The sequence below is a fragment of the Lygodium microphyllum genome, chromosome 5 (genome assembly GCF_053477565.2).
Source record: "Lygodium microphyllum isolate KBCC chromosome 5, Lygodium_microphyllum_v1.1.10, whole genome shotgun sequence".
NCBI lineage: Eukaryota > Viridiplantae > Streptophyta > Polypodiopsida > Schizaeales > Lygodiaceae > Lygodium > Lygodium microphyllum.
Window position 1 is genome coordinate 171,100,670 of NC_141139.1, and position 67,864 is coordinate 171,168,533.

A 67,864-nucleotide genomic window follows, 5' to 3' on the forward strand; every position below is an offset into this window, starting at 1 on the left:
CGCACAAGAATAGCTTGTCCCATTCTTTCTCATCCTATTTATATATGTTTTTAGAGTTAGGGTTTCCCCATCCTCCTTGGTCATTCAAGCCCTCTTTTTGGCCAAGTGATTGGTCACTCCTTGCATGCATCTCAAGCTATTGATTTAAATCCTTTAAAATAATGACAAAACTCAAATATTCAAAAGAATATTGTGATCCTTCCAAGCTCCTCCTTTCTTTGTGTCTTCACATTGTTGAGAGAGAGAGAGAGAGAGAGAGAGAGAGAAGTGTGGCAAGCAAGATCTCACAATGCTTAATTCTAAAGTTCTCACTTTGTGTCTCTCATATTCTTCCCTACCTAGATCCAAGGGGTGCAAGGATGACATTCAGGGTCATTCGAAGGGCCACTCGTGTGTTGTAGGATCCGAGTTGTTTGGATCATGTTGTCACCCTCCTTTCTAGGTTGTTATGGCCATGATCTTCTTATGCATCTACCATGATTGCTCGCCTAGGTAATTATGAACTTCTCACTTTCTCTCTCTTATATTCTCCCCTACCCAGACCCCATGGCACGCAGGGATGACATTTGAGGTCATTAGAAGAGCCATGTGCACTATAGGATCCCGGTTGTTCAGTCATGTTGTCACTCTTTCCTTTTTAGTTTGTTATGGACATGATCTTTTTATGTGTGTGCCATGATCCACTAGTCAATGCATAGCATGATAGAGAGGATGTAAAACTTAAGAAACTAAAAGATGTAGATCTACTCTCTAAGACCATGCATGTCTATGATCCTTCTTCTAGATCTTCTCATGACTCCCTTTAGATTATGTCCATACTTTTTCTCCTAGATAATCAAAAACATAATATTTAAAGACCCTTTAGAGTACAATCCCATTTTCTAAAGATTTCCTTTAGAGTATATCCATGACTTAGTACAATCTTCAAATACTCTTTATAGCACAATCCCATTTTCTAAAAGCTTCCTTTAGAGCTTGAAGATATAGTCATTGGAGAGGAGATTCTAGCTTATTAAGAAGGTTTAGAGATTGGAGAGAAGGAGACGACAAAATTAGTCCTTGCAAAACCTTCAAATCCTAACATTGGGGAGGACATCTATGTTGGAGAAGAAGTCAGTGTAGGAGATAAGTCCCCACCAAAAATTCACAAGGCTCCAAAAATTACTCATTGGTCACTTTTTAATAAGAATTATTACAGTGATGATGGATTCCTAGCTTGTTTTGATGCCACAAGAACCACATTTGGGCAAGATTTTGTATTTGCACATTACCTTCCCAAGCTCCATTCAAGCATTATGAAGTTTTACTGCACATTGTATCTTGATAAGTCAACAATACCAATATGTGTTCTCAAAACTTTGTTTAGATATTTAGGGTATTTCCATGTACTTGGAAATAGAGACATATGGATTGAAGAGTATGCTATAATTAAGTATTTGGCTATGTTGCAAGACACAAACATTCAAGAAGTGGATACTTATATCATTATAACACTTATGCCTTCGTAGTTAGTCCTTAGAAGAGCCCCCCATTGCAAGGCTGTAGGAGGCAAAGATGCCTCTTGCAAAATAAGAGGAGTGCAATTTTGGTTGAGGACAAAGAGAAAGATGGGGAAGTAGAGACAATAAGAAAACAACTTTTTGATTGTTCTCTAATCAATGAAAAAGAATAAAATCATATGTATTATACAACCTTGGTTGTCAATACAAAAGGTTTCTGGGCCCTGCACAAGAGGCTAGCGTGACTCGAGATTGGATCTCGAGGCCCGCATACTAGTCTACGGGCAGAAGCTTGGATTAGTGATCCCTGGTGGATTACTGGATAGCCTTCGGGCGGATTATGATTAAGCCTACGGGCGGAACTCCTTGTATTTCAAAGATAAAAGGATAAAATGATAATAAAGAGGTTGTTTGATATTGTTTTATTTATGTCCTGTGATAAGATTACGTGAAGGAACTAGTGCTTAACAGGGTTAATCAAAGAAGCTGTTTGTTATATGTCAAACTAATGTGGTAGGTAATTACATAACTAAAACAAACCGAGGAAAGTGCGGAGGATGGACCATAGGTCCGTCCTATGGATGGGTGGTCCCGGTTAGCCGGGAACTTCTCTCAAGGTCTTCAACGGACAGAGGATGATCGTCATCTCCAAAACAAGTAACGAGAACGATGACTTAGAATTAACCATTACCCGAATCACGTTGTTTTAGGGGAACGGAATGGGACTATGCCTTATGGCAGAGAGGTCGAGCCTTGCATCCCTCTCGTTTCCCATTCTCCTTGAACCAAGTGCAGCGTGAATCCGCTTCGGACCTGGCGTTTCTGCGTAAAGTAGTTCACTCGGGTCTGACGCTAGTTGTTGCTAGCTAATGACCAAACAGGAAAACCCAAATTCAGGTCGATCCTAAGTGGGAACGGCCAGGATACTTCCGCTACGTGGCAGACGCGGGAAGACCTAGATCGCAAGTCCCGTAACATTCCATGGGAGTGCCGGGCGGAGCTTTCTAGACATCCTTCCCGATGGACTGCTAAGACGTGTCCGGAATGATTCAAGTGGACACGTTACAGTTGGTATCAGAGCCACCAACAATGGAATTGTTTTCATAAAGATTTCATTGATACCTCAAGCTTCTTTCAATGGTGTGAATGTATACCTCAAGATTCCTCCAATGGCACAGATAAACATAGAGAAAGAGAAGTGCCAAGACAAGAAAGAAAACAAAAAAGAGAAACCATTAAAAAAACAACAAAAGAATGCATAAAAATGAGAAATCTAAAAATATTAAAAATTTTAAGCTCACAAAAAATGTAATTGAAACTTTAAAAATGGACATCTAAAGGTCATAATCAAATTTCTTGGGAAATGGGACATCATTTTCAAGGTCTTAGTCACAAAATCCTTGGGAACAGGATTATTAAACACAAAACTAAAGGGAAGAAAGAGAAAAGAGAGAGATACCATTATTATTTAATGCTAATTTGGCTGTAAAATTAGAGAAAAATATATATGCTTCATTTCTAATTTTTATTTAGTTAAGATGTGATTAATAATCAATCAAAATCCTTACATGTCCCTTTTGGCCTCAAGATTGGCCATAATGTATTCATGTTTCACAACAAAAGATTCAACATCTTTAACATATCAATCATTCAACTTTTCAAGACCACAAACCTAGATATATAAATCAACAACTATAAGTGATTTCTTGAAATCCAACAAGCAAAGTGTTCATTACCCCAAAAAAAGAGCAAGTTATGAAATGTTTTTATTTAGGGTGTTCTTCATGCATCTATACTTCCAATCATATAAGTATGAAGGTAACTATGTCCAGAATCAGAACATTAACTAACACAACCATGAAACTACAAGCAAGGGGGTTTTGAAATTTTCATACATAGTCAATTTACATATTAAAACGCATGTTGTTATACATATTTTCATTTATCTCTTCATCCAGCCTACACAGGTTTGTCAGACTAGGTATGGACGCCATATGGAAATTGATGGTTAGGGACCAAGTTTGAATACATGAGAATAGGGAGCTTATCCAAAACCAATCACGATACATCGTTGTACACTTGTTCATAGCAGTGCTCACTGATCACCAACAAGCGTGGTGGCAAGACATTTCCCAATTATCAAAACATCTCAAGTTAGCTTCTCCTTGGTAGAAATGCCCCATTTAGTATCAAAACATTTCATGTTAGCTTCTCCTTGGTAGAAATGCCCCATTTAGGTTTTCCTCCACATTCACAGCAAGGTTATCCCCAATAGACAAGGCATCACTCAATACGTCTAGATGCCTTGCATACATCGAAAGACCAATATTCTCTTCATCACTAGAGATATTGTCTTCCTCTCTATCATCAACAAGGGGTTCAATGGTGTGGTACTCCCAACTCTACACAATCTGCTTGTTTTTGCATCTTCTCCAATACCCATCCATACATTGGTCACAAAAGCATGATAATGCTTTGGCATCTTATAGAATTTTTATCGGTGGATGAATATCCATTCACTGAATGCATGGAGCAGGACTTGGGTATGTCCTTGCAAACCCACTGATTTTCTATGTCCATGTCACCTATCTTAACCTCCCAAAAAAACCATGTGCACATCATTGCTAGAAAACCTTTCCCTCAAGAAAGAAACACAATCCAAAGCAATTTAGCATAAATCCATTTTGTTTCACTTGTTCGCGTGTCGAATCTTGCTTCATCATAGCACCTACACCATCATTCTCTCTCCCTTTCTATGTCCTAAGCATGGATATCTCCACAACATCTCTAGACAGTCATATAATAGTATCTTGCTACAAAATAGAATGGGTTCTTTGCCTTAAATTGTGATGCACAACCATCATACCACACCCAATGGTGTTTCAACTTGTATCCTAATCCTTCAATCATCTATCATGCAAAAGGAAACCGTGTTGGGTGTTTTGTCATTAAAGATATTATAGACTCGATAAGTCTTTTTCACATCTTTATTGTAACAAATATAACTTATATATTGTGACCTGGTCAAAACATTAGTGCATAGACTATATTTCATGTTATTCTTTCAAGGAATACTTCTCTGAAAGTCAATCATTGAGACTATTATGTCATCAGGAAACCATGCTAGGTAATCTTTAAATTGCTGACTTTGCCACCTATAGATGAAGCTATGCACAATGAAGATTTTGGTCTTCTCTTTAGAAGGGATATGAAATCTAGACAGCCTAGTTGCTGCAATGAGAGATCTTCCCTCTTCTTCTTTTTACCTCTCATTGACTCTAGTTTCTATGTCTTAAAACACATTAACTGATAGCAAAAATGATGTATTGCTAATCTCCATTAGGCACAAGGTCATTTTTTTAATACCACATTGAGAAAAATTTCCAAAAATGCATTTTCAATGTAGACCCTTTGGGTTTAGGGCAAAGCAAAGACTCCTAGAGAGATGTGATCCCATTATAAATAGACTAACCTATTATGCAAGTAGAATGCTCTGCACCCTTGGTGCATAGAGGGTGTGCACACATGCAGATTCTATCATGAAGCCTTTGGCACATGAAATTAAAAGCATCATTTGGACATGAGCAATGCAAAAACATATATAATACATGTCTTTCAATTGTATACAAAGTATGGTTTCAAGTCCTTGAAACATCTCAAAAAGATTTGAACATAGGGATAGGTTCCCTTAAATTGTCATACAAAATATGATTTCAAGCCCTTGAAAAATCTCAAAGAGATTTGAACATAGGGATAGGTTCCCTTAAATCTCTTGGAAAGCTCTGGTTACATGCCATGATGCAAAAATATATTATGCTACATATGTTTTCTAGGAAGAAATTGTTCAAAGAGAGGGAGAGAGATAGACATAGGATGGAGCCATCAAAACAAAGGGTAGTGTACCCTCATTCTCTCACTATTCCATATATGCAGAATAACGCACAACTTAATCACTTTATACAACTGAAGAGATAGGTCATTAATTGACCACATTGACAAACTATGGTTGAGTCATAGTGACTCATTTATTATGTCACACATGATAGTACCAACTAAGCTATAGCTATACCACATGCTACTAAGCTTGATTCTCAACACTCCCCCTCAAACTCAAGTCAACCTATTGTACTCCAAGTAACTCTCTGAAGTAAATGAACTTATCTCTACCAAGGGATTTGTTAAAGATATCCACTACTGGGTCTTCAATCTTCACATGAATCAAATCTATCTTTCCTGTAAGTATCATATCCCTGGTAAAGTGATAATGAACTTCAATGTGCTTGGATCTAGCATGATAAACTAGATTGCTAGCTAGAAACACACAAATCATGTTGTCACAATGTAAAGCGACTTTCTTGTCCATTTGTATACTCAAGTCATTTAGCAATTTCAAGAGCAGACCAGCTTCACATAGCTAATGTTGCACCTATATACTCTACCTTTGTACTAGAGAGAGCAATTGTAGGCTACTTTTTACTACTCCAACTAATCATACTACTACCAAGTCTAAAAGCATAAACACTAGTTGATCGTCTATCATATACACAACCAACCCAATCAACATCTATGTATCCTGTCAACTCAAGTGGCTTTCCATACTCATAGAGCAGCCCATAATCAAAAGTACTCTTAAAATGCCGCATAATCCTCCAAACTACATCCAAGTGAGGCTTGCGTAGCTTCTACAAAAATGGACTAATCAGCCCCACTAAGTAACTAAGGTCAAGGCACATAATAGTAAGATAGATTAGGCTACCCATCATTTGCATGTACATTGTGACATTCTCTATCTCATTCCCAATATCAAATCCAAGCTTTACATTCTAATCTAATGGATTTTCCATGGTCTTACAATCCATTGGTCCATATTTGAGTAACATATCATGTGCATACTACTTTTGTAGCAGCCAAATTCCTCGAGGTGTAGTCACTACCTCAATGCCAAGAAAATATTTCAGCTCTCCCAAGTATTTCACTTTAAATTCAACCTGCAATATGGATTTAATTTTAGCAATACCAAATTCACCATCCCCCAATGATAATCAAGTCATCTACATAAGTGACCAAGAATACATAACATGTCTCCATCTTCTTAGTAAACATACTATGATTTGCATTTTCCATATGGAATCCAAGTTGTTGTAAATACAAGCTGATCCGAGCATTCCATGCTCTCAATGCCTGCTTCAAACCATAAAGTGCATTTTTCAATATCTTATAGATACTATAATTAGGGTAATTAGGATGTACATAACCCTCAAGTTGTTCCATATACACTTCCTCAATCAGATCCCCATTTAGAAATGCATTTTTGATATCAATCTACCAAAGTTTCCATCCCTTAGATGATGTTGCCAAAGCAATGAACATTCTCACATTTACCATTTTAGCAATTAGGTTGAAAGTTTCCTTATAATTAAGGCCATACTATTGTGCATAACTTTTAGCAACCAATCGTGCTTTGTATCTCTCCAAAGATCCAGCTACTTGGCATTTCACTTTGTAAACCCATTTGTAGCCAATGGGTGTTCTGACCAAATCCCAAGTGTCATTTTTAGCCAATGCAGCATATTCTTCATCCATATTTGTGCACCAATTTTCATCACCAATTGCTTCACTAAACTTCGCAAACTTTGTAGGCTCTTTATGACCCATCACTTTAGTCATACAAGAAAAGTGTCTAGTTGAATATCCACTATAAATCAACCTATCAACAAGCTTTCTAGCTCTCTCTGACCTTCTCAACTATAGTACACTATAAGATTCCCTCTCATGAGGCCATACATACATGTTTTTTCTAACTCCAGGCACAGTAGTGGATGGTACTCCAAGTTCACTATCTAAGCTATCACTCAAAGGTGACTCATAACTAGAAGTAAGTGGCCAAGTAACATCTTCCCTTGCCTTTATCTAATCTCCCCCTCAGTGACATATCCATGTTAGTGGACATAAAACCATGACAGCGCAAGTGACCTATGTCCATGGACTAATCATAGAGGACATATCATTTGAAGGTCCACTCACAGTAGTACTAGTAGTAGAAGGATAAATTTCAACATGAGTATTATTGGCTAGTCCATCAGAAATAACCACATTTGGACCTCCATACCATGAAGCTAATTCATCAAACACAACATTTCTACTAACCAATCTCTCAAAGGTAGACAAATCGTAGCATTTGTATGCTTTCCTGTCATGTGCATAGCCAACAAAGATAGACTTAACAGCCTTGGAATCTAACTTCTTTCTCTTCTCATCTAGCACATGTACATAAGCAATACATACAAAGACTTTTAAATGGCGGATATCTATTTTATGCCCGTACAGTTTCCCATATGGTGTATGATCATGAATACTAGTTGAAGGAGTCATGTTTAAGACATACACCATAGTCACAATGCTTCAACCCAATAACAATTCAGCAAATTCTTCTCATTCAACATAGCTTTTATAGCTTCCATAAGCACTCTATTTTTCCTCTTTGCCACCCCATTCTGCTATAGTAGTATAATTGCATGTAAGCTTCCTTTTGATGCCATGCTTAGCCAAATATCAAGAGACATAGCCACCTCCTCCATCAAATCTTAAGCATGAGATATATAACACCCAAACTCATTTTCAACGTGGTTTTTGAAATCTTTGAAAACATCTAGCAATTCATCCTTGTGCTTCAAAATATGCATCCAAGCATATCTGTTGAAATCATCAATAGAAGAGACATAATATTGTGCACCACTGAATCATACATTATGCGTTGGACCCCAAACATTTGAATACACAAGTTGCAATGGTCCACTGCTATTCCTAACATGTCTCAAAAATAGAATTCTTGCTTGCTTCCTAAACTAGTAAGCAGAACATACATGCCCTAACTCCATATACTTGAATTTTGGCAAACCAACTACAGTCTCCTTCTATTGCATGGTTTTCAATCATTGTATGTTAACGTGTCCAATGCACTTGTGCCATATTTCCACATCTCTAATTGCTCCACTGTTATGAGCAAACATAACTACCTTTAGTTCAAGTATAGTAGCATCCAAGGTAAACATCCTACCATCCATTTTTCTTTTGCAATCAATTTGCAGTCATTTCCATATTCTTCAATAAAATAGCCATCTCTATTCAATCTAACTTGCAAATTTTTCTCAGAGCAACTATTTTTCCAATAGACAATAAATTTTTAGTAATAGACGGTATATGTAAAACATCATAAAGAGTCTTTTTCTCCCCATCATGTATGACTAATGGTGCAACACATGTATACTTGATGTCATGTTGTGTATCATGGCCTATACATACATAGCCATGAGATCCTCTAGTCATCTCATGAAACCACTCTCCATATGGGGTCATATGACTTGAGGCACCTAAGTCAATGTACCACTTTTCATCAGCCTTGCCTTACTTAGGCATTTCCTTAGATACATGTGTCATGGCAAACAACTTGTTTGACCGATCATTAATAGCATTACTAGAGGACACATAGTTACCATGTTATTTGTCATTAGCTTTCATGTCAGCCTGCTTTTTATGAAAATCTTTTGCTATATGTCCATACATACCACAATAATGAAAATCTTTGTTTCTATTTGATTGATCATTAGACCACCAAGAACCACCTCTGTCTCTAGGTGATCTCCCCTTGTCTCTAAAAGATCATGATCCTCTTTGACCTTGTGCATTTTGACTGATCCAAGTATTTTGTTGCTACTGCCCATAGTTATTTTTAGTTTCACCACAACCTTGATAGGCTCCTCGAGCCTACTACCTCTAGGTCTATGTCTAGAGGAAAATATGATATCTATGCTCTGAGAGGTACTCAAACCTATATTCTTGACTTCTTCATGCAGCAACAATGCAATCAACTCATCCCAATCGGGTGGTTCTGGTCTTACAAAAATAGATGTGTCAAAGGCCTTGTACTTTTACCCAAACCATTCAATCCAACTACAACCATATCATCATCCTCAACCTTCTATCCAATAGAAGCAAGCTGATCAATAATGGTTTTAATTTCAATGGTGTAAGCTTGTATGTTGTTGCCATTTCTTGTCATGTAATTAATTTGCTCCATAAGTTGAATTTTCCTTACATGTATTATATTTTCATATTTTTTCATAAGAATATCCCATGCATTATTTGGAGACCAATAATCAGTGATCTGCATGGCCATAGCATCTAATATGCATAATGAGAACCAATGTAGGACTTTACTTGCTCTTTCCATCCATTGTCTCTAAGCTCTTTATTGCTTAGGAGTCGCTATCTGGCAGTTTTGGTTGCTTCATCTCTAGTACATAAGTCCCAATCATCTCTTCCAATTAAGAAGTTCTACATTCTAAACTTCCACAAGGCAAAATTCTTATTGTCCAATTTCTCCCCCACAATCTAGGTAATATTGTTTGAACCCATTGCATATACCATGATGCTACAGTCAACTATTTAGAGTAGTAATGTGGTTTTTTTCTTAGGCAATAGCTATGCCTTAAATAGTCTACAAAGACATGTCATAGTTTACTAATTATAGCTACGAATATTTCACAACTAAGATTGCAACAAGCATCAACTACTCAAGGCATATAAGATCAAGTAAGCTGGTTGTAGTTCAATTGCAGTCCACTATGAGCATGCATTTTTTACTGCTCAAAATGGCATTAACCAAAGGTATTTGTCACAACCAATAGCAATGTAATCAAGCTCCAAAATATGAAACAACTCAAATCTTTAGCTCAAAGCATTCTGTAAACATCCCTATATGCGTACATGACAATCAAGGTATCAATACATCCAATGGACGTACTCAAATATCATCAAACCACTTTATGCATAACATGTCCCAAATAAGTGTTGCATGTATACTGTATTACAACAATAAGATGACATCTAATTGAGCAAAATGCAAGCTCAAATCAGTCCAAAAACATCTTAAGACATCACCATAGCATCCCAGCTTCAACGCATGTCCATATAAGCATTAGTAGTTGCATAGATCTCATGCAAACATGAAGGAGATCCTTGCCAAGAATAGTAACCAGCATATGGCTTGCTATAACTAGCAATAAACTAGATCTAAATTGAGCAAACAATGCTAAAGGCATCAGGCATTGCAATATGGAAGCATCTGGAGCATTTAAAGAATAAATCTCCATTCACTGTCAAGCATAAATCAATATCTTCAACCCTCAAACAATGAGATACAATAGCAAAATATCACCCAAGAGCTCCAGTACATCCATATTCACCATTCATAACCATTCTTAAGCATTTTCCATGACACCCCAAGCCAAAATAAGAGTGTTGTCCACTGCAGTAAACAACCAGTCTACACAAATCTATGTTGAATATCTCAAAATCCATCCACAATTTGGAAAAACTTTCTTCTACAAAGTTGTAGGCCATGTCAAAATGGTTAGGGATAATAAGCCATTTCTCCAAAATCCATTTCTATAGCAAGATATGGCTTCTGCAAAAAAAAAAGGGCTATTGCAAGGTTTCTCATAGACTGAAAGTTCACAAACTGAAGGTCAAGTCTAGCTCCACAACTCTAGCTCTCGCGAAGCTAAGCTCTAATACCATGTTCAAAGAGAGGGAGAGAGATAGACATAGGATGAGCCATCAATATAGAGGGTAGTGTACCTCCATTCTCTCATTATTCCATAGATGCAAAATAGCATGCAACAACTTAATCACACAATACAACTAAAGAGATAGGTCACTAACTGACCACACTGACTAACTATGGTTGAGTCACACTAACTCGTTTATTATGTCACACATGACTTTACCAACTAAGCTACAACTATACCACACAATATCAATGTATGCTACTGAGCTTGATTCCCAATAGAAATAAGCAGTTGTTATAACTGAATTTATCCAAGAGAAAGCTATCAATATGATTGAGCTTACTACAAATGATTGTAATCGAGAACTTGTTGCAATCGAATTTCTTTTTGGACAACAATATATTTTGTAGCCTTTGCCATGCTAATTGGTTTCTTTATACCATTGTCCTCATTGTTAACCAAGGACAAACAAATTGATCTCTTCAAGAAAAGTTCATTCTTTGATCTAGGCCTTTTCACTTGTACAATGCCATCCTGATGTTGGCCACCATGAATCCTTCATCATATTGCAATATTGATGGCTACAAATCCGCAATTGAGTATATTATTGTAAGAGATACTTGAAAATGTCTTTTTGAGTCTCCAAATTGATGCCCTATGTTTGTTGCATCCAAAAATTTGCCACAACTATACGTATTCTCTTATTCCTCCTATTGTCAATATACCATGGTCGAGTAATCCTATTCTTTTTTCTTTGGCGATGCTCCACTGCCTTGCAATCTAGTAATTTCATATGGCTCCCATATCTTCTTTGTTTAGGATAGTAGCATGCAATTGGCCAAAGATGTGAGAGGGGTTGAATTTCCATTGTGCTGGAGCTGAACACTTGCAATACATACATGGAAGATTTGAGGGAGAGAGAGACAGAGACAGAGACAGAGGATGCCATAGATAGGATGATACCACAAACAAGGCAAGAGAGAGATAGAGAGAGCCAGTAAGAACAATGCAACAAATAAGATGAGAGAGAGAGAGAGAGAGAGAGAGAGAGAGAGAGTGTGTGTGTGTGTGTGTGTGTGTGTGTGTGTGCATGTGCACTTTAATTATGCTATCTGGAGTGAGAGAAGTGGTGGTGACCTATTCCATTAGGCGATTAACATAAGAAAAATAACTTGGATATCCAATGGTCCACTTTTGTAAAGTTTTTCCCTCTTTTAAAGTCTTGAAACTCACCTCCTCAAAGCACTTGAAAAGTGGTATCAATGACACCACTTTTTGACACCACCTAACCATGCTTTCACCTAGATATCTTTTTGGACCTTGGTGAGGAAGAGTGGCCTGTATTTTTTTGTCAATCAAAATAAAAAGATGGGGTGGTAGATATCCAATCTCAAACCATATAGAACACTTACATAAAGAGGCAAGGAACTTTATGTTTGCATGACAAGTTGGATAGTACAAATGCAACACTTTAGTGTGTATATCTTTTTGTTATCCAATCACTCATGACCATATGACAATGGGGAGTTATTTGTGAGGCCTAATAGAGCTCAAGATGTGAGAGAGCTCCTACAGGCTCATTTTAGGTCCAAATAGGTGGTGCATTTTTTGGGAGTCCTTTAGGATTTCCATTAAGGGCATAAGACTTGAGTTTTTCAAAGTACATATTTCTAGTGTACCATGGCTATCAAGTTGAATGTCCCCAAATTCCTAAGGATTGCCTTATCAATCCTTTGTAGATTGGTGAGGGTTGTTGGATAGTGGGTAGCCATTGAAGGGAGAAGCCCAAGTGGGAGCATGAGCAAGCAAAAGCAAGGGAGGTGCAAGCTATGGAGGATGGAGAGAGAGAGAGGATGCAAAAACTCTAATAAGGAAGGAAAAATGCTCCGTTGAGATACTCTTAGTGAGGAAATCTACGAGATTTTGGTCAATTGTTGAGATCTTGACAAGCTCAATGGACTTCTCCTGATCAGCAACCTCTCTGATAAAGTGGTGATGCACCTCAATGTGCTTTGTCTTTGATGGAAGACCATATTCTTGGCCATTTAAATAGCACTCATTGAATCCAAATGCAATGTAGGGACCACATCAATAATGACAAGGTAATGCACCTCAATGCGCTTTGTCTTTGATGGAAGACTAGATTCTCTTGGGTAGTTGAATAGCACTCATAGAATCCAAATGCAATGTAGGGACTGCATCAATAATACCAAGGTCTACCATTAGATGGCCTAACCAGAGAGTCTCCTTGCAAGCCTCAGTGGTTGCAACATACACTACCTCTATAGTAGATATGACCATGCATTTTTGCACCCTAGACATCCAAGAAACAACACCTCCATCAAAAGTGAAGACATAGCCAAAGGTAGACTTCCAATCTCCACATGTCTTGCATAATCAAAGTTAGTGTACCCCACAACTCCTATATCATAGGTACCATAATATATGCATATATCTAAAGTTCCCTTAAAGTACCTCACAATACCCTTCATGGCATCCCAATGTCGCCTGCCAGGTGTAGCCATATAGCATACCACAACTTCTACTGCAAATGCTATGTCACGATGAGTGGCTATCATGGCATACATCAAACTTCCCATTGCGAATGCATAAGGGATCTTGGCCATCTATGTCTTTTTCTTATCAAAGTGGAGACAATTGGCCTAAGTAACTTTCACATGAGAAGATAAAAGGCATCCAATAGGCTCAATGTCCTGCATATGAAACCACTCAAGGACCTTCTAGATATACTCTTTCTGTGACAAGTAAAGGAACCCCTTAGAGTGATCGTACATGATGCGCATCCCAAGAATATGTGAGGCATATCCCATGTCCTTCATCTCAAATCTCTTCTTCAATTAAATTTTCAAGGCATCCTACTCATCATGAGTGCTCCTAGCAACAATTAACATATCATCCACATAGAGTACCAAAATCATAAGGCTACCATAATAGGCCTTCTTTGTGTGTAAACATAGATCCATATCATTGCAAATATATCAATGCATGAAAGCATCAAACTTGTGGTACCATTCCCTAGATGCCTACTTAAGTCCATAAAGGCTCTTTCTCAATTTACACACTAGGTGTTCTCAGCCTTTTTCCTCAAAGCCCTTAGGCTGCTACACTACCTCAAATAATACATGCTTCTAGATTCATTGGCTACTACATATCAATACTCATAAATTTATATTCACAAGTACAATCTAAAGATGACATTTTGAAAGAATTTTTATATTTAGAATAATGTGTTTCAAAGGATAAACTATGTTTCTCATATTGCATGTACATCTATATACATCATGTTTAGGATTGGATGGCAACATTTACAATATCTCAAAGAGTTACAATGTTTCTATATAGTAGGAATATACACTACACATGGTTTTTCATGAAAAAGGGGTATGACAAGAGCTATGATCAATATGGTGAAAAGCATATTGCAATTTACATTACCCTTTATATACTCAGGCAAATTAAAGATGGAAAATGTATGCTAGGCCTTATAGTAGGTGCATATTGCATTCAATTGCACGTGGCAAAGGTACACCCATCTTGAAGAATCTATGGCTAGCATGGCTAAGCCTTCACAAGTACGAGGAAAACATTAAAGAAACTACTAAACAAAGTCACATGTACTTGCAATGCAAGCTAATAACATGTCACATTGCAAAAAGAATCCATTTTTACTCCAAAGTGTACCGCAAATTAGCTTTAGAAAGTACAAGCCTACAAGAGTAAGACTATGCTTTCTCACATGCCACCAACGGAAAAGAGAGACCAAAATATGTTATAGGGTAGCATGGGAATGTGGAGATACATGGACTGAAATATTGTGCCACACTCTTGTGTAGATAGCTATCTTGTTTTAAACCTTCAATTTTCATGGATATAATATTACAAAAGAGAGTGGATGAGACAAAAGTATATGCAAGTATATTATGAAGTGACAGACTCTCTTGTATGTTGCATAGAAAGGGTGCACAAATATATATATATTTGTAACATTGGAGATAAGGTAAGTGGATAGTTATAGTCATAAGGGATGCTCTTACAAAAATCATATCTAATACTTGAGAATATCTCATCTAGCATTAGATATTACGTATGCTTGTGTTCACACTTATAACAACTTTGATCTTAAATATAGTCTATCACAACATTGCCCTCTTTAGAAAGAAGCTATGTTGAGGTATATCCTTATACATTTCACTCTAGAAAACTTTGGCAACACTTATAGTGATTAAATGTCCAAGGTTGTTATAAAGGATACCCTCGATTTGCTTCTTATACAAGGCATTACTATAGTTCCAAAGGTAGATCCTTCCTACATAGCATTATTCTATCCGAATAATTGTTATAATACATATTTTACCTCGCTATTCCATGTACTTTTTTCTGTCTTATTTATTAATTGATAATAAATTTGTTATGTTTGAGGGTTACCTCACACTTAAAAGTGACTTTTATTTTATCTCTCTTTCTATGTGTGTTAGAGACTTGCATCACTCTCTAGAATTGTGATATTAAGATAATCACTTATGATGTGTGTTGTTTTAGATCTCCAACATAGGCGACTAGCTAGAATCCTTCTACCCAAGTTCATTTGGCAAGAAAGAAGTTTCTCGAGAACAATAATCAAATAGCCATCTACTTCCTCCAACAATGCTATGTGCATTATATTTTGAGAAGGTGCATAGATTGGACTAATTAGCCATCAAATGCAAGAGTGAGCCAAGGATGCATCACTGATAAGATACAAGAACAAAGAGGGGATGCTCCACAACTACCCTAAAAGAGACCTGTTGTGCTGCTTCCTAAAGAGCATGAAAAAATTTTGGAGATGGCAACAAACAGTGCACATTGGCATTACAAGGACAAACAATCAAAGAGATATTGGTGTATAACCAAGCATTAGAGCAAGAAAATGCCCAACTTCAATGTCTTGTGAATGGTTTAAGAATGAAAACCACACGAATTCAAAGTGGCGCAATTGGTTCTAATCATCCATCAACATCAAGCCCATTCAACTCATTTGACATATTCTATGTGTCAAATTTTGTAAATCGCACTTTGTCTTTCTGCATATTATTATTTTTTGTTGAGATGTTTCCTAGGGACTTTATGTATTATACATGGATCTTATGCCAAGGCCTAGAGTTGGATTTGGAAAGTCCTATTGGTAGGGATGTAACTATTTCTTTTCCTCTCCTAAGGGTGTTCTTGAGTCAAAACGTGTGTCATTCCAAGCTAGCCTTGATAGGCAATAAAAGCTTTCCTTCCATCAATAAGGTAACTTGGCTAGGTTTGAGTTTCTAGTTGGGTTTCTTGTCATGATAAAGTCCTGTGTAGAGAGGGGAAGGTGTTCGAGAGTAAGCCTATGGAACTGAAGGAAAATGTTCCATTAGCTAAGAAGGAAAAAATTAAAAGCTACAAGATACTCATTGCCTCATAAAGTCCTGGTGGATTCATGGGTATGAGTTAGGTCGATGCCCTACCCTCCTTGGGATGAGACATAGCTATGGGTTGCAAATAATGTAAAAGAGAAATCCATATCTCACTTTGCAAGATCCTAGTAGATTCTTGGGTGTGAGTCAAGAGTCAAAGCCTGGGGCCTATGCCTTGGTTTGCTTGGGGCACGCTAAAGTAAAAAGGCTAATGAGCCACCCCCACAAAAAAAACCTAAACATTGATGGCCTTGAAGCACAAATCAAGGGAAGATATTTAGGCTTGAGTGTTTTATTTTTTTGCACTTTAGGGTTTCTAAGAAAAAAGAGCTTATTCAAGGTTCCTCTAGTTTGGCATGCCTTTTTTGGGGGAGGGATAACTCCTAAGTGTCTGTTAGGTCAATGTGAGGAATGACCTCCAGTTTGGTTTGAACACACTTGATGTGGAGAGGAGTTATAGTGTTGGTTGACTATCATCCTTGGCCTCAAGGTCTTGGCTATTTTCCATGTGTATGGGGGTGGAGAGCTTTTATTTTTAACATTTCTTATTATCTCTTTAATTTCTATCAATATGTTTTCATGATGTGTTGGTTTTAACAAGGTTAGCTCATGGATTCGATGGGCTATATCACCCTTCCTGTGGTCCCCAATGAGAATGGACTTTTAAAAACATTTTATAGGCATTTTTTGGATGTTTTGAATACATTCTTGAATATCCACAACATGTTTGGGGTCTAAAGTGCAAGGAGAACGTGCAAGGAGAACATGCAGAGATAGCATGGTCTCAAAGGCACCAAAGGCACATTTGGTGAATAATTTGAACCTGAAGGTGCTAAAAAGATCCAGCCATGGTTCTGGTAGCCAGGAGGTCCAAGGGATGTTGAAGGCCGTGAAAAACCATATTTATATGCATTTTTTTGTCCAACATGACCTTTGAAATTGGAAATGAGTGGGTAGGGCGGAGAGGGAGAGGAGTAACGGACAACCCAAATGAAATGAAACTCAAATGTTATGTGATAAATGAGATGATTTTGAATGAAAGGAGAAATGAAAAGGAATGGAGCTGGAAAAACATAAGCAAGAGACACATTTCTTCCATGAGTTGATGCTGCTTGATTCTGATGGTCATCTCATCCATAATGCTCTCAATTTGATCAACAAATAGTAGAAATTACACGTACTCATCATGAGGAATGTGCCTGTACCAAATTTCCTCAATATGATTGAGTATTTTGAAATCTAAAAATGCAATATTTCCCTCTCCTCCTACAAAGCTTCTCTCTCCTCAACCCCCCTTGTGTATAATGCATATTCATATATATATGAAAGGGTCGTATAACCAGAATAACAAAAAGAAAAGGAGATGGGTGTAAGCTATTGGAATCAATTATGGAGCATGACAAAGTCTCTAAATGTGCATCAAACATATAAAAGTCCAATATAGTGGTTGAGAGTCCCTTTGTGTTTCCATGTATCATGGGAAATGCCGAAAATTGCAAATTTTACATATAAGTGGTAATCTCTACATAGTTTAATGAAATATTATTCGTAAATGTGTCTATAGAATGAAATATGTTCCGTCCTCGAATTTCCATACTTAATAGTCTATATTTTGAATATTTCCATTTTAATGAGAAATTTATATAAATTTGAGAAAATACATTAAGAATTTTTAAAAATATACAAAAATGCTTAAAAATAGTGAAAATATAGTCTGATGATCCCAATGGTCTTATGTAATGTACCTACCTTGGCATATGTCCAAAAATTTTGATAAAATCAAGAATGTTACATATTATATTGCATATGGATGAGCTTCAAGATTAATAATGCTTGGGAGAATTGAAGATCTTACTTTTATTGCATTTTTGAAGATATTAGTAGGAATTCCTTGTAAGAAAACACAAAGATTGGATTTTGATAGTACAATTATTCAAACACACAAAGTGAAGTAGTACACTTGTAGAGCTCATCGCCACAATCATAAGATTCAAATATATGTGAATTTTGAGTTCTATATCGAAAGTTATGGTCTTTTTAAGTTTTGTCTAGTGTGTAGGAATTTTTATGCACAAGCTACACATGAGTGCAAAAAGGCCACGTTTTTTCTTTTTTTGGACTCCCAAAATTGTAAAAATGTGGATACTCTCAAATTTAAGTAAAATCTCTCAAAAAACACTCAAATTAGGTAGCTTTTGTGATTTGGTCATCAATGATGTAAGTTGCAAACACTGGAAGCAATCCTCCACCCCTCCCCAACTAGCATATAAAGGGAAGGAGGGTATCACGTAAACACACAACCCTTTGGGAGGAGACACCACTCTTTAGGCATGGGTGAAGTTAGAGGAATCCTCTCTCTCTCTCTCTCTCTCTCTCTCTCTCTCTCTCTCTCTCTCTCTCTCTCTCTCTCTCTCTCTCTCTCTCTCTCTCTCTCTCTCTCTCTCTCTCTCTCTCTCTCTCTCTCTCTCTCTCTCTCTCTCTCTCTCTCTCTCTCTCTCTCTCTCTCTCTCTCTCCACATGTGCATGGAAGCTGTACCAAAATCCATCAAGCTTTCTTGCTCTTCTTTGCACCTTACACAAAAGCTCTCTTGAAATCCACCAAGCTTTTTTTCTCTTCTCTACACTTGTGCAAAAGCTCTGCCAAAATTCACCAAGCTTCTCCCATCTTCTCCGTGCTTGCATGAAAGCTTTCCCAAAATTCGTGAAGCCTATCTACTCTTCTTTAGACCTTGCACGAAAGATCTACTAAAATCTGAAGACATCTTCAAGGATGCAAATTGCAATAATTGAGTTTGAGTTATTTGTTCAAATTAAATTTTTTATTTAAGTTAAAAAGGGTTTCTTTGGTCAAAATTTTTTGCTTTCTTGCTTTGATTCTTTAGATATAACCAAGGAAAGTATCGTCCAAAAATCATTATTAGAAAGTAATTCTTTTAAGTGAGTAGTACTGGTATTTACTTATGTTTGACTTATTTAATAATGAGAACTCCTTGAGATGAGGATTTATACTCATTCTAAGTCATTTGAATGGTTTAGACAAGGGAATGTTGCACAAGTGAGGACCACCTCCATAATTTCACTCTGCCAGAAGTTCTAAGAAAGACAAGGAAACTAGAAAGGCACTGCTCAATACATTGGCCAAAGGTCGAGTGGTGAAAGGGCCACCATGGGGGCTATGTTCACTCCTATGGAAGCTTAAGAGTCAAGGAGGCTCTAGGCACTCTCTCGTGCTAGTCCTAGGATGGAAATAGAGACTTGTGTGGTTTGGCATCTATGGGTGTTGGAAGACCCAAATCTAGATATGGGTGGTTTTTAGCATGATATTGATAGTTCCAACACAAAGTGGTTGCTCAATATTAAACAAATTACCTAGAATGCTTTTTGGCTGAGTATAGGGCAGTTTTGCCCAAATCTAGTTTTGTTCACTTTGTTTAAAATAAGTATTATTTTTTAAAATAAATAACTATTTTCATTTTTTTTCATGTATTTGCTCTAAAGGCATGAAATAACATGTGCTAAAGGGTTAATTATGGAAGCTAATTTTGAATGTTGAAACAAAATATGCTAGGCCTTAATTAAAAACTTAAAGATGGTTTGGGTACATGTGTGGGAAGCAAGAGAATGACTTCCTCAATGAGAATTGTGCTATGGCTTGGTAGACTTGATTAATCAAGTGGTTTCTCAACTATTAGAGTTTAGACCTAAATATTGACTTCATTAAGAGCTGGGTCTTAGAACTTCATATCATCATTCTAGGGGGCCGATGTGAAACTATGCCTTATGCATAGAGGAATCCACATTCTATTCTTCCTTGTTTCTCACTCTCATTAAACCAAGTGTAGTGGTTGCCTACTTTGAGTCTTGACTGATCACACAAGTGGCTTTCTTAGCTTGATGCTAAAATGTTGTTACCAACCATAGTTGGGTCATTAGGAACCTCAGATCAATCCTCGTGGGTCAATTAGATGCTTCCCGACAAGCTAGACCCCCAAAAGCAACCTAATCCTCTAAGCCTATGTATTCCATGGAATCTGAGTGTTGATGCTTAAGAAGAGCAACTGCACAACCATCCAACATTACTCCCTTGGTTTTCTAGGTAGGTATACTTCACATCGTATCAAAGCACAATTGCCTAAGATGAGTAGGTCTAGGAAACAAAAGGAGAGACAAGGCCCAGGAATTTTATTATATATGTTTGAATTAAATTTTAAAGAGGTAATGTTTTGCAAATAAGTAACCTACATGATCAAATTTTCTTTTCTCATATCATTCTTGATTAGGTTATTGAACATTAGATTTTTTTGAGGTTATGTGTGCTTTGGCCTGTAGGCCCATTGATTACTAGTTTCACCATTCTGTCACCTTGATGGATTTCAAGGTTATCTTTGACCCGGATTTTTTGGAGGCCTAGATGAAAGGATGGCAATGGTAGCATGGATGTCTCCTGGTGGTTAATGTCAAGAATGTTATTCATATTGAGAGGGACCTTGATAGAGTTGAGATCCTTGAGAAGCATTGTCTTACTAAAATAATTGTGGTTCTTTGAGAATAAAAAGTCTAGAACTCCATCCTTATCAGTGACAGCAATTGAATCATAACTAGTATGTGTATGATCAGCTTGCTAGGGTTATTGAACCTAAGCATATTGGGATTGACCTCATAAATCCTATATAACATCAATGGTTCTTCACTTTTGTATTGCAAATTTCTTATGAGATTAGCTAATTTTCTTGAAAAATTTCTAGCCAAGAATCTAAATCTTACTACTCATGTCACTAACCTTACTGAACTACATGAGGAAGTTCCTCCTAAAACAATACAAGCCTTCTGAGTTTGATGGAAAAGGGAAGGATGTGGAGTCCAAAACACTGAGATTTGGATTGAGTCCATGGAGGACTACTTTACTGTCACAAGTAAATTATTGCAAACAAAACTATCATTGCCAAGCTTAAGCTAATTGGTGAAGCATGCCTTTTGTTGAGAGTGAGAGAGGGGAGCCAAGAGCTCCCGTCTTTTCCATTTCTATCCATCACATGTAACTAAAACAAGTAATTATAACCTAAGGTCACAGCTGGACCGTTCACACCAAAGACAGCTAAGCTAAACACCGACTTATTCAATGTCAACATGTGTACAGCTGGACATACTAAATGTCGAGTACAGTCATACCAAAGATAGGAAAGTCGAGCTTGAAGTCTAACACTCCCCCTCAAGCTCAAGACAGCATCTGTACACCAAGCAGCTATTTGAAAACAATGAACTTATCTTTACCCAAAGACTTGGTAAAGATATCTGCAACATGTTCATCAATCTTCACATGCATGAGATCAACTCTCCCTGCAAGAACCATCTCTCTGATAAAGTGGTAGTGTACCTCAATGTGTTTAGTCCTAGCATGGTATATTGGATTCGTAGCCAAGAGTACACTACTAAGATTGTCACATAGTAAAGTCACTGGAGCATCCTCTTGTATGTCCAAATCAGCCATAAGCTTGAGTAGCCATGCAATCTCACATGCTGCCAATGCAGCACCCCTGTACTTAGCCTCAGTACTTAACAAAGCAACCGTAGCTTGCTTCTTGCTGCTCCAGCTGATCATTCCACTTCCCAAGCCAAAATCATTGCCACTTGTAGATCTACGGTCATATGAGCATCCTGCCCAATCTGCATCCGTGTATCCAACCAGTTTCAATGGCTTATCGCTCACATAGAACAGCCCATAATCTATAATGGATTTAACATATCTCATAATACGCCTAACAGCATCCAAATGCAGCTTTCTGGGCTTCTACATGAACTAGCTTAGGAGCCCTACAGTATAGCTCAAGTCAGGCCTAGTGATGGTCAAGTAGATCAAACTTCCGACCATCTGCCTGTACATAGTCACATCCTCAATTTCAGCTCTCTAGTGCTCATGTCTAGCTTGGCATTCTGCTCAAGAGGTGTATCCAATGGTTTGCATTCAAACTTGCCATACTTCTTTAGCATTTCCATGGCATAGTGCTTCTGCATCAGCCATAAACCATTTTCAGCTTTGACCACCTCAATGTGCAAGAAATACTTCAAATCACCTAAGTCTTTCATGTCAAATTCTGATTTCAACATTTCCATAACATCATTTATGCCCAAGTCATCATCCCCAGTAATTATCAAATCATCAACATATATGACCAGCACTACCAAGCCTTTGTCGGTCTTTTTCGTAAATAGACTGTGATCAGCCTCCCAACAGTAAATCCCAAACTCTGCAAGTAACTACTGATCCTTGCATGCCAAGCTCTCAGAACCTGCTTCAGCCCATACAATGCTTTTTTTAGCTTACACACATAATGTTGAAAATCAGGGTGAACATACCCTTCGAGTTGATCCATGTAGACATCCTTTGCCAAGTCACCGTTAAGAAAGGCATTCTTAACATCCATCTACTGCAATTTCCAGCCTTTAGCAGCAGCCAATGCAATCACTGTGCGTATGGGTGCCATCTTGGCAATAGGACTAAATGTTTCCTCATAATCAAGTCCGTACTATTGAGTATACCCCTTAGCAACTAGCCTGGATTTGTACCTTTCAACACTACCATCCAACTTGCATTTAATCTTGTAGACCCATTTGCAGCCAATGGTCTTCTTTCCTTCTAGCAGTGGCACAAGATCCCAAGTACTATTTTCAGCCAAGGCATCTATCTCCTCATCCATAGCTGTGCACCAATTTTTATCCATCACTGCTTCAGCAAATGTAGCAGGCTCTTTGACCTATGTCACCTTTGTCATATAAGAAAAATGCTTTGCAAAGTAACCACTATAAGTCAGCCTATCCACAGGGTACCTGACTGTCTGCAATCGTCTAAGTTGTGGTGCACTACTCGATTCCCCTCTCTCATGAGGCAAAATGTACATGTTCTGCCTAGTACCAAGCGTATACACCATCGGAGTACCAAGCTCACTGTCTAGACTGTCAACTGAGTCATAGCTTGAAGTCATCCTGCCAGGTGTCATCCCACCAGATGCATCCTCAATGACTTTTTCTTTTCCTTTGTTGTCCACCACACCATATTACCTATAGTGGGAGTCCTATTCAAGATATACATGGCTGTCATAACAGCCTCAGCCCAGTAATAGAGCGGCATACTCTTCTCATTCATGATTTCCCGAGCAGCTTCCATCAACACCATGTTCTTACGTTCAGCCACTCCATTCTGATGTGGAGTATAGTTGCATGTAAGTTGCCTGCATATGCCATTTTTAGCCAAAAAATTGTCAAAAACGTTCTATACATACTCACCACCTCTGTCTGATCTCAAGCAAGAGATATAGCAACCAAACTCTTTCTCTACCTGCTTCTTAAACTGCTGAAAAATAGCCAACACTTCATCTTTTGCCTTCAGTATATACACCCAAGTATAGCGACTGTAATCATCAATAAATGTCACATAGTACCTAGAGCCTCCCATAGATGCATTATGGGCTGGCCCCCAGGCATCAGAGTGCACTAATTGCAACGGACGTGTGCTCTGCCTTACATGCTTGACAAATGGAAACCTAGACTGTTTACCAAACTGGCAAGCACTGCAGACATGACCAATGTCAGAATATGCAAACTTGGGTAAACCTATAACAAGCTATTTTTTCTACATCATTTGCAGCCTCTACAAGTTAACATGCCCCACTCTCTTATGCCAAATTTCCAAATCTCTAACAGTCCCATAACTATGGGCAAACATAGCTAAATTTAGCTCTGGCAAAGTGGCATCAAGAGTTAACATCCTGCCATTCTTGTGACCACATGACCATACTTTCCACAGTAATGAAAATCCTTATCCTTATTCGGATTGTCAGATGGGCACTGTTGCTACCAAGAGCCTCTACCACGAGAGCTAGATCTCCCCCTACCTTTGGAGTTTCCACCTCCTCTTGCATTTGATCCATGTTGGTTATTATTGCCATAGGATGCATTTTTTTGGCCTCCCTCTACCACGATTGCCACGGCCGCGTTGATTGGAATAAATGACTGCATCCTTGCTTTTTGTATTGCTAGAGCCTATACCCAAGCCAAGTTTAACCTCCTCATAGATAAGCAATGCAACCAGCTCATTGAAATCCGGTGTTTCAGCCTGCACAGACACAGAAGTATCAAAAGACTTATACTCTAGACCCAAGCCATTCAAAGTCACAGCAACCATGTCTTCATCTTCAACCTGAGTACCAACAGATGCCAGCTAATCCGCAATGGTCTTGATCTCTGTCACGTAGTCTTGTATGGGCCTGCCCTTTCTCTCCATGTTGTTAAATTTCTGCTTTAACTGTATCTTTCTAGCACTTGTAGTGGTGCCATAGTACCTGATCAAAATGTCCCACGCATCCTTAGGAGAGCTGCAATTCATTATCTGCATTACCATGGCATCTAATATACATAGGTACAGCCAGTGCAAAACCCTGTGTGCTCTCTCCATCCATGCTCGATGAGCTCGAAGCTGGTCTTGTGTCGGATGCCTATCACCTGTAGGCAGCTTGGGCTCAACGCCTCAGCTCCAATCACTAGCTCCCAATAGCCTTTCCCTATCAAGAAGTTCTCCATGCAGAACTTCCATATGGCATAAATGTTGCTGTCGAGATTTTCCCCCACAATCTTTATAATATTGACTGTCCTCTCAGCATTTGCCATAGTGTAAATCTTGCCTGGCTACCTGCAAATCAAATCTTTTTGCTAGTTCAATTTCAGCCTCAACTATTTATGACAATTTTTAGCATACCCTTTGCTCAGACAAGCAGCGTTTTAGTCCAAAAACAATGGTACATTCACCTCATGTCCGTTGACAATCACTTAGGTATTGCATCCTATTTATATAGACTGCATTCACTACATAAACAGCATGTAATCAAGTAAATTGTTCATGTACAGACAAGCAATCTCTTCCTGCATGTTGTAGCCAACTCAAGCACAGTCAAAGCAAGATGTATCTCAACCCAAAAACTCCTCACAGTGTCATATACATATGCCATCACAATTGGAGATCAATACATGATCATTTCAACATCCAAAATGGTCCTGTCTTCAAGAGCTAATGTCATACAATGCATTTACTGTTTATAAATAGCCAAAGCCATATCTATACATTTATTTCCAACTTCAACCTTCAGTAATCAATAGCTTCCAATACCCTTCTTAATCCACTAGCCATTAAGCAGACATATGCCAGGTTATACAAAATGACAGAGCCTTCTAATGTCATGTAATGCTTCCAATGCTTGTTGTCCATAGTAAATGATAGTTTCAGCTTGTGAAAACTTTCCAGATCTGAGTATTTTTTTTAAAAATCCAGCCCAAGGCACAAGAACAAGTGCATATGTCCTTCTTGCATGTATCTATGCTCCAACGATGCCAAAGTACATGTCAGAGAGCTTCAGTGTGTCAAGTATGATTGAGTACATGTTGTCCAGTCAATGTACAATAGTTCAAACCTCATTCTAACTCTGCAAAACTATTCACATAGCCCAATGATGAGCTCAACATAAAGCATTTGCTAATTAGATGCCTTCAACACCTTCCAAAGGTGTGTGCACAAGTAGTAGAGCACTCCAATCAGCTCTTAATCTCTGATTTGTAGGTAGGAAAGAAGGCTGCCTCAACAGCAGGCGCAATCACGTTGTTCAGGCCTTCTTCTTCTTGTTCTTGATGATGATGATGGTCATGAGCAGCACTGTATTGCTTAAGTAGGCCTTGGAAAGCCCCCCAACAAGCTTTGATCAACTGTTGCATGAATGGAAGCCACACAAGTTTGGTACATACCTTCACAGGAGCTCAATAGCAACCAGCTCCTTCAAGAGACATACCTTATCTTCAAGCTTTAGGGTCTGCTCCACCAATGCCATCCTATAAAGAGCCCATTCATGGCTCTGATACCATGTTGAGAGTGAGAGAGGCGTTGGAACCAACACTCCAGAGCCAAGAGCCCCCATCTTTTCCATTTCTATCCATCACACGTAACTAAAACAAGTATTTAAAACCTAAGGTCACAACTGGACCATTCACACCAAAGATAGCTAAGCTAAACTCCGACTTATTCAATGTTAGCATGTGTATAATTGGACATACTAAATGTTGGGTACAGTCATACCAAAGGTAGGAAAGTCGAGCTTGAAGTCTAACACCTTTGGTGAAAGCAATGGTGTAAAAATAGTAGCACCACCGATGCTATTGTTATGTGGAAAGAAATAAAAATGGTTGTGCATGGAAGGTATGTTCTTTCCACATACAACTGAGTCAAGATGAGTGAGTTCTTTAATCTAAAGCAATAGAACTTGCCTCAAGAAGCATGTTACTTGCACTTTGTAACCTTGAGGAAGTATGCTTCAGTAATGGACACAGAAAACCAAGTGGTAAGGTTCTACCAAAGTCTTAATCATTCCTTAAGCACACAATTGTTATCAAGGGGACCTAGCGACTTGCAAGGTGCTCTCATATGAACCAAACCTTTTATTAGACTCAAAAGGGACTAACTTCTTGAATACAACTATCCTTGCAAAGACATTAGGAATGACTACGTGGCATGCATGCATAGGTCCTTGCCTTCAACAAACACAAAAGTTAGGAAAATCTCAGTTAACCTCTTAGCCACTCAAGACAATAGCCTCTTTTAGCACTGCACTAATATCTTTAGCCAAATACATGGAGCATTTTTAGATAAACTTTCAGTACATCCATTCACATTCATTGTCCATCCTTTGGTCCATACATGGAGCACCACACTGATATCTTTAGCCAGATACATGGAGCATTTTTAGATCAACTATAAGTAAGTCCATTCACACTAATTGTCCATCCTTTGACCCTTTGGTCCGTACACCCTTGTGCCCTAATGTAGACTATCTCTTGACCCCTTAACCCCATCAATACCTTAGGATAATGGTCCATTACATGCTATTAGTGCTATGGTCGAGCTATCCTATGGTCTATGTCCACTCAAGAGCCTTGATCTAACACAATTCCCCCCTTTTGGAAGAGTTTTGTCCTCGAAAATAAAGTTAGAAATCACTTCTCAAGTACAATACTGTTCTCCCAATTAGAACCTTCTTCAAGTCTTTCTTTTCGCTTGACTAAAACTTGTGTCAAACATAGCAACATGTAATACTCACGGAAAGCGGTGTATTAATGAGTGAGAGAGAGCTCAATGCTAAAGGCTATCACATTGAATAATGCCACACTTATACAAATGAGGCACAAAGTAACTTTAAATAATAAAGACAAAACCCTAATCGCTTAACCGTCATGGGAGACCCTAAAATAAACCCTAAACCAAGTGTCACTTAGTGCCTAGGACACTAGGACCAACAATTGTATTTAATGGCGGTCTAAATGCCTAGGGAGCCTAGATCATAGATCAAATGGCATCAACGCATAGCCCATGAGATGGCCTACAAACCTTCTCCATGAAATGAGCAAACTAATCTAAGAAAACTAATAGAATCTTGGAGAATAAAAAGAAATATAAGTTCATGGTTACATAAGTTCATCCAAGTGGATATAGCAACCTATGACAATACAATGAATGACAGAACATGTTTTAAAAGATATCATGGGTAGAAATAGTTGAATAGCTTGAAAGTTTGATGGAGATATAGCCTTTATAAAAAGATCTATCTTCTTCTAAATAACTAGCCCAATCACAATCCACAAATCCATGCATAAGTGAAGAAACAGTCTTAAAGAAAAGGGTTAAATCCTTGGTGTCCTTGAGGTAAGTGAAGACACTCTTCACTATTCGCCAATGATTCTTGTCTATTATGATGGTTGATTGGGCAGCTAGATACTTTGTTCGTGATGGAAATATGCCCCCTTTAATGGTGAAAAATTGGAAAGTTGTAGGTGGGCAAAGGACACCAATACAAATGACAACAAGTGGTTGTTGCAAATGATGCTGTAATACTACAATTTGGACAGCATTGATCCCAATAATAAGGAAATCATCAATATATGGAATAAAAATCAACAAAGCTCAAATATGTGGCATCGAAGGAACATGTGTCATAAAAAGATCACTCGCTAAAGGAGCATGATCAAGAGAAATTTCAACATGATGTTGATCATAAGTATCAAGACAATAAATTCTTTATCTGAGAGTGCCAGTCAATACAATAGAAGAAGGTACCTGATCATCATAAACCACACATTGAGGGCCATCAAAGAGGACACAAAAGCCCAAAGTAGCAATGGCTGAGATGGAAAGGGGGTTCTTCTTAATGCCTAACACATAGAGGACATTCTGTAATGTCATGGAAGTGCTAGAAAAAGTATTAACTTGCACAATACCAATGCCTTCAATTGCATAAGAGTCACTGTTTGCACACATGACTATGCTTCCCTTAGGTATATGAGAAATGGTTGAGAATAATTCTCGACAAGAATTGATGTGCATAGAACCACCACTGTCAAAATACCAAGTAAACAAGCATCATGTATAGAAGGATTATATTGACATTGAATGAAGAAAGGATATTCCTTGTGCTTATTAGTGAGGTTGGTAATCTCATTGGTGACAATGAGACCGATCTCCTACTTTTTCTTCTCCGATGCAATGCGCTTATGACATTTAGTGATGTCATGCCCTGTCTTTCGACAATAATTGCTTCTCTTTGGTTTGTTGGATGTACCTTTTGGAGGGATTGTAAGATAATGGCCCAGCATGGGAAGGTATCTTGGAGGAATGATTTGGTGAAGGAGATAAATGACCAACATGGGTATTTGTTGGTTTTTTACCAACATGCTTGTACTCCACTTGATTTTGATATTTTTCGCAATGGTGGGTAAAAAAGGCTTGCTCGGTGGCCATGGTAGCATTGTGGTTGAGCCGGCTTTATTCTTCTCGCAGCAAAAGAGATCCAAGTTGGTCAAAACTAGAGGTAACTTGGTTACCCATCATTACCAATTGAAAGGTGATATCAAAACCTTCATATGACTCCGATAGACCATTAAGAGTGATGGAAACAAGTTGATTATCAAAAACTTCTTCATCAATATTTAATAATTTCTCATTAAGATATTTGATGCCAGTGAGATAGGCATCCATATTACCTCCTTCTTCCATGCAAACGTCTTGCAATTGCTTATGTAGGTAAGCAACACACTCTTCATTGCAAACTTGATATAATGATGCAAGCTTATCCAATGCTTCCTTGGATGTATTGTATGATCAGATCTATGGAATGATAGCTCTCTTCACAGATAAAGCAATTAGGCATGCTCATGGGCACCATGGCCATCCCATCAAATCTGATCTTGAGTGGGTGGCATTTTCAAAGAAGAAGATGATTCCGCATCATGAGAGCTACCTCGCAATGTGGACACAAGAGGTGGTGCCATTGTTGGAAAAGTCGGCCTTTGCTTTGTGTTGTTTGCAATATACCATAGATTCTTTGCGACAAGAATATGTTGTATCATATAAGCCCACGTTGGGTAATTGGTGCCATCAAGCTTATTGTCGGTGTTAAGCAATCCCAATAAATAATTATATTTGTCAACCATGAGTGATGATTAGTAATAAAATAATAATTTCCAAGTGAAGAGAGAGAATAAATCATTGATAGAAAAAATAATGCATGCCTCAATGAAGTCAAATAATATGAAGAATAAGGATTATTTTCTTGATGTCTTCCTATTGAGGAGAGAGAAAACTATCTTAAAATTAATTATTTTTAGAAATAAATTATTACTCGATCAAGGTGATAATCAACAATATCCTGAAATCATAGATTAATGGTTGAAAGTGCTCTAATAATGTGAACAACAGTAGAATATACTAAAAATTCACCCAATAATACATCAAAATAATAATTTTTTTTCTTCAGTGTCACAAAAAAATAGGGTCAACACAACCAAATAAGATTATTTTGGAGCATGCTAAGGGCTAAGAAAATGAATTGAGGCAAAGGCCCTAAATGTTGGATGCCTTAGTCATGGAATTGGGCAAAAGTCCTAAATTTGACCCGAAAAAACTTTTTTAAATAGATAAAACTTTATCCAATCAATGTTAATTGTTGTGTTCCAAGGTGAATTAAGCCTCGATATTGATGAAATTTGATTAATTTCAAAAAATCCTTACATTTATGAAGAAATTGGGGTGAAATTGAGCTTCAATGTTGAAAAGCCCCACATTTTATCAAGAAATTGAAGAGAATTTTGATAAGTTTTTTGAAATTTATACCCGAAAGATGTCAAAATGTTGCAGTCGATGATGTTTTGAGGCTAATGTCAATGAAGAATGCCAAATTCTGAAAAAGTCCCAAATTTTGCTAGCAAAATTAGAGTGGAATTTGGTCAATTTGATGAAAAGCCCTAAATTTGATGAAGAGACTGACATCTAATTTCTTCGATTTGATGTTAAAATTTGTGAATTTGATAGAGGTCCCAAGATATCTATGCTTTGCTAGTGTGGAGCCAACAAGATTTTGATGTGTGAGCAAGGCAAGATTTGGATGTGTGAGCAAGGCAGGTGGTATGTCTCAAATGACGAGATGTTGCGTTCATATTAGCAAGAGAGATAGGTAGTGATGCTGGTAGGTCTATTAGAAATAGGCCAAGATGATAGGACTAGTCATGTGCAAGAGGTGGCACGTGTATCGATAGATCCACGTCAATCGAAAAAAGTGATATCGTTGGTCTAGTCGTCGACAAGAGGCAAGCAATGACAAATCAGGGTGGTGTTGGTTGTCAAATAATCATGACTAGGGTGGTACTTCATGTGTGTCAGGGCAATGACTGGTCGCACTACGTGATGAGGTAGCAAGTGGTCACAATAATGTGAAGGAGTCTACAAGCATGACAAGGGCAATAGACAAGTAGACATCTAACATCGTGGTGATCAAGGCGAGGGTGTGATGGTTGGCACATCTTGGAAGTCTGACATGGTGCAAAAGGGCTTGATGACTAGCTGACAGGGTGATGACAAGGCAACTCTTGCACACATGTCAACAAATCATTGACAAACAAGCAATGGCAATGGAGCTTGAGATAAGGACCACCTACTAGTGTGTTGAAGACAAGAATAATTGGCAAAAATAATGGCTAAACTATGGCATGCAACCATCAATGGCTACTAGTTAAGGCTAGAATATTGATGTGATGAAAGCTAGCTCAATGGCAATGGCTTTGGGTGGCAGTCAACCGAGGTGTGGCACTCAATGGCAATAGCTACATGGAAAATGATCACAAGCGATAGTGATGGCGATGAAAGAAACTTTGCTCTGATACCTCTATTAGCCCAAGCATGGAACAATCTTGCAATTAATTTATAATGAAAACTAAATGAGAATGAAACAATTAATCAATGTGCAATGATACTTGATCATGAATGAGAAAGAGTGTATTAATGAGTGTGAGAGAGTGCAACACTTAAGGTGATCACACTAAATAATGCCACACATACAAATGAGACACAAAGTGACTTTTAATAAAAAAATGAAACCCTAACAACTTAACTATCATAGGAAACCCTAAAATAAACCCTAACCCTAGTATCACGTAGTGCCTAGGACACTAGGGACAACAACTACATTTAATGACAGTTTAAATGCCTAGGGAGCCTAGATCATGGATCAAAGGGCATCAACGAATAGCCCATGTGATGGCTTACATTCATGATGTTAAACTAATGGTTTAATAGTTTCCAGTAACAATCCTTGGTTCACTAACTTATCATCATTACTAAGTTGCTTTTGCAATTGGTTAACATCATGAAAGATTGGATGGACTCTACTACAAGATAGTAGATCTAACTTGTGTGTAACTTCACCAATACGTTTAACAATTGTAAATGGACCACAATCTCATGGAGATAACTTAGAAACTGGTCCAAACTTTAAACTTCTTGAATGTTTTGGAACATGAATGTAGACCTTATCACCTTTTTCAAAAGTGACCATACATCCATGTTCATTTGCATATTTCTTATACTGATATTGAGCTTGCTTAACATTCAAGTGTGCTACTTTTAGCATATCAAAATGATCTGGAAGAAATTCCTAGATATATTGGATTTTCTTTTTGGCTAATCCCATTATAACTAGTGATTAAGGTTTAAATGCATACATAAGCATAACCGCACTAAACCTTGTAGTCACATGCTTAACACATTTGTAAGCAAACACTAATATGGGTAAATAATCTTTCCAATTAGATTGCTTTTGGGTTACATATGCTCGTAGTATATCTTCTAGAACTTGGTTTACCTACTCTATTTTCTCACATGTTTGATGGTGATCTATGGTACTTGGATTAAGCATTATATCTAAGCTTTTGAATACAACTCTCCAAAAATGGCTATTAAACTTTTGATCATGATCCCTTATGCTATTTATTGGCAATCCATAGAGCTTATATATATTCTCTACAAATAGTCATGCTAATTTAGGAGTTTTAACCGTTGTCTTTGTGGGAATAAATTTGCACATCTTAGTGAATCTATCCACTACCACCCAAATGGCATCATGGCCACAATTGGTAGTAGGAAGTCCAACAATATAATCCATAAAGAAACTTTCCCACTTGCCATTAGAAATATCTAAATGAAGTAAAAGCCTACCTACCTTTAGGCGCTTGGCTTTGTTTACTTTATACTTTTGGCATTGGATAACATATTGGTCTATATCCTTATGCATTCCAAACCAATAAAAGTGTCTACATACATGTGCATAGGTCTTTCTTATCTTGAGATTACATGCACTAGGACTATCATGACACTCAGGAAGAAATTTGCACCATGTGTTTAAGTCCAATATATTTGACCTTTGTGAAGCAAGTATCCATCATTGATTGTAAAGTTCTTCCACCATCTATTGAGCTCATCACTTGTAAGAGAGGAGCCCTATGTGGAATTTGCATCTTGTACATGAGTTGGCAAGGTATCCCTTCTTTTAACCACATTCCACACATTGTCATAAGATTGATCATGTTCACATTTGCCTCATAGAGATTCTAATAGATCACTCTTCAATATTGTAAATGAGAGTATATCAATCTCAAGCATTCTATTTAGACCATCACCTATGCATTATATCAACCCTTGCAATATCGTAGCATGCAATTAAATGCTTGAGGAAATTCAATCCATCAAGACTTTCTTCCTTTCAAATCTTTTTGGATAGTCAACTATTTGATACTCTCTTGATCAAATACTACCTCAAATGGAGGACCATGTAAATAATGGTACCATTTTTCCAAAGCATAGACAATTTCATAGAGCTTATATTCATAAGCAGAATAATTATGACAGCCTTATCTAGTTTTTTTACTTTCAAAAATCTATAGGCCTTCCCTTTTAGAGTAGCATGGCTCCAGTGACTATGGCACTAGCTTCAATTGCCACCACAAACTATTTGTGTGGATCCACTATAGCTAGGATTGGATCAGTACTAATAACTCCTTTAAGTTTATCAAAATTGAGTTATTGTTCCTTAACTCAATAGAAAGTGTTCCCTTAAACTTTCAATTAGTGTGTAATAGGAACATCTATCTCAGCATAATCTTTGATAAACTTATGATAAAATCCTGCCAAACCAAGGAATATTTATAACTTCTCTAGATTTGTAGAATGAGGCCAGTGTAAGATAGTTTGGATCTTTCTAGATCCATTCTAATACATTCTTCCAATATGATATGGCCAAGGTAGTGAACTTGTATCTTTAAAATTCAACTATAAATAAGGATATCGTCAAGAAAAACAACAATAAATTTTCTAAGATATGGATGTATGACACTATCCATAAGTGTTATGAATGTGGCACGAGCATTAGTAAGGCCAAAGGGCATAACCAAAAACTCATAATGACCAAAACACATTTGAAAGGTAATTTTAGATACATCCTCTATGCATATTCACACTTGATGGTACCATGACCTCAAGTCAATCTTTATAAAGTATTGTGCTCCTTTAACTTAATCCAACAACTCGTCCACATGAGGAAGTAGATATTTTTTATTACGATCGCATTTCAGACCATGGTAGCCTATGCACATATGCATGGACCCATCATTTTTCTTCACCAACAATATTGGAGAGCCCCATGTAAAAGAACTAGGATGAATGAATCTTTGCTGGATATAATCGATCATTGCTTCTCCACTTCACTAGCTTCACTAGCATTAAGTCGATAAGGTGGTCTACTAATGGGTTTACTTCTTGGTAAAACATCAATACTATGTGTTACATTACATTCAAGGGGTAAACCTAGAGGAAATAAGTCATTGTATTCATTAAGCAATTGGCATATCTTATTATGTCCATGTGGTAGAGAATGAGAAGAATAGTTTGCAAGACAATACTGCAATTGATGACTTTTCTTTTAAAGAGAGATAATAGAGAGAGCATGTAGTTAATTTATCATTGCATTCTAGTAAAGAAATATCCACAACATTATATAGTCCATGGAGGCTGCAAACAGATCAAGTTAACATCTATTTCTAGTAGAGTTTTACAAAATAGGCTATGGGACCTATATATTATGTCTAACATCATGATCATAGACAACCAAAACATCAATTATTACAAGCTATCTAGTTGGTTTAACAATAATAGTAGGCTCCTTTTAAAATATCACCTTGCATACCTCAACTACTTGCCCATGTTGCTTATACCTCTTCTCCTCATGAAAAATGACCTTCCAAGCTTGTGGATCCCATAGGCAATAGCCCATCTCACCTACATTCCCAGAGCCAAGAAAGATGTATTTCATTGACTTAGGATCCAAGTTATTGCATTTATCCTTGGGTACATGGAAAAAAGTCTCACATCAAAAGACTCGAAGATGCACGTATGAGGGAGGCTTTTCAAATCATATCTCCTTACAACCTAGCAACTAATAGCAATGCATGAGGATCCATTGATCAAATGTGTGGCAGTAGTATCTATCTCGACCCAAAAATGCTACAGGAAGCCTATCTGACTAAGAATACTTTGAACACTTTTCTGAATGGTTCTATTCATGCATTCAACAATACCATTCTGGGGTGGGGTGTAGGGGGCAGTCAACTAACACTTGATATCCCTCTTATCACAAAACTACTCAAATGTTTTAGAAATATACTCACCCCCATTGTCAAAGCTTAGGTGTTTCAACCTATACCTATACCCAAATTGGTTCTCAACAAAAGCAAGCCAACGTTGAAAGGTAGATGAGAATCCAAGTTTTGCTTAATAGGATATATCCACACCTTATGCAAATAATCAGTAATGAATGTAACAAAGTACTTTGCCCTACCCAATGATTGATAGGGCATGGGACCACATATATTAGAATGCACAAGAGCTAGAGGCTCACCCATACTCATAATACCAAACTTTTTATAGGAACTGCAAGTCTACTTGCCAGAAATACAATGGTCACAATAATCAAAATATTTGCATTTAAGAGACGAAATATACTGCAAATAAGTAAGCATTTTCATTCCCTTTAAGGACATGTGCCCAAGGTAGTGATGCCATAAATATACATGTGGTATGTTAACCCCCAACCAAAACATGGTGAATAGACCCAAATATAAGGAAGGGATAGATGTTGCCAACCTTGGCACCTCAAGCAAAGACAAGATTCTCATGAGTAAACTTCCGTGCAGAATCACCAAAAGATACATGATGTCCTACATCATCTAACTGTCTAACAAAGAGTGGACTTTTGGTTTTTGTTTTTGTTTTGTGAGCCAAGTGCCTATAGGATTTTGATGAAAGCCAAAACATGGCATACATTGTGCAAAACAAAAGTGTTGCCTAAAGTAAACTACAATCTCTGACACCATCAATGCTAATAATATCCAATGTCAAGTCATTTCCTAGTCTCATAGAACGTGTCATGCTACGATAGGAATGAAACCAATCCCTATGTGGGGTAACATGGAAAGAAGTTCCCAAATCAAGCAACTAACATTGGGAAAAATTGGATGAGGCATCAACCAACTAACTAGCATCAAAAGAACAAGTTGCCAAGATGTAGTCATCATTTGAGTCACGCTACATTACATTTATTTCTCCAATCGTTATGATGGACTTACTAGGACAATGACGCACTAGACTTTTCTTGCACCTTGTCCTTGCCTTTTTCTTTGCACTTATCATTGTGCATCTCATGGAATTGTGATCGAATATGACCCTTCTTCCCACAATAATGGTATGTAAGAGAGGCCTTCCGACTACGATACTTACTACGAAACTACCCATGAGACTAAGACCTCTATGAGTCTCTACCACAGCTGTCATTACCACTCTTACCATCATGTTTTCCCCTAACATTCAATGCATAAGAAATATTGATTGTATCCACATTCTTTCTATTTATCTTCTCTGAGTAAAGCACCCTCAACATCCTAGAGTTTCAAACCATCTCTAGGTAGATTAGTACACATGGCAATACAAAAAGTGTCCCATGACTCAGGATGTGTCACAAGCAAGAACAAGGGAGGGAGATTATCTTAAACTCAATGCATTGCAAATTCAGTTGGCTAAAAATTGAATAAAACTCTTTCAAATTCACGGACATACTAGTATCTTCCTTCATGCGCAGGTCCATGAGTTGTTTCATCCAATACATTTGTGAAGCAAGACTTTGCTTGATATAAAGATTGTGTATCTTTTCCCATAACTTTCAAGCATTATCCTCAAGTGCCACAAAAAATATAAGAGTGGATTTACATAGCTCATCCAACTCATCCCAAATATCTTAATCAATGCCTTCAAGTTTACACTCTTGGTTTTCAAAGGCCTAACCTCCTTCTTTTAAACTAGCACCTACCATAACTACATCTTCCACCAATAGTGAAATAAGTGCCAATAGGCTTTTCCAATGTTGAAAATAGCACTACCATTCAAAGAACTAGTCATAATGACAAGATATCAATGTAAAATCCAAGAGAATGGGCTATTGTAAATCACTATAGAACATCCCCAAAACTCAACCAAAATAAGGAAAAAACAAGAGGGATAATCAAAATAGAAAGTTGTCCACTAATTACAAGTAACAGACTACAAATGTAGTATTTGCTCTCATTAAGAATGATGAAAACTGGTATTATAGCACAACTATAATAAATGTAGCAGTATGACAAGAACCAAATGTGGGTAATCAATTAAGAAAAGCAGGCTCCTACTACTAGGAATATCTAGGTAACAATCGAGATTTATAAGAGCAACTACCAGTGAATAGGCATACAACTGATACTAAAATCTATCATAAACTCAAGAGAGTCAATAAGCAATACATTCCGTAAGCATATACATTTGAGAAGCATATATTAAAATCTATCATAAACTCAAGAGAGTCAATAAACTATTGATAGAGGTAAGTGCTAGTATTCAAAGCTTATAAAATCAAATCAGCCCACAGGCGGAGATAACTATGTCCAATAACGTACAAGAGAGCATACAAATGAACCAAGAGTCTCATTGTCTCAAAGAACCAAGCTCTACCAAGTAAGTACAAGTGTCTCCTACTAGAAGAAAATCAAAAATGCAAGGTTAGCAAGAAAATCTTAAGATATATACATCAAAGCAGTTGGAAAGCCCAAGCACATCACAAATACATCCGAGAGCATAACTGTCCAATGAAGCTTCAATACCTAAAGTGAGTAAGCATGGAAGCTCAAAGCAGCTAACTAAATCCCAAGTATATCAAATAAATAGCTCAAATCCAAGTGCCAAAGCATATCATAACCATATTTCAACTCATAAATCAACATTAGATATCATCGTAGATATGTAGCATACCTAAAATACCATGTAGATACAATAGATATTCAAAGCATGAGGCTCACTATTATATGTTTCTTGTCCAAACTATTATGAAAGCAATAAAAATCTATAAAACTGAGCTAATCAAGCTCTAAACAATCCAAGTAGCATCTCAAAGTATAAGCATATCATCCAAGCACCAAAATAGCATCCCCAAAGCATCAAATACATATTATGAAATTTACAAAATTGTTCTGTTTGGTATAAAATAGAGAACTAAAAGTTACATAGAATCAACTCTCTGAGTAATCAAATCTATAGCTCTCATTGCGCTCTTTGTTTCTAGCTATAGAACACTTGAGTCCGATATCACATGAAAAAGTTATGGTAAAAATACGAAAGTGTTATCAAGCTGCCATATCTATCCACGACTTCTACAACATGCTCTATATCCAGCCAAAATGGATAGAATAGTTGCTCTTGAGATCAATAAGCACTCAACAAGGCCTAGCTAAGCCTTGGGAAGCTCCTCGACAAGCTAGGAGAAGCTGGAACAAGTTGGAAGAAGGGAAGACTCAATACATACCTTGAGAGAGAAAGAAATAATGGCTACTATGAAACCTTGAGATAAAGCTTTGAATCCAAGCTAAATCAAAGGATAAAGAAGGTCCTCAAATACTCGCTCTAATACCCATTGACAGTTAGAGCCTAAGTGGAAGTATGAGCAATCAGAAGCAAGAGAGATGCGAGTTATGGCGGATAGAGCAAGAAAGAGCAAGAGAGAGAGACACCGTAAGTGGGAACTCCAATAGTTACAATGTGTAGCTAGCCTTCCCTTATTCAATAGTCACTAAAAAAATAAAGAATAAACTGACAATGATGGACACCCACCACCTACAGTATACATGTATGCAATCACAATATGTGAAGTAAATATATGGCGGCATAGGCACAAATGCATTTACCCCCAACATATCCTACAGATTGTGTTCGCGCTCAAGACCCTTATTCTCCTGACACTAAGATACTTAAAAGGACCAAGGAAAGAGATGTCACAAGTATGGTGAGATGTAACACATTCAAAAGAGATATCCCAATTGTCAATGATTCCATTGTGATGAGCTAGGGCACATCAAAGCAAAATGCCCTCAAATCACTAAGCAGATAATAAGCTACTAAGGAAGCAAAGTCACTAAGTAAAGCAAGTGACATAGCTCAAAAACCCAAATAAAGAGATAGATCGCACTATGACTTTTCAAGAGATATAATTCATTTGGATACTATGAACTATGCATTATCCAAATAAAGAACTGTGGGATGAAACTGACTGACAAAACATGGTCAACAGAGAACCCATCAACTACAAGAGGATAGAGGCTGCCAGTCTTGGCACCTCTAGCAAGCACAAGTCTAACACAGGTGATTTTCCAAGTAGAATCCCCAAATGAAACATGAAATCCAGCATCATCAAGCTGAAAGGTGAGAATGATCGAAGCTTGCACTCGAGAGCTATGGCGGGAGAGCAAGAGCAAGAAAGAGAGAGACAAGAAATGGAAACTCCAACAGTCACAATGTGTGACCGGGCCTTCCTTTATTCAAATTGTCACTAAAAAAATAAAGAATAAAGTGACGGTGATGGACACCCGCCACCTGCAGTGTGCAGTGGCGGTGACTGTCAGTGTAGTAATACACGGGTGGCTAGGCGAAGGTGTCTTTACCCCCAACAACCTTCCACTTAAAGGCGATTCGAAAAAGAAAAAAGGAAAAAAAAAAGACAATCCAACATGTACACATGTACAACAAGATGAGAAAAGACGTCATCTAATCCCACGCCCATCAACCTCCTGAGGAAAGCAAAGCACTCTGTAGAGAGGCTTTTCGTGAGCAGATCTACAAGATTCTGGTCAGTCGAGATCTTGACAAGGTCAACAGACTTGTCCTCAACGACCCCACGTATGAAGTGATACCTCACCTCAATGTATTTCGTCTTCGCATGGAAGACCGCATTCTTGGCTAACTGAATAGCACTCATAGAATCCAAATACAGTGTAGGGATAGCATCAATACCAAGGTCAGCAACCAAACGACTCAACCAAATGGCCTCCTTGCAAGCCTCAATGGTTGCAACATACTCGGCCTCTGTAGTAGAAAGGACTGTGCATTTCTACACCCTGGACATCCAAGAAACAGTACCTCCAACATAGGTGAAGACACAGTCGGAAGTGGACTTCCTACTATCTACATGTCCTGTGTAATCAGAGTCAGTGTACCCCACGACTCCTGTATTCTAGCTACCATAGCATATGCACATATCTGCAGTGCTCTTCAGGTACCTCATGATACCCTTCACGGCATCCCAATGCTTCTTGCTAGGTGTAGCCATATAGCGTGCCACAACACCAGTAGCTGCAAAGGCAATATCTGGATGAGTGGCTATCATGGCATACATAAGACTGTCCACTGCGAATACATAGGGAATCTTGGCCATCTCGGCCCTCTGCTCATCTATCTGCGGACAATCAGCATGTGATACCTTCACATAAGAAAGCAATGGACAGCCAATAGGCTTTATGTCCTGTATGCGGAAGCGCTCACGGACTTTATGAATGTACTCCCTCTGTGACAAGTAGAGGAGTCCTTGATGCCTATTGCGTCTAATGCGCATACTAAGTATATGAGTGGCCTATCCCAGATCTTTCATCTCAAATCTCTTCTTGAGCTAAGCCTTAAAGGCATCTAGCTCATCATGAGCTTTCCCTGCTATCAGCATATCATCCACATAGAGTACCAAAATCAATAAAAAACCATCACAGGCTTTCTTCGTGTAAAGACAAGGATCCATAGCATTCCTGTTGTAGCCCTGTGACTATATAAAGGCATCAAACTTATGATATCACTCCCTAGATGCCTGCTTCAAGCCATAAAGACTTTTCTTCAATTTGCACACTAGGTGCTCCCTGCCAGGTTTTGCAAAGCCCTTAGGCTACTCCATATAAATCTCATCATGCAAGTCCCCATGTAATAAAGCCGTCTTGACATCCATCTGATATAAATCCAAGTCAAGGTGAGCAACCAAAGCCAAGACTAAGCGCAGGATGGTCATCTTAACCACAGGAGAAAATACCTCATCAAAGTCCACACCATGCTCATGCTTAAAACCCTTTGCTACCAATCTAGCCTTGTATGTCGACTTGGGGTATCCAGGGGTACTTTTCAGCTTGTGCATCCACTTACATGGCAAAGCCTTCTTGCCTGTAGGCAAGGAAACCAAATCCCAAGTGTCATTCTTATGCAAGGAGTCTATCTCAGACTGCATAGCCCTCTCCTAGGAGTGACTGTCACCCATGCGCATAGCCTCATCATAAGTAAAAGGCTCTCATGCATTTGTAACCAAGACATAATGCATCGAGGGCTGAAATCTATCAGGTGGACATCTGTCTCTAGTAGACCGTCTCACGGCAGACTCAGCTGCCTGCCCAGCAGCCTGTCCAACACCCTGACCATGAGCATTTGTTGCAGTTGTAGGCTATCCAATTGGCTGTGCGGAAGCTCTCGGCTCCTCCTGAAATATGACCCTGCTGATCTTAACAACTCTCTCAGGTTGCCGATGCATTTTGTCTTCATGGAAGACTACATCATGACTGCGGATGACTTTCCGCGCCTGTGGATCCCAGAGACGGTAACCCATCTCACATGTATCCCCATAACCAAGGAAAATGCATTTGACACTCTTAGGATCCAGCTTACTTCTCTTATCCCTAGGCACATGGCAAAATGCCTCACATCCAAAGACACGAAGATACGCATAAGAGAGGTTTTCCAGTCCATACCTCCTGTGCAACCTGGAAATCCAAACCACTAGAAGGTGATCTGTTTATGACATGCACAGCTATACTAACTGCCTCAGCCCAAAAGCTCTATGGTAGGTATGCATGGCTAAGCATACTGCGTACACGCTCCTGGATGGTTCTATTCATCCGCTCAGCCAAACCATTCTAGGGGGGATGTAGAGGGGGGTCAACTGACGCTTAATACCCCTCTCATCACATAACTGCTCAAAAGCACATGAGACATACTCACCTCCATTATCTATTCTTAGGCATTTTAGCCTATACCCAGACTGGTTCTCAACCAGTGTAAGTCCTCTCTAAAACGCAGCCAAGACATCGAATTTCAGCTTAATGGGATAAGCCCAAACTTTCCGTGAAAAATCATCTATGAACGTAACAAAAATACTTTGCACCACCCATTGACTGACAAGGCATGGGCCCACAAACATCCGAATGTACCAATGCCAAGGGCTCACTCATGCGTGGCCTACCAGACTGCTTATGCATAGACCTAGTATGCCTGCCATAAAGACAATGCTCACATGAATCAAAACATGCATAATCAAGGGACAATAAGTACTGCAAACCAGAAAGCATTTTCATTCCCTTCAAATATATATAGCCCAAACGGGCATGCCAAAGATACATGTGGGATAGAACCCACAGACAAAACATGATCAAGGGAAGAAGTGGATACAATCAAGGGATAGAGATTGCCAGCCTTGGCACCTCTCGCAATCACAAGTCTGCTACAAGTGATCTTCCATGTAGAGTCTCCAAAAGATACATGATAACTTGCGTCATCAAGCTGTCCAGTTGAGAGGAGATTGCGTGTCAAAGCAGGTACATGATGTACATCATGCATAACAAAACTACTACTAGAAAGAAACTATAGCCTAACATCACCAATGCCCACAATGTTAAGAGAGTTTTCATCATCCAAGCGCACAGAACCCGAAACAGTACGGTATGAATGAAACCACTCTCGACAAGGTGCCACATGAAAGGACGTACCTGATTCCAAGAGCCAACATTGTGCATACATAGAGTGTATCTCTGTCATCTGTGAAGCACTAGAAGAAGCTGCAAGGATATAATCATCATCATCAACATCCTCAAGCTGCATAACATTGATCTCTTCAATTTTTAACGTTGGACTTTGCAGGCACTATACTGGGATCAGAAGACTTATTCTGCACTTTGTCTTTCCCCTTATATTTGTGCCTTTCATTGTGCAGTTCATGGCATTGTGGCCTAATATGGCACTTTTTCTCACAATGGTGACAAGTAATATCTGCATTCCTGCCACGGGATTTGCTATGTGACTTCCCACAAGACTTGGACCGAGATTTCTGAGAATCCCATCCACGGCCACTGCCACTACCATGCTTTCCCACTACCATGCTTTCCATATCCATCATTCATGCCTCTAACTGTCATAGCATGCGACACACGAGAGACATTCAAAATTTTATGGTTAACCTCTTCCTGCAAAAGAGCACTCTCAACATCAAATAATTTCAAGCTAGCAATAGAGGCACACAATGCAGTGCGGAATACATCCCATGACTCAGTAAGAGTACCAAGCAAGAAGAGAGGAGTGGCATCCTCTGCAAAAGTGATGTCCTACGAAGTCAAGTTCTTGAGTATAGCATGGAACTGGCTCAAGTAAGCAAACATAGTTACATTCTCATTCATGTGCATATCCATAAGCTGCTTCAGCCAATACATCTGACTCACTGGACTTTTCTTGTCATGGAGATTCTTGATTTTATCCCACAACTGCCACGCACTCTGTTCTTCCTCAAATACATTGTAATGAACCTGTTCTGTGAGAGATAATACAATAGTGAGCTTGCATAACTCATCAAGCTCAAGCCATTCCTCATCTGGCATAGTTGCAGACGGATGCTCGCTCAACCTCAAAGGTTTGATCTGTGAATTCTACACCAACACTTGTCAAATCTGGCTCTTCCAATAAGAGTAATTCATACCATCAAGCTTAATGATGTTGAAAATAGCATGATCAGTGAACGAACTCGCTATAATGCAGACTGAAAGACTGCAGAAAGTTTAAAACTGCTTGTTTACTGCAGAAAATGACCAAAAAATCACTAAAATCAAGAGAAAAATAACGAGAAAAGTGTAACCAAAGCTGCTACCCACCAAGTACTAGTGAAAGTACATCATTTCAGAATATTTCAGCATGAAAAATCCATGTCAATTCGGAGTTATATGCTTGCTGTAATAAATGACAGCAAGGTATTGTGAGAGTCAATTGCTGACCAAATCATTGCACCAAGTCAATAAATGACAGCCAAGACATGACCAACCATAAACGGACATAAATCAGTACCAAACAATCATCAAGACCGTGAGCAAATACCCAAACATGTCATCGAAGCATCCGTCCGTGATGATGAGTAGGCATACCCGTGAACAGTAGAACAAAGTATACATAATACTAGCAAGACCTAACACCAGTAAGTGTATGCTCACTAGAGTGCAAAGCCCAAGCTCAAGTCAAAAGCAATTCCAAGATATCAGTGCATAAACCATGCAACATGTAAGTGTAAGAGATCCCAAAGTCTCAAGTATATGTAAAATGCTCAAATAGCATAAGCCTCCTGCTCAATGTCAGTTAAGCATACAAGATGCTCCCACTGACACAAAAAGGCGGATAAACGACCTCAACAGCTCAAGCAAACCAAGTCAAAGTACCAAAGACATGTAACCAAGACAATGCCTCAATAGCATCCAAGATCGTAATGAAAAAAGCCAAGTCGTAACGGAAAAATCCAAGTCAATATCCAACTACTCAAGGGAATACTCAAATGAATGTCGAGACGAGCTCAAACAACTACCATCCACAACCAAAGCATAAAGCATTCACCAAGACATAACCCGTACTGGATAGCCTAGGCATAAACCATGTCATAGATGAAATGTCAATTGCAAAGAAGTGGCAGTCAAACCCAAATCGAGCTCTAATCTCAGCTCCAAAGCATTCCGGAGCATAAACAAAACATGTGACATAGTCCAAATACATCATGACATCATACCGAGTAGCCAAGAGTACCCTGTGATCAATAGGCATAACCCAATTGTAGCATAAATAACTTCAGCCCTAAAATTTCCAACAGTATATAACCTCTGTAAACTGAGCAAATCAATGCTCAATCCAAGCTCAAATCCATAAGCAAAGCATAAGCATACATTCCTGTATGTATAAGCACCAACTGGACATAATCAGACATCAAATGATAAAACCTATAAGCATAAAATTGAAATAACAGGTGACTGTCCTGTTTTGGACAAATCTGGGATTGTTTAAAACAATCAATGACTAAGCTAAATCAGCTCCAAATGCGTCTCACATAAGAGACATAACATCCACAAGTGATCCGATATCAATAGACATCAATAGAAGCATCACATAAGCTATAGACATACAAATACATATTGTCTCAGACCTAAAATCTGTTGCAGAATATTCTGTCATCAGAATTTGACAAATCCGACATCACATCACGTCCGGAGTGTGTCAAAACCCCAATTTAGACTCTTACCTTACCTGAATCAGATTCTGAATGCCCGATTCAATCAAAGTAAACCATCAATAGACATCAATAAAAGCATCATATAAACCATAAGCATACAAATACATGCTGTCTCAGACCTGAAATCTGTTGCAGAATATTCTGTCATTAGAATTTGGCAAATCCGACATTACCATCACGTCCGAAGCGTGTCAAAGCCCCAATTTAGACTCTTACCTTGCCTGAATCGGGTTCTGAATGCCCAAGATATGACAAAAAGAATGATTTTTGAACCAGGTTTTAAAACAGACGCAAAAAAAAAACGTAAGCTAGCTGGGGAGATCTACTATTCCACGTATTAACAATGGGATCCAAAGGAGACACAAATGGGGGCCAAAGAAAACCTACACCAAGCCTCAACAAGCCTTGATAGACTGGAAGCAAAATCCAGGTGAAGGAAGCTCCAAGAGGTGTGAGCTATAGCTGCCCACAACCTATGAAAACCCTGTTTATCTAGACCTGTGAACTGAGATAAATCTCTGAAATAATGAAGCAATACCTCAATATCAATGCCCTGATGGTGCCTCAATAGGCCAGGAAGAAACTCAGAAAGCCAGAGAGTGACGGAAACTCAAGAGAATGAGCTATGGCTGTCAAGAAGGAGACCCAATGCGAGTGGAGAGTCGATGGAAAGCTGATTATGCCACGAGCCAAGCTCAAGAGTCAAGAAATCGTACTCTGATACCAGTTGAAAGGTGAGAAGAATCGAAGCTTGCACTTAAAAGCTATGGTGGGAGAACAAGAGCAAAAAAAAAAGACAAGAAATGGGAACTCCAATAGTCAATGTGTGACCGGGTCTTCCTTTATTTAAACTGTCACTAAAAAAATAAAGAATAAAGTGATGGTGACGAACGTCCGCCACCTACAGTGTGCAGTGGCAATGACTGTCAGTGTAGTAATACACGGGCGGCTAGGCGAAGGTGCCTTTACCTCCAACACAAGCTGCCCTCCTGCAAACATAAGACTACATATAAACACATGTACATGACGTACATCCTGTAATAGAAGAGTACTACCAATACATCTTGTAATGAATGATCACTTGCTTCCACATCAAACATCGCCCACTTAGACCACGTACTTCTTGGGTCAATGTTGAACAATTAATGCATTTGGTTGTGTTCCCTCATTCATGTGATTTATGGGCAAAGTTATTGGTTTTTCATCTTAGCTTTTCTAAGATCACTTACTAATTTATGAGCTAAGTTATTGGTTTCCCATCATAGCTTTTCAAAGATCACTTGCTTCCACATCAAACTTCACCACACAAATCACATATTTCTTAGGTCAATGTTGAACAATTAATGCATTTAGTTGTGTTCCCTCATTAATGTGACTCATGGGCAAAGTTATTTATTTCCCATCATAGCTTTTCAAAGATCACTTGCTTCCGCATCAACCTCACACTAAAGCTACAAGAAGAAGAGACACACGTTCTAGAGGATCTTGAAAACTAGAGCTAGAGGGTTTGAAGGACCTCAATACATGCATAACCATTTAACCCCTGCAATGGCAGCTTATTATAAGATGGAGAAGTCTGTGTACTACATTAAATTTGGAACACTCCATTCCAAAATTTTAATTAGCTTAAAAGGCCTGATGTGCTTAAAGTCCATCTCCATTGCTTTCATGCTTCGTAAGGCATAAGAATCCCTACTAGGATTGCTACTAGGCAAGCCTTGGTGATTACATCACCTCATTAAATAAGTTTCTCCATTTGGTCAAAATAAATTGACCATAAATGCAGCTCATTGCTCCAATCATCTGGGTAAGATTCAATCCATATCCTATCCGACCCTTCAACTGATGGTTTCAATTTGCAATACTGAGTTATGTTGTTCAACTAAAGTGTCAATTTTCTTTCAGCTGATGTAACAAACCAGCATTATGAAATTTTCAAATTACCTTATTGGCTTGCATGTCACCGTGGTTACCCTTGATAAAGAACACTTCTTTCCTCTTGGAAACAAGAAACAAAGTCGACTAGGTGGTAAAGAACATTGCTGCAAGGTGCACTTTACTACTCGCACCTCACACTGTAGCATGGGGAATTAATCATGAGTTACAATTTGGCGGGAAGGAGGGCAGCCATCCTTAATCAAGTCCTCATTCAAATTTTGGAAAAGATTCCTTATGCCTTCTGCAGCCTCGACATTTGCTCCAAACCCTTTCCAAATATCGAGGAGCAGTTAACAGCACCCCAACACTATTAAGGTCCTGTGACTCGTGCAACATCATCATATGCTCCAGCCTCCAGGGCCTTCCCAAGCATGAGTTATCTCAACTGTCAATCTGTTGCCGATCTGTTTTAGCGACAGCCTTTTTCCGCTTCCTATCGGGCTGTTGCTCTTTTGACTTCATGAGCTCTTGAGAGATTGACCTCAGTGTAGTGGCAACATCTTCATTCCTGTGAGCTGCACAAAAAGTTCAGAGACATCAGGAAATTCACTACATTGCCTTACTTACAATCATTGACATCGGCACATACTTGTTTCAGCACACCCAGGCTCCTTTCAACTAATACAGTTCAGCCCATCTCACTAACCGAAGGTTCTAAGTTTGAACAAAGCAAGGCAACTATACAAAAGCAAAGAGGTACTGGGTTCAAATCAGAAGAGCAAAATCAATACACTTCACCAACAACAAGCAACAAAAGCTTACAATGGCACTAATGAATAGTCAAAGAGCCCATAAATTTGAAGTTTGCATGATTCATCCGAGTCTTTGACCACTTTCGCAACTCTGAAGGTGCAAGTTCATAACCAGCTCAAGGATTTATGCCTATCCTTATTGCAGCAACAGTACAGCAAATTTAAACTCTTAACCTGACCAAAGATGCCAAAAAATAGCATATTTTAACTAGATGATCAAGAAGTCTAGCAACTTGCATCAATCCCTTTTGCACCCATCAACTTGCTCCAGGTTCCCATCCATAAATTAACATCAGCGTCTTACAATTGTAATAGGTGCTAAAATCGGAGGGAAAAATATATTTATACTAACCAGCCAGAATAACATCATCCACATTGATCGACTTGCGGCCCGCATGTTGGGAAAACAACTCAAGGTCTCGTCCAAGTTGCTCTACATGATCAATTAAACCTTCAGTTATGTTGAAAAGAAAGAAACATGCACCAGCAAGCATTCTTACTGGATCTTGTAACCACCAACACAATCTGGACCAGAAACAGGCCGCTTAGGCATATGCAGCTTTCTACCATGATGTGCGTGCAGTTTCAAGTATGTTGCGTTAATCTACTTGATAGTTTGCAAAGACACATTCTGGACTTAAACCAGTAAGTAAAACTTGCAGGTGCTACCATGGTGTATCCCGTATCCAAAAAACCATGTCCATGTTAGAATTTCAAATTGTAGAGATAAAAGACAGATCAAATACAGTAGTATTTGAATCAGTAGTAAAACAATGGATTCGTGCAACACAGTTCTGAGAAGAAAAACAAGAGCAAAACTTGAAGGATTATATATTCTTTGCAAGTCAACCCTTTTTATAGTCAACCAGCCTTGCATTGACTGCTGGGTTTGAGTTTTCCAGCTTTGGAATAAGCTTATGGCTTGTATTCCTTAAATTTCAGCTTTTATTCGACTCTTTCAACTGTATCTTGGAACTCGCAGCTGTACTCCTTTTTGCTGAAAACAGGTTCTTGACAATATAGGACTCAAGAAGCAATTGCACACTACCTTCCGACCCATGATTTCAATGTAAGAGAGTTGGAAGAAGCACATTTCTGACTTGATGTTTGTCCTACAAAACTAATCTTTTCAGAAACCAACAATGATCTCAATTCACAGCCAAAATAGTAGAACGCAAACCCTAAGCTATTCTATAGAAGTATGTCATCTTGGCAAGTTGACCGTGGCTCAGCAAAAGCCCCAATGATCTCATGGACTCAAAAAGTCACTGATTACTATGATACCTATAGGACTTCTCTAGTTTACTGTCTGCTTTCGATGAAATTTTACTGTGTATAGCAGCATCTTGACATTTCCTCATTTGCTGCTGCCTGGTTTTCATGACGGTAATAGCCTCTTGATAAGTGTTTTCTCAAAAACAGAAAGCATTGATATGTGGCTCAAGCGAAAAATCCGTCTTAAATATGTATACGCAAACTTCTTAAGTAATTTAGCTTCTGAAAAGGGTAATTCTAAGATAACAGGAAACGTTTCGTACCTGCGTACTTGAAGGTCAAATCTGCCAGTGCAGTCATGACGCATGTTGAAATCACGCAATTACTCTTCAATGCTGGGCGACAAAGCAGGAAAGACAGCATGTTAGATGCATGCTTCGCTAATCCCCTCTTCTTCTTCTTCTTCTTAATCATCATCACATTCAGTATCATCAATTTCTCCTCCTCCTCCCCCTTCCTTTTCTTCTTCTTCTGCTTGAGAGAGAGAGAGAGAGAGAGAGAACCTTCACTCTCAGCGATGCGGATGGTGGAGAGGGTGAGGCGCTCCTTGAGTCGCTCGGCTCTCATGAGTTGGACCTCCGTGTCCATCATCGCCTCGTCTTCCATTGAGAGAGGGACAAACACACACACACTCTCTCTCTCTCTCTCTCAGCGAGCTCTCTCCCAGCGTCTCCCCCTAACAATCCAAACGTTTACTGTGCGTGCAACAGTACGCGAGAGAGAGCGCGCGAGAGCAGTATGGTCATACGATCCGCCTGGAAGAAATTGTGCAATCTTTTGGGAGCGCCTTCCACGCAGGTGTTCTGAGGACGCTTTAGTGTGGGTGTTCTTTTAGCGGGTTCGAAGGATGTATGCCCACGCACTTTCCCATCCTAATCTAATACACCTTTTATGTAGCACTAATAAGGTTTATGGATGGTTGACTTGGGTCACAAAAAAAACCAATCGTGTGTATATATGTATATGTCTCATATGTTATATTTCTTTGGTCTCATAAACTCCTTATTTTTCTCTCACCTCTCTTTCTTTTCTCTTCCTTGTCTCTTTTTTCTTTTTCCTCTCCAATCTCTCCTCCTCCTCCTCCTCTTATTTTTCTTCTTCATACATGGACATATGCATATGTGTATGTGCATATAATATATATATATGTGTGTGTGTGTGTGTGTGTGTGTGTTTAATATTGTGTTTCTATTTATGTGTATCCTTTCTCTCCCTCTCACCATTCTTCTCTCTCCTTTCATTTTTTTTCCCAAGTGCCTTGTCTCTTTTTTTCACCTCATATACATGCATGTTGTGTACGCATGTGTGTATGCATGCATGCACGTATATATATATATATATATATATATATATATACATATATATACATATATATATGTATATATATATATATACATATATATACATATATATATGTATATATATATATGTATGTATGTATGCACAAATATGTCTGTGTATAGATGTACGTGTTTGCATGTGTGCATATGTATATATGTATGTATATGTTTTATAAGTTTGTATCTATTCACTCTCTTGAATCCTCTCCTTCATTTCCTCTCTTCTCTCTTTCTTTCATAGTTCTCTCTCTCTCTCTCTCTCTCTCTCTCTCTCTCTCTCACATTGATTTTTTCAGTCCCCCCCTTCTCTCTCTCTCTCTCTCTCTCTCTCTCTCTCTCTCTCTCTCCCTCCCTCCCTCCCTCCCTCCCTCCCTCCCTCCCTCTCTCTCTCTCTCTCTCTCTCTCTCAATTTATTCTCTCACTCATACATTTATGGGTGTAAAAGCATGTCTGCATATATGCATACATAAGTGTATGCGTTTGCACATCTATATGTGTGCATACATGTGTACGTGTATATATTGTGTGTGTATTTTTATAATGTATATATATTATAGCTATTTTTTGAATCTGCACACATTCCATGCACATGTTCAATCATCAAAATATCATTTCATAAAGAAAATTCCTCTCTCTTTTTATATTGTATACCAAGCACTCCAATACTAGATTTTCTCTACGCTTCACATTGGTGTTCTCCCGATGCTTCACATGACATTTGAAAATGCATTTCATGTAGCAAGAGGATTCATGGGAGGTTAATGTAAGGAACATAAGGTAAACTTCAAAAGCTTTGGCAACTTAAGCTTATACAATGTTGAATGTAAAAAAATTACAAATATATGAGAATGTGGCATTCACTAATGTATAAGGAGTGAAATACCAATGTTAATAAGATCAAGCTTAAACTATATCTCTAAATAACCTTTACAACCATCTCTAGAAATTTCTCAAAGATAAACATGTTCATTGGTTATTTCTATTCACATTGAGCTTATCATAGTATCTATACTACTATATTATTTTTATTGTAAGTTCAAAAAGCCCCGAACCCTACCCCCTCCCAAATGTCCTATTTTTAATTAAAACCCCCATATCTCTCACATGTAAGCTCCCTCTCTCTCTCTCTCTCTCTCTCTCTCTCTCTCTAAACTTTTTAATTTAAACTTCCCTTTTTTTCTATGTTTTCGTGTTTAATTAAATATTTTTAGATTTCATTCTCTTTTTAATTAAATCATTTTTTAAAAATTTGATTTAAACTTTTTTCACATACTTTGAGAGAGAAGAAGAAGAAGAAGAAGAAGAAGAAGAGAGAGGGAGAGAAGTATAGATAGAGGAAATATAAAATTTAAAAGAGAGAGAGAGAGAGAGAGAGAGAGAGAGAGAGAGAGAGATTTATAAAAAGCAAGGAGAGAAGAGAACAGAAGAGGAGAGAGAACAAAAAAGAGGAGAGGGATGATCAAAGAGAAAGGAATCAACAAGAGAAAGAGAGAGAAAAAAAAAGAGAAGGGAGAAAGAAGGAAAAGAGAGGAGGGAAAAGCTATAATGAACGATGAGAGAAGAAAAAAGAGGAGATAGAAAATTAAACAAGCAGAGAGGGGGAGGGAGAGAGAGAGAGAGAGAGAGAAGAAGAAGAAGAAGAAGAAGAAGAAGCAAGAGGAGAGAGAAAATTAAAAAGGAGGGAGAGAGAAAAAAGAAAAAAGGGAGAGGAAGAAGAAAATATGAGAGAGAGAAGAATAAGAAAAGAAAAAAGAGGGGAGAGAGAGAGAGAGAAGCAAAAAGGAAAAAAGAGGAGAGAAAGAGAATAAAAGCAGGGAGAGAAGAAGAGAGAAAGAGAGAACAAAACAGAGGAGAGACATAGGCAAAGAGAGAAGGAATACGAGAGAGAGAGAGAGAGAGAGAGAGAGAAGAAAAAACAGGAGAGGGAGAGAGAAGGAAAAGAGAGGAGAGGGAAAAGCAATGATAAAATATGAGAGAAGAAAAAAGAGAAGAGAGAAAAAACAAAAAAAAAGAAGAGAGAGAGAGAGAGAGAGAGAGAGTAAGAGAGATTTGGGGGTAAGTAAAAGAGAGAGAGAGAGAGAGAGAGAGAGAAAGTAGAAGAGAAAATAAAAAATAGAAAAATAGAAAAAAGAGGGAAAAAGAAAGGGAAAGAGGGGAGAGATAGCCAAAGGAGAGAGAGAGAGATAAGAGAGAAATTTTAAAAAGTAGGGAGAGAAGAAAGGGGAGAGAGAAAGAAGAAGAAGACAGAGGGGAAAGAGAGAGAAGAAGAAAAGAAAAAAGAGGAGAGAGAGGGGGGAAAAGAGGAGAGAAAGAGGAAAGAGAGAGAGGGAGAAAAAAATATGAGAGAGAGTGAGGAGGCAAAGGAAATGAGAAGAAATGTGTGTGTGTGTGTGTGTGTGTGGGAAGAAGAGGAAGAGAAAAAAGTAAAAGGAGAGAGAGAGAGAGAGAGAGAGAAGAAGAAGAAAATAAAAAAGAGGGAAGAGAAACAGAGAAAAAAATATGGGAGAGAGAGAGAGAGAGAAGAAAATGAGAAAAAAAATGGGGAGAGAGAAAATTAAAAAAGCAGGGAGAGAGGGGAGAGAGAAGAATAAGAAAAAGGAAAGTGAGGAAAGAGAGAGAGAATAAAAGAAAAAGGAGGAGAGAGAGACAAAAAAAGAGAGAGAAAAAGAGGGAAGAGAGAGGAGGCAAAAGAAGTGAGAGAGAGAACAAGAAGAAAAAAAGAGGGAGAGGGAGAGAGAAAGAAGAAAAGAGAGGAGAGAGAGACGAGAAGAAAAGAAAAATGAGGAGAGAGAGGGGGAAAAGGGGAGAGAAAAAAAAGAGAGGGAGAAAAAAGATTGAGAGAGAGGGAGTAAGGAGAAAAATGAAAAAACTTGGAGAGAGAGAGAGAGATTTGGTGGGGCAAGTAAAAAATAGAGAGATAGTAAAGAGAAAAGGAAAAGTAGGAGAGAAAATAAAAGAAAAAATAGGAGAGAGAAAATTAAAAAGTAGGGAGAGAAGAAAAGGGGAGAGTGAAAGGAAGAAGAAAAGAAAAGAGAGGGAGAGAGAGAGAGAGAAGAAGAAGAAGAAGAAAAGAAAAGAAAAAAGAGAAGAAAGAGAGTGAGGGGGGAGGAAAGAGAAATAAGAGCGAAGAGAGAAGGGGAGAAAAAAATATGAGAAGAGGGGGAAGAGAAAGAGAAAAGAGAGGAGAGAAGCAAAGAAAAAAGAGAAGAGAGAGAAATAAAAGTGAGAGTAAGAGAAAAAGACTTGGGAAAGAGAGAGGAAAATATGGAAAGCGAGAGAAAATAAAAAAATCAAGGGAGAGAGAAAAGCGAGAATAAATTGAGAGAGGGGTGAGAAGAGAGAGAGTAGATGAAAAGATAGAGAGAGAGAGAGAGAGATAAAGAGTAGGGAGGAAAAAGTGGAGAGAGAGAGAGAGAGAGACTTCTAACTTTGTGAGGTCCAAATAGTACCAACTTTGTGTATAGATGAAATTGTATAAGTTTGATACATAAAAGAGATTGTATATATATTTTATAAAATACTTTTAGTTTTATGTTTGAAGAGAGAGAGAGAACAAGAAGATGAGATTAAAAAATTAAAATAAAAGGCAAAGAGAGAGAGAGAGAGAAAGGAAAGAAAAAATTAGAAAAACAAAGGGAAAAGAGGAGAGAGAAAGAGGAGAAACACTACAAGGATTTAAGCTTATAGTGACGGCAAGTAGCGACGGCGGGTAGCGGCGTCGCTTTTGTGACGCAAATAGCGACGCTCCACAGGGAAAAAAAATGGGCCGAAACAGAGCGTAGCTTTATTTCACGTTTTCGCGTTTTGTGTTTTGAGAGCGAGAGCGAGGGAGAGAGCGACTGTCGTGAGAGAAGGAGAGGAAGAAGACTTGCCGCCGCCGCCGCCGCCGCCGCCGTTGTTTGCGAAGGAGAGGAGAAGCCTTCATTACGAAGAGGAGCCGCCCTACAGTCGCCATATCTCATCGGTGAGTCTCCCTCTCTCCTTCTTTTGCTTGTTTAAGGTTTAAATCACTTTCTCTTTTGCTTGTTTAGGAGAGGAAATGAGAGAGAAAGAGAGGGAGAGGGAGAGGGAGAGAGAGGGAGAGAAAGAGAAAGAGAAAGAGAGGGAGAGGGAGGGGGAGGGGGAGGAAATGAGAGAGGGAGAGAAAGAGAAAGAGAGGGAGAGGGAAAGGGAGAGGGAGGGAGAGTGCATTCTCTCTCTCCCTCTCCCTTTTGCTTTTGGAGAGTGTTAGGATATATTGTGAGAGGGAGAGGAAATGAGAGAGAAAGAGAGGGAGAGGGAGAGGGGGGGAGAGAAAGAGAGAGAGAGAGGGAGAAAGAGAAAGAGAAAGAGAAAGAGAGGGAGAGGGAGAGGGAGAGGGAGAGGGAGGGAGAGTGCATTCTCTCTCTCCCTCTCCCTTTTGCTTTTGGAGAGTGTTAGGATATATTGTGAGAGGGAGAGGAAATGAGAGAGAAAGAGAGGGGGAGGGAGAGAGAGGGAGAGAAAGAGAAAGAGATGTATACTCAAATGGATAGCTTTATGGAGATGTATGTCTACTCAAATGGATAGCTTTTGTCTACTCAAGATGTAGTCCACCTGTGTGTGTATATATTGGAACGATAACATATCCATGATTATGGTAATGGTATGCACTTTGCTTTTTTTACGGGTACCATTACATCGACTCCTTAAGAGGGCTAAAAATTGGTCATACACTTTATAAAGTCTAATTATGAGATTTAAGATACACAATAATAAACTTATCGATAATGGTATGCAATGTGCTTTACCATGGGCCACGTACATTGGTGACTCTTTAAGATGGCTTAAAATTGGTCATATCCTTCATAATGTCCAAGTAGGGGATCTAATTGTGATATGCATAATTCCTTGTTTTTGTATTAACTGTATAGGCATAACAAATTAGTAATCATGCCAACTAGTCAACGGAAGGACTAAAAGAAAATAATACCCTAGCTAATGGTCATTATGGTACTTCATCAAAATGAACCCAAAAGTATTGCCATAGAAGAAGAATCCCTTAAATTGAGCATAGGATATTTTCTTCAAATGTTATGACTATGAGTATAATTGATTGGAACAAATTTTATAACTATAGTTGATAAATTTCATAGATGGCATTAATTTTTATACATGGACCTAGGACAAAAAAACCACATTACTAAGATGCTTTTTGTTGAGACAAATTTATTATTAGACTAAGAGATCCTCAATGATGCTCATAAATTTTGTTGACTAGGATTACTTATACTCAAAGCCCTCTAGTGCAGTTGTATAAGTAATCCTAGTAAAGCCCCTCTAAGATACTCAAAGTACATAACCTAGAGACCGTAGCTAGGTATATAAGGTATAATGGCCATACAAGAAGACACCTCAATAATTGACTGATCACCGCTAAATCCCAAAGAACCAATCTTTTTGTTGCAATGATGAAGTAATATATTCATCACTTTTCCTTTTAGCATCTAAGGCATTATCCAATCTTTTAGTCAAGTCCAAACATTTAAACTTCAACTCATGAACCTTATGAACCAATGCTTTTTTTTTTTACAATAATGAATAATTATCTACCGGGACAAACAAATCCTTGAGCATGGTATATGGCCGAGATATAACATCAATAAATCTCTCAACTACTATGTCCCATGCATTCTTTACATCAATCAGTAAAGCATTTCTTATATCTTGAAGTTTAGATTTCAACACCATGGATGCATCAATATCAACCTCAATGTTTTTCAAAATTTGCTTCTCAACCTCTTGCAGATGCTAAAACCTCTCAAGCAAGAGCTTATGGTCAACTTGCAACTTGACATACATCTTCATAAAGCTATCCATTTGAGCCTCGTTTTCCTAAATTGTATTACAAGTCATTAAATTGTTTGTTGTAATGTAGATAAGATGGAAAACGAAGACGGTCTTGTTGTTCAAGATCGCGAGGCGTATCTTAATCAGCGTGTCCCATGTCCTTGCTCTCAATGCAAGTTGGCAATTAGACGAAAATGCCGATTGTCTATAGAACATGTACGACGATTTGGCGAGTTTCAATCTGAGATCATTGATCAGGCGATTACAGATTTTCAGCAAACGGTAATTTGAAGTTAATATCAATCATGTATTGTACTCGCAAGCTAATTGAAAACCATATGCAATAAGATTGGGTCTTGCTGGCAAATTTTCTATCCAGGGAGGTGATGTCTCGTCCCAAGGGGGAGTGCACCCTTTGCGGCCAATTAGAAGACTTCGTGGGCGTGCGATGGATGGAGTGTAGGAGCCAATCCACCACTCGCAAGGCCAATCTATACCGTCAATGCCAGAGGAGACAGACAACCTTCCAGACCTACCTACATCTTGGAGCCTGAGATGGAGGCAATGATCGATGCATTGATTCCCATGGATGTCAAGACTTCTGATCCGCTTAGAGAGGAAGCATCCATACCATTATATGATGGGTGCCGAGTATCTCGGTTGAAGACACTGCTTGCACTCTTGAGTGTGCAAGCAAAATACGGGTGGAGCGATATGAGTGTGACCGAGTTATTCAAGTACCTTGCACATAGGCTTCATTGTTTTTTTTTTTACATTATTATTACAAACATTTGTGCTTTTTCAAGGTGCTTTATGATTTTTTCCAGGTTATTGAAATATCATATATTACCACCTGCAAATACCATGCCTGAGTCTCGTGATGATGCACGACATATTTTACGGAAGCTTGGCATATGTACTACAATAACATCCATGCATATATCAATGATTGCATACTGTTTCGAGGAGAATACGAGACTATGGAGACATGTCCAAAGTGTGGTGCTCACAGGTATCGACAGGACTTGCAAGGGCAAACCATCCCTCAAAAAGTTCTCAGACACTTTTCGCTCATCCCTCGCATAAACCACATGTTTCATATGTCTGGCATGGCGAGCTTGACAACGTGGCATGTGCAGAATAGGTCCACGGATGGAGTTCAACGAATATCAGCGGATTCGCGCGCATGGAGCCACATTGACTCTACCTTCCCAGGCTTTGCGTGAGAGCCAAGGAATCTTCGGCTCGGTCTCGCAATGGATGGCGTGAACCCATTCGGTCTGCGCTCAACTTCTTACAGTGTGTGGCCTATAGTCCTTGTCAACTACAACATCCCTCCATGGCTTTCTACGAAGAAATGACATCTCATCCTTAGCTTGCTCGTCCCAGACCGCTACAAAGTAAAAAATATGGACGTGTATCTTCGTCCATTAGTCGATGAGCTTAAGATTTTGTGGGAGGAGGGGGTCACTGTGCAAGATATGAGCAGGCGCGATGGTCGGCGGTCGGCCAATATTCGAGTCATTCTCATGTGGATGATGCATAACTTTCCGGGATTGGGAGAGTGCTCAGGTGAGCAGGCCTTCGTTCTCACTGGTAATATCTATATTTTATCTCATCCAATCAAGTATTCACTAGGTCGTGGTATTGGAACAGGTCTGGTTACCTCAGGTTATCATGCATATCCATTGTGCGGGCCACAGTTAGACTCCCGAAGGTCACGAACCATGAAGAAGATGGTATATCAAGGACACGCCGTTTTCTTACCGGAGAATCATGAACTCAGGGAAGGTTTCCTTGGACGACCTCCAACACGTATGAACGCCGCAAGCTGGTACGAGTTGAAAATGTTCAATGCGGAATCACATCCAAATGGAATGCGACGGTTCTCAGTTTTCTACGAGTTGCCATATTGGACCCACTTACAAGTCAACCACTTGTTGGATCCCATGCATATTTTCAAAAATGTGGGCAGCTTGCTATGGGACCACATCACAGGAAAGAGAGACACTATAGGGGCACGAATGGATTTGAAGGGAGTAGGTAAGATGGAGGTGCTTTGGCCGCAGTCGAGTGCTGATGGTCGCATGCAGCTTCCTCGCGCTCCTTGGGTTTTGTCCACTAAAGAAGAGCGCATTGTGAAGCAAGTAATCAAGTCTATCCGCACTCCGATGGGTATGATGCGTTCTCTCAAGTCCACATTTTCTAAAGACGACCAATTGTCGGGGCTAAAATCCTATGATTGGCATAAGATATGTTAGGTTTGTGCTACGAATGGATTGTAATTAGCGTGGGCATTTTGCAATTTGGAAAGTTGCCATTATTCATAATGCTCATTTGTGGCAGTTTGTACTACCGATCGCGATCGCAGGATACCTTACTCCAGAAATTCTCGAGGCCATTTACAAGTTGTCGACTTTGATTCAATGGATCTCACAAAAAGAGATTAAGACGTCCTCTATTGAATCCGCGAGGCGGGGAGCAATGGAGACGGTCTGTCTCTTTGAGAAATACCTGCCCACTAGCATGCTCACGATACAAATCCACCTTCTTGTGCATCTTGTGGACGAAGTAGAGATTGCTCGACCTGTCCATACGCGATGGATGTTCTTCCTGGAGCACTTCATGAAAACCCTGAAAGTCTTTGTGTGACAACGAGCTCGGCCAGAAGGTAGCATGGCCGAAGGTTGGTTGGTGTCAGAGGCGTTAGTGCATATTTCACAATGGCTACCAACGGTGGAACCAGACAATGAAATGCTATGGTCGTTGAAGGACGATGATAGACTGACTGGAGATGTGGTGGTTGGAAATGGGGTAGAAAAAAGAATGGATGCCTCAATGGAAGAGAAGGTGAATCGCTTTTGTATGTTGCACCATGCCTCCATGGAGACGTAGCTCGCCAAGTACCAGATTGCAAGGCAAGATCGAGAGAAAGCACGAGCTGAATTCCGACGTAGTACACGTCATCGACTGATTCGACATCCCAAAGGCATGGAGGAGATGTCGCGGTTTATGTCAACACGATGGTTGCATGGAGCCTTGACCGCAGCATCTCGCAAAGGGACAGAGGTCTCAATGGAGGAATGGAAATTCTCGAGGGGATGTAGTCCAAAGGTGATGAGGGGTTTAGAATCTGTTGTATCTAATTTTTATATGCGACATCTAATTTGAGTGTTTCAATGTACAGTACAAAATATATAGTGCAGCGTGGTCACGCGGACGGCATTTTCGCATGGAGCATATTGACAAAATGTGCTCCACAATGAACTGTGGTGTCATGGCAAGGTTCGAGCAAGAGAGCCGGCGACGAGCAACGGATCCAAACACGGTTGTGGATGAGATGGAGTATTTTGGGAACTTGCAAAGTATTATTAGGTGGATTACCGTAGCTTCTCCATGATACTATTCAATGTGCAGTGGTTCAAAGTGGTACTTGGAGGAGTTGGAGCAACAGTTCAACGAGGTCCATCTAGATTTCTCAAAATAGATTCCAAAAAAAATTTGACGGATTTGCGTGATACCTTTGTGTTGTCGGCCCATTGTGAACAGGTGCATGGAGTCATTTACTTGCTAATTGTATTATGACATGGTTTATGTCACAATGGTTTGAACTCTCTTATATGTGTTTGTGAACAGGTAATCTTCTATCCAAACCCCCGACAACCTCGATGGTGGTATGTTATACCTTCAACTCCCCGAAGTGCGAGAGTATATGATCAAAGCGATGTTCCGAGCATAGATGAAGATAATATGCAAATAGAGGGGTCGATATTGCAAGGGGTGGAGGCCATCGAAAGTTTGGAGCCAGCATCGGCTAACAATGATGGAAATACAGGAGTCCAAGAATTTTTTGAGAACGAGGCGGACTTATTCTTTTGTGGTGACATGTCTATCGACCTTCCAGTGTATGTGGAGTTGTGTCAGGAGATTAACATGGGACCATAGGATACTTCATACTTGGAGCATCCACTTACTCAATTCGTTGACCAATCTCTTATAAAGGTACATAAGATATGCATTTTAAGAGAGATTTTTTTAAAATGATTTATATTACTGTGCTTTGTATGATTTAAATTGATTATTCTAACATCGTTTTTTATCTGTGCACGTGACATTTTTAGGATAAGTCGAGGGATAAACGATGAGGAGTTTCAGGACATATTCGCACGCATGTCTCTAGACCAGTTCGCGAGATTCAGAGAGATGGCAGACCAGGAACTGTCTCGTTCTTTGTCAGGGCGCTCTGCTAGATCTGCTTCATCGCAATCAGATGCTTCAGCTTCGAGTAGACAATCTCGGCACTCACGACCTTGGCCAGAGGGAGGGAGTGCATAGGGATCAGGGAGATGCTGCTGTGGAGACACGGATGTGGTGTCTCCGTCTCGTCGTTCAGCTCGAGCTGTGTCACCTCCAGGATTTGTCACACTTGTGGGGACGTCTACTCCAGTTATTCCGGCTTTTGCGCAGTCGTCAGCAGGTGGCACCCCTTTGGGTGCCACTCCGAGAGAGATTACCCCCGTCGATACACCGCATGTAGAGGGGTCTCCTGGATATGCCCAAGAGCGTGGATGCAGATGGCAGAGGACCCATCTTAGGCAGACTCCTAGGGATTATGGATATCTGGTCGATAGTAGGTCAGGAGCCATCATCATGAATGATGAGGGGAGGAGGGTGATGGCTCGCATGAGAGAGTTGTGCCAACAAGTTTTTCGGCACAACATCTTGGATCATTGGAAGAACATACCGGAGGGGAGCAAGGACTACATAGTAGCATCCTTGCACGAGAAGTTTCCGGTGCCAGCCGCAGTAGATAGATTCTCTACGGGCTGGATAATGGATTGCATGCGTGCATACATGTCACATAGACGATCCGACGCACGCAAGGCAATCAAGAGTGGGGCTGCAAAGCCCGAGTGGTTAGATGCAGACGACTAGCGCCGACTGAGGGAGGAGGCTACAAATTCTCCAGGATGTTGGAGTCAGTAGCGCGAGGCGGCGAGGGCACGACTCGAGGCCGGAGTGGTCCATCATCTTGGGAGTGGCGGCCATATGACATATTTGGAGGACTTTGTAAGTTTTTCTTTTGTTTTACTTATTTGTTTTTTTGAAATATTCTTTGTACTGACAATAATGTTTCTAACAGTTAGCATTTTGTTTTCTTTGCAGCACTCCATTACAAATCGCGATCCGATCAGCCTTGAGACTCGATATGCAGAGAGGCACGGTCTCAATGCATTGATCGACCGATTGTATAGACACGGCGGCCCTGTAAGTCACTCATCTTTCTTGTCCGTAGTTACCATGAGATATTTGAATGCATTATTGTATGGTGGATTGATGTGTTGTTTCTTTTTCTGCAGAGTCCGTTCGATGCTCCTTTGCAGCGGGACGAGCTTTCGGGGGACGAGGATTTGTAGCTCGCCCTTGGATCCCTGGAGCGCACATACCTTTATTTTTGAGTCCCCTGATCTATGTAGACATTTTCTATGTATTAGTGATATCATGTCATGATTGTACCAATCGCTTTTTATGCGATCATGTATTTATTTCATGTATCAGTTTTATGATTTCAGTATACATTCTTTTTGTTTGCAAGCGCTTTGTATACAGTAGTGCAGAAACTATTTTGTATGGCTCTCATACAGTACACATTGCTATATGTGGCAGGGCAACTTGCTGCCCTGCCACAAATTTTTTTTTATCATTGTTATCGTCGCTATTAGCGTCGCAAATTTTACTGCTCGCGTCGCTATTGCCGTTGCTATGTGCATCGCAAAACGTCGCTATTAGCGTCGTTATTGGCATCGCCAATACCGACGTTTCTATGGCGTCGTTAATAACGACGCTTTTTGCGACGACGGGGGCAAATTTTATTGTTTGTATTTTCGTTGCTTTAAACGTCGGTATAAGGCCTATATCTCGTAGTGAAATAAATTATCGAGCGAAGTTGTCATGCAGTAGCATGGCAACTTCGCTTCCCCAGTTCATTTTATTCTCACATATTGAGCCTATCATTTAATGGAAATTTCTATTCACATTGAGCCTATCATGCCATGCATATTATCTTGAACACAGGCTATCATGCCATGCATATTATCTCGAACACTAAGCCTACAACATTACATAAATTTAATAACCATAAATTAGATTCAATTTTTTTTCTTATTCTTTTTCTCATTATTCTCTTTCTCTCTCATAATTAATAATATATATAATTATATATTATATTTATTATAATCTAATTATATATATTATATTAATAATTAATTGATATACTAATTATTAATAATTCAATGTTAATCAATTATATTATATATATTAGTCATTACCAATATAATTAAGTACACTAAAGTTTTAATAAATATCATTATTAGTAATACAAATAATATATGTAAAATAATTATATATGATAATTATTATTATTTATTCTCATACATATAGTTATAATTTTATATATACATATTAAGATATTATATATATATATATATATATATATATATATATATATATATATATATATATATATATATATATATATATATATATATATATATATATGCAATCATATGTATCTATATTCATACTTATAATATGTATATTATAATTATAATTAACATGAGGAATAAATTAATGATAAGTATATATGATAATTAAGTATTAATACATGATATAAATATTGATATAATAATATACATATTAATTATAGATCTAGTATAATCTACATAATAACATTCAATTATAATAACAGTATGGTATCTCAAGGGGAGAGAGAGAGAGAGAGAGAGAGAGAGAGAGAGAGAGAGAGAGAGAGAGAGAGAGAGAGAGAGAGAGAGAGCACCTTCTCCTTACTTATCAAGGAGAGATGAAAAATGTAGAAAATATGAGAGAAAAATAGAAGATTTTGGGCGGTGATTTGAGGCTACCATGTGGCACTCACAAAACCTTCTAATAATGAGTTAGAATATTTGTGTGTGTGGATAAAACATACATATTCATATATGTATACACCAAACATTTCATGCCTACATTCTCCCAACACTTTGCACCGGTGTTCTCTTAGTGTGAATTCAAAAGCAAGTTTCATGTGGCAACAAGGTTCACAGGAGGTTTATATAATGAACATAATCTGAACTTCAAAAGCTTTGACAACTTAGACTAACATAGTGTTAAATACATAAAAATGCATTATATGGGAATGTGGCACTTACTGATATATAGGGAGTGGAAGACCAACATTAGCAAGATTAAGTCTAAACAATATATGTAGAGAAACCTTACGACCATTTCTCAAAGTTTATCCAAGGCAAACACATTTAATGGTGATTTCTATTCACATTGAGTACATCATTGTATTCATATTATCCTCACACACTAAGCCTATAAACATTATATCAATTCAAGCCTACAATATTACACAAATTTGATAGCCTATAAAATATACTGAGATGTTTTTTTCTTATTATTATTATTATTATTATTATTCTTCTTCTTCTCTCTCTCTCTCTCTCTCTCTCTCTCTCTCTCTCTCTCTCTCTCTCTCTCTCTCTCTCTCTCTCTCTCTCTCTCTCTCTCTCTCTCTCAATTGATAAGTGATAACATATACATAATTATATATGTATAATATGTTAATTAAAATATAAACATACATATTTAATTAATAATTAATACATGATCAATTATAAAGTTTATATCATTATACATATTAATTATTATACACATAATTAAGTACATTATATTGTTAATAATTATGTTTATCATTAATATAAATTAACATATTAATAGTTAATATTTAATTATGTTAATATACTAGTAACTATAATTAGTACGTATATTATTGAGTTAAGATTATTGGAGTACTCATCATATATGGCCAAAAGTCATTAAGATTCAGGTAAGAAGGGATCATAATATGGAATCGCATGATAATATATAATTATATCATATGTATCATTATTATTATATATATTATAAATCATAATACATATAACTATAATTAGATATATGTGAATAAATTATTATATATCTAAATACGTATAATAATTAGCATAATAATAATATATTTATTATATAATATTATAATTAAATTTACAAAATAATAATTTAATGATAATCATACATAAATTTTAAATATTAATTTTACATATACATATTAATTATAGGTTAACTATAAGTTATATAATTATATTTAATACTTAGTTATTAATATATAATTAATTATATTATAGTATTAATAATCATAATTAATCCATATATTATTGAATTAATGTACAATCATGTCATATGTATCATTAATATTATCATCATTGTCATCATTCATAAATGTAATGAAGATAAAAATAAAAATAATTATATGTATACATAATAATTATTATATATATACTAAAAATTATACTTAATATGAATATGTGTTCATGATAAGTTTTATATATATATATATATATATATATATATATATATATATATATATATAGAGAGAGAGAGAGAGAGAGAGAGAGAGAGAGAGAGAGAGAGAGAGAGAGAGAGAGAGAGAGAGAGAGACCCTCCCTAGTTATTGAGGAGTGAGGGGAAAAAGTGGAAAGAAATTTGTAGAAAAAGGGAGAGAAAGAGAGAACATTTCATGGGAGCCATGAGAGGTTGCCACGTGGAACCCCCAAAACCTTCTCGTAATAAGTATAGAAGAAAGAAGAAGATAGAGTGTGTGTGTGTGTGTGTGTGTGTGTGTGTGTGTGTGTGTGTGTGTGTGTGTGTGTGTGTGTGTGTGTGTGTGTGTGTGTGTGTGTGTGTGTGTGTGTGTGTGTGTGTGTGTGTGTGTGTGTGTGTGTGTGTGTGTGTGTGTGTGTGTGTGTGTGTGTGTGTGTGTGTGTGTGTGTGTGTGTGTGTGTGTGTGTGTGTGTGTGTGTGTAATACACCCATATTCATTTATATGTGTGCATATGTATGAATCAGACACACATTTTTTCATTTTTCCCTATTCTTATTTTTTCTATGATGTGTGTGTGTCTATGCATGCATATGCACACACATATGTATATATGTATGCATGTGCGTGTTTAATACATGTGCATCTATTTGTGTGGTCTTATAAATGTGTGCTCTCTCTCGCTTCTATCATTTTTATTTTCTCTCATTTCTTTTTCTTCCTCTTATCTCTCATCTTTCTTCAACTCATTTATATGCATGTTGTGTGTACGTGTGTATATGCATTGCATGCATATCTATAGGTATATATTTGTTACTACAAGAAAAGATTATTGATTAAATAAAATATAAAGATACAAGGGTTATGTACAAGAGAGCCCTCATTTGGGGGGCGATGAATTACAAGGACATATATACCAACAGGGAAAAGAGAATCTAAAACATGACAAGATATGGAGATGTTGCTCATGTTACTTGCAAAACCAACTAAGTAGATAATTAATGAGGAGTGATGCAAGCTATCTCGTATTGCTAGTGTATGAAGCAATATGGTTGCCATTCCCTTCACCATATCTAATTAAATACCAAATACACGATTCGTGTTGCTCGATTTTTGCAATGCCGATGAGAGATTAAGGGTGTCTTCCTAGTCATATGCATGGGTGCTTTATGTAGTGATGTATGGGGAGAAATCATGGTCTCTTGCCACATTTGCAAAGCTAAAGACTTGAAGTGTAGAGAGAGAGAGAGAGAGAGAGAGAGAGAGAGAGAGAGAGAGAGAGAGAGAGAGAGAGAGAGAGAGAGAGAGAGAGAGAGAGCATAGGTGGTGCATGGTTATAATTTTGAGGGTGCATGGTTATAATTTTGAGGAAAATAGAGACAATGCCACAATGAAGCTCAAATGTAGGTTAATTTGTATGTATGCTTTGAAACATTGATGCTCCAATCTTGTAAGAAAGAGAAAAGTTAGACAATTAGGTAGGCCCATAGAATTGGTTATAGGCATCATCCTAAGCTACAAATGAGGACATGAATCTAGAGTAAGTAAGTTTACTAGCTAGAACTATCTAGCATAGGTGGGCATCAGTACAAGACCACCACACAAATGAGGCTCTAAAGTAGTAGTAGCCTACTCCTAACTAAACTAGCTCAAATAGCCACAATTAGAGCTTTAGATAAGGACAAACAACTAGAAAAAATGGTGCCTATAGAATCCATAGTAAATAAATTTCATAACCTTTTTCCCTTTTGGAGGCTTCTTTTTGCTTTTTTGAGTTCTTTCTCCTCTTCAATCATGCCCATCTCTTGTTCGATTGACATGTTAATAATAAATTTTTTCTATTCTTTTCTTCTAACTGATATTAATTGTGGTTGTTGTTGCAACAATTGGGTTTCTAGCCTCCAGTACTATGGATCTTGGAACCTCTTACTCCTCAACTTAGGCAGTCACTCTAGAGCTATGACTTGAGCTTGAATATAAGTTGTTATAGGTTCTGATTAAGTTGCTTCCAGTTCTCCAACTGAGCTTGTTACAAGAGTTTTGGTTGCAGCTCTTTTACTAGGTGCTTTATTGGTTTGTTGCTTCTACCATGTGGTTGCAAGCCTTCTAGGAGTCTCCTCTACCTCTAGAGCTACAATCTCTTGATTTCCTATTCTTCTTGCTCTTTTGAGTATCCATACTCTAGCATTTTAGTGTGCATGGTTGACACCTCTTGTATTGCCATACCTAAAGGTTCCTAAGCTAATAGTTTTGCTCCTAGATGTGATTCCTCATCGGTGACTTCCTATATAATGGTTGTTAGTACCCTTCTAATCCTACTACAATGGCTTTGGTTTTGCTGCCTTCTTTCTTTTGCCCTCTCTGCTTGCTCCTATTGACATGGGTCCTAATTTCTTGGAACCTTGTGCTCCAAAGCTCAATGCCTTTGTTGCATCATGGATGGTTTTTATGATGTAGGTATTGAAGTTTTTGTTGTCCATTGCCTCAGTAGCCATAAATTGTAGCATTGCTACCTAAATTCCGCTCACTATCTAGAGAATAGAGCATGTATTGATTTAGCTTGAAATTTAAATAAGGGATCTAGGATGTCTTCTAGTCTAATCCTATCATTAGTGAAGACCTTCTATTTATCCATTCCTAGCATTGCATAGGCATCTCTCTTTGGTAGCTTCTCTTTCTTGTTTGGTAGATCCAAGGCTTTAAGCATCATTTTTGGGTTAA

At 38.3% G+C, this 67,864-nt stretch overlaps 1 protein-coding gene across 3 annotated transcripts; it reads right to left on the minus strand.

Annotated features, from left to right (window-relative positions):
- Positions 1-47,590: 47,590 nt before the first annotated feature.
- LOC148036690 (Histone superfamily protein) lies at positions 47,591-50,423 on the minus strand. Of its 3 annotated transcripts, none has more exons than XR_015690975.1 (5): positions 50,080-50,420; positions 49,840-49,911; positions 48,654-48,734; positions 48,312-48,475; positions 47,926-48,064 (listed from the first exon to the last, which is right to left on the minus strand). XR_015690975.1 is itself a non-coding variant. In XM_087678741.1 (5 exons), the coding sequence occupies exons 1-4, from the start codon at positions 50,180-50,182 to the stop codon at positions 48,319-48,321; spliced, it is 330 nt and encodes a 109-aa protein (XP_087534867.1). In that variant the 5' UTR covers positions 50,183-50,423; the 3' UTR covers positions 47,926-48,064; positions 48,312-48,318. The 3 variants fall into 3 exon arrangements, 2 of the variants coding, with proteins under 2 accessions (XP_087534866.1, XP_087534867.1); XM_087678741.1 differs by having other exon boundaries at positions 48,312-48,392; positions 50,080-50,423; XM_087678740.1 differs by lacking the exon at positions 48,312-48,475 and having other exon boundaries at positions 47,591-48,064; positions 50,080-50,410.
- Between the last annotated feature and the right edge of the window lie 17,441 nt (positions 50,424-67,864).

Excerpts from the sequence above, each read along its gene's own strand:
- LOC148036690 (XM_087678740.1), bottom strand. The coding sequence starts at position 50,182 with ATGGAAGACGAGGCGATGATGGACACGGAGGTCCAACTCATGAGAGCC. Across the intron at positions 49,912-50,079 it reads CCGCATCGCTGAGAGTGAAG|CATTGAAGAGTAATTGCGTG; the intron begins GTTCTCTCTCTC and ends TTTGTCGCCCAG. Across the intron at positions 48,065-48,653 it reads GGATGATGTTATTCTGGCTG|CTCACAGGAATGAAGATGTT; the intron begins GTTAGTATAAAT and ends CTTTTTGTGCAG.